This window comes from Poecile atricapillus, chromosome 18 (assembly GCF_030490865.1).
Source record: "Poecile atricapillus isolate bPoeAtr1 chromosome 18, bPoeAtr1.hap1, whole genome shotgun sequence".
Taxonomy (NCBI): Eukaryota; Metazoa; Chordata; class Aves; order Passeriformes; family Paridae; genus Poecile; species Poecile atricapillus.
In genome coordinates, this window is record NC_081266.1 from 9,492,525 (window position 1) to 9,563,603 (window position 71,079).

General features: G+C 37.9%; 1 protein-coding gene across 1 annotated transcript; it reads right to left on the reverse strand.

Moving 5' to 3' along the window:
* Window positions 1-8,760: 8,760 nt before the first annotated feature.
* On the reverse strand, window positions 8,761-54,203 carry LOC131586089 (1-phosphatidylinositol 4,5-bisphosphate phosphodiesterase zeta-1-like). The gene is made up of 13 exons (XM_058852827.1): window positions 54,049-54,203; window positions 52,886-53,036; window positions 48,299-48,533; window positions 41,597-41,798; window positions 39,890-40,034; window positions 37,891-38,046; window positions 30,450-30,677; window positions 28,142-28,298; window positions 26,099-26,215; window positions 16,995-17,167; window positions 13,965-14,097; window positions 12,274-12,423; window positions 8,761-8,843 (listed from the first exon to the last, which is right to left on the reverse strand). The coding sequence occupies exons 1-13, from the start codon at window positions 54,201-54,203 to the stop codon at window positions 8,761-8,763; spliced, it is 2,085 nt and encodes a 694-aa protein (XP_058708810.1).
* Between the last annotated feature and the right edge of the window lie 16,876 nt (window positions 54,204-71,079).

Below are 71,079 nucleotides of genomic sequence, written 5' to 3' on the forward strand. Positions count from 1 at the left end.
ACTTTTTATTTGTTTTCTTTGCTAGAACATGGACACTCATATTTATGACCTTCTTGTTTTCCAGCACCTCCCAGATGGCTCTGCCCCAAGTGCACACGCTGAATTTTATCTTCTGCCAGATCCTTATGAGGTCAGTCGAAGGAAAACAAGAACAGCTCCGAGAGGCTCTGACCCTACTTACAATGAACTTGTGAGTACTGTTCACTTTCTTCCACCCCTTCTTGTTTCATGGAATCATGGAATGGGTCAGGCTGGAAGGGCCCACAGTGGTCATCTGGTGCCACCTCCCAGCTCCAGCAGGGCCATCCCAGAGCACGTGGCACAGGATTGTGTCCAGATGGTTCTGGGATATCACCGGTGAGGGATTCTCCACAGCCTCTCTGGGCAATCTGCTCCAGTGCTCAATCACTGCACAAGGAAGTTCTTCCTCCCATTCAGGTGGAACTTCCTGGGTATCTGTTCCTCCTGTTGCCTCTTGTCCCATTTCTGGGCCTCACGGAGCAGATCCTGGTACATTCCCTGACCTCTTCCTGCAGATGCTGACAGACATGGATGAGGTCCCCTCTCAGCTGTCTCTTTTCCAGGGTGAGCCCAGCTCACTCAGAGTTTTCTCTTGAGAGACATGCCCCAGTCCCCTCACCATCTCCATAGCCCTTCACTGGACTCACTCCAGTGGTTCCCTGCTTTTCTTCATCTGCTGAGCTTGGAACTGAACACAGCACTCCAGATGTGCCTCACTAGGGCTGAGTAAAAAGGCAGGGTCACCTCCCTCAACCTCCTGTCAATGCTTTTCTTGATGCACCCCAGGGTCCCTTTTTGGCCATGAGGGCACACTGCAGGCTCATATTGTCCACCAGAACCCCCAGGTCCTTCTCTGCAGAGCTCCTTCCCAGCAGGTCACCTACAACCCACACAGGTGCAATTTGTTCTATTTGCTTTGCCCTCTCTTGAAACAAAACAACAATACAACATTTTTAGAGCCATTGCAATGAGGGTGACCAAGAAGAAGGAATGTACCATAAGGAGAACCACAAATGGTGATGACTGTCTGCTTTGCATCTTTCTCAGAAGTGAAACAGTGTCTTTTATGTCTCTCTGTTCAGGAAAACAGTTGGATTTTTCACAGTGCCCTGTCTTACCCCATAACCACAGTTACACGTTAGCCAAATGAGATCAAGCATCATTGCACCATAACCCAGCAGTTCTGAATGAAGTTATGCACAATAGCATGAAAAGTATTAATTGAATGGATGCTGTTATTCAAATTAACATTTGAAAATTGGCTGTCACTGTCCTAAATGATAACACAAGAATGAATAGCCAGGTTCTTTTCATGTTAAAATGCCATTAGTTCACAGCTATATATGATTCTTTCACACACCACTGAAGTGCTCATGCCTCTGGGGTGAAAGGAAACATTTGTATGGAGAAGCATTTATGGCAGAATGGGAAGTGGTATAAACTGTGTTCGTTTGTAAGGGCAGATGAGATTGAAACAGTAGGTGGGATTGGAGATTATAATTATTACATGTAACAAATCTCCTAAAGATCTCAAAGCAATTTACAAATGCTCTTTCAGCAGGCTATAAAGTAGAAGGTGTGGAAAATATTACCACTCCACCCTGTTCCATAGATAAGATATGATGAAGGTTAGGTTAGTCAGCAGAGTCTCAGTGCTTATCTCTTCGTTTCTCAGTCCTGGAGTTGTAATATTTCTCTTTTCCCACATCTGTTAATTACAAAAGTTGCCTGCTTACACTGATGACTTCCAGCGTTCTGTAAGAAGGCTCCCTGAGTAGTATTGCTGCTCACAGCTGAGACAAATTTCCCTCCCTACAGTACTGCAGTGGAATAACAAGAAACTAGGCTTTATTTTTTCTGTTCTTTCCTTCTTTTTTCGCTATCAGAGTGGAATAAATCTAATTAATCTGTCTAAAGAAATTCCTTTACATTTGAAAGATATTTAAAGCAAACAAACATAATATGATTATATCATTACATTCATTGTAAGGTATCCAAAATGGACAACAGATAAGAGCCAGCCAGCAACACTGGAAGACAATTATCTTTCAAATTGCTCTTAGAAACCTTTGAATGCAAGGAAATCCAAAATCCCGTCTGCAGTTAGTCACTAGTCACTGGGAGGAGATTTAATTGTGGTTCACGAGTATTCCGCTGCCGTTAAAAGAAATCCCGTGAAAGCTTTAATGTCCTTAATCAAAACGGAGAGCCTTCTTCCCAGATGCTCAATCTTTTTCACTGGGAAGTGCTAATCACAGTGGGGACATATGGTTCCACTGAACTTGGCCCCTTCCAACCCGATGCCTGTGCTTTAGCAGCTCTGCTCCTCCATATGTGATGTCATTCTGGATGCATTTTTTTGTCCAAGGCTGGTAGACTGAGGCAGAAGCCGCCCCAGGGAAGCAAAACTACTAAAAATATAAGTCAGCTGTCTCTTAAGTTAGTTGCTGTCCAAAACACTGTGTACAGAAATGTAGTAGCCTTTTTTATGAGTTCATAAGATTTTATTAAAGCCAAATGGCTGGAAGGAAGCTGTATATTAATTTCCTTCTTTGTTCCAGACTGAGAAAAATCTGAAATGTGCTTCTCTTGGGTATTTTTGATTCTAGTTTTGTACTTCTATTGCTTATGACTGCCTACAGCAAATTATCAACCTTGCAAAACTGCTTTTTATGTTTGATTTTTACTCGGGTGTGAGAGTGAAGATGTGAAAGTCCAGGAGGGCTGACAATAAAATGAGTTACAGCAAATGTTGTGGAGCTGCTTTTAGCAAACAAATCCTTCTTTTCTCTTGTGCCTGTGTTTGGATTTTGGAATTTGTGGCACTCATAGCAGTTAATGTTATATTGCATTAAGAAATGGTGGTAGAGAAGAGGAGAAGGAACACAGAAAAGTGGAATGCAGTGTAAAGAGAAAAGGAAGGCAGAGCAGCCCCAGCCAGTCTGATGAAAGGGGAGGAGGGGAACTGCACCAGGAGCCACGGCTGCTCCCTCCAGCACCATGCATCAAAACTGCCTTGGATTAATTACCAAATCTAGGAACTGTGCCATGGCTACCTATGGAGAAGCAACTGTCCCTCATTTGTGATTAAAATGTCATTAGACTCCTGTAGGTCAACAGTGTTTCTCTTTTTGCAGCCAGCAATAGTTGAATTCCAGCCCTAACTGTCCCACTGATTTGCTGCATGGCCACATATAACTCACCTCCATCGGATCTGTCTGTGTAAAAGGCAGGCAAATATTCTCACAGCACAATCATTTCAGGATTTAACTGTTCCCAAATTCTGGAACGTGTCATTTGTTTTATCCACACCCTTATTCAGCTTTCTCCAGACCTTTCTTCTGTCCCTACATCCTGATAATAATCCTTACTCCAGCTGAATTTGCAATACCATTTTAGAAACAGTTTACTGGGAGAATTTGAAAACCACCTACCCTGCACTGCAAAAGTCTGTCATTGCTCAAAGATGAAAGCCTATTTTTGGCCAAAGATTGAAAGTTGCTCATTACCCCAGTTCAGTTTCTTAACATTTACAGCTGATATGTGTAGGTTTTGGTGATTTAAAGCAACAGCTGGTACCTTTAATACATTGGCAAAGAAACAAGGCAGCTTTCTTTGATAGCATTAGCATCACCTCAGCATCAGATCACAGACTTACTCTAAATTATATTCTGCTTACTGTGCCTGTCCTTGCTTTTCAGATTTTCTTCATCATCTCACTTTTATTTTGGTGAGGAAAAGAGAAGCTGTGGAATCTGTAATTCATGGGCAATCTGGCAAATTAGGCACAGTAAACATGAAAACCAAAAAGCACCAGGTGCAAATTTCATGACAGCCATCCCAATCTATTATTTCCAAAGGCTTCTAAATGGAAAAGGGAATTTTAACCCCCTGGTAAGACCTTTCTTGGTGTCCTGTTGGTGCTTTCTGTGAGGATCGCCTGGTGTCCTGTCCATTCCATGAATGCAATTGCAAGTGGAAATACAGAGAGGGTTTATCAGTCCAGCCCACAGAGGTCCAAGCCAGAGGGGCTCAGTCTGCCTCTCCTTTCCCTCAGCAGTGCCATAGGTAACAGCCTGCATTCAGATTCCATGGAAAATCCAAGCAGGCAAATGACTTTAAGGCAGTTTCAGTTTTCCATTCTCCTGAAGTGAGAGAATGTCGCCACGTTTGCTTTTTAAATGGCATAGAGAGATTAAAATTTAAAGCATTTTTCCACTGCAAGTGAAATAGCAAAAACATTTCCAGCCATACCAATTTTAGATTAAATGAGCTTCTCTTAAGCAAACTTACCTTTCAGGCCCGCTCTGAGAGCATTTTCCTTCATATTTTTATCAGCCCACATGCAGTTTGCTCAACAGTTTTTGATTAATGCAGGGACTGAAGCATGGGAATTTGTTCTAAGTGCAATTTATTCTTGTTAGGCTATTGCTCCAGATTATTTGGGGTTTTTTTAAAATTCAGAAAATACACCATTATAATTTCATACTTTATCCCTGTGTGTTCTCACAATATTAAGGTAATTTAAAAGCTATTTTAAATCTATAGACATTAATAATTGTTTAAGACATGCTAAACTACCATCTCATTTATTTGGAGAAGTATCAACAGCACATCTGGAGTATCAGATATATCTAAATTTAGTAACTTCCATTTGCTCAACTGGGTCCAATCTTTCCCAGTTTTCACAGGGAAAATTATGAATACTGATTTTTTTTTTTCTCAAGCATTGTTCAAGACAGGTTTCAAATTTATTTTAAAATGGTAATCAGATTTCACGAGCTTAAGCTCGTGATTCTAAGGTAGAATCTCTTTATATAAACTAGATAAGGTCAAATGTATTTCTGAGGTAAATTCACTAAGTTAAGTGAATTTGGCTCATGGTTAATAGCTTACTATTCTGGATGGAAGTTTAAAGCAATTATCACAAAGTTGGATTAATCATCATCCTATTTGAAGTGCTTTGCCTGTCAAATAGATTAACAAACTTGTATTTTTTTTTCTATTTCACTAGATATTATTGCAGATTGTATATGACAGAGTCCCAGAGCTCCAAGGCCGTGTACTGAAGCTTGTTGTGAAAAGCAAAGGAACATTTGTGGGAGCTGTTAACATTCAGCTGAGCAGTGTCCAGTTCAATGAAGAAAAGTGGTACTCCCTGGGAAACAGTGTAATTTAAATGCTCTCCGAGATGATTCAATTATTTGCCCACTCACTAATGTTTCTTTATCCCATTTCCCACGGTACATTTTGTCTCAGTTGCCCTTGAGAATAGGCAGTCATCTGCTGAGCACATATCCTAACATTTCATAATGCTGTTGTCTTAAATGTGCTACCATGTTCCTGCCACAGATTCCTGACAGCGTGAGTTTAAGGAATCACGTGCTAAGGACTTGTAGCAATATGCAGAAGTTCTTATGACAGCAATGAAGGGCTTGGTTTTGTTAATATTAAATAGTACAGTAAAAATACTAAATTCTCAGTGTGTGGGGCCTCATTCTTTGCCCATTAATTCCACTGATGGTGTTGAAACAATGCTGGTAATGATGTAATTTATCATCATTGCATGTGATGAGTTCACCAGAGGACCATGGGATGGTTCCCTGCCAATACATTTCCCTGCAGATGTCCAGCAAATTTCATATTAAATCTTATCCAATCAATACTTTGGGTTTTTTAAAGAATGTTAGAAGTTTTGATACAATGTCACATTTAATCCAGGACATTAATTTGTCAACAATATGTATCATTGTTTTTTTATTCTGACATCCAAGAGGCAGATATAACTGGTCATTTGTGTGAAGAGAGGAGGGAGAAGCTGATGTTCATGAATAAAGAGATTATATTGAGTGTGAGCTTTCAGGGGGGATTTATTTAAGCTCATGATGCCACAGATATTTGTTCAGCAGTCTTCCCACATTGCACTCCTATGCTGCATAAGGGGTTCAAGTCAACACATGCATTGAATAGATTTAGAGTATTTATATATTAAATAATGAACATGAGTGGTTCCTTTAAGTTCACAGATGCTAATTATGGGCCCTGTTTTTCTCTAATTTGAGGAAGCACTTAAACACCTCTTTAAGCATTTGGCATATGAGCAGCCACAATGAGCTGTCCATTACTGCCAGACTCTTGCACACACCCACTGACCATGTAAATAAACCTTTCCAGGGCCAGGGGCACAGTTTTAAGGCACAGGAGATGTGTTGATTTGTGGTCTGATCTGCTGTAAATTTTAAGTTCCCTTATACTGGGCAGATCTGACATTTGTCCTACCAGGTGGAAAAGTGGTCAACAGAGGGGTAATAATCCCAGAAGTGAAGATAATTGCCTTCTTCTCCCAAAGGACACCCACAGCAGTCGTCAGAATAGAAAGTTGTATAAAGCTCCTGAAGTGGGACTTGGAATGTTAGGAAATAAAATAAGCTGGAGTTTTTCTCAGCATCAAACAAATGGACTTGATCAGGTTTTATCTAAAAATACTTTCCCTAGTCAAACTGATGTACTAAGCTCCTCCTCAGTAAGGGGAGGTCAGGGGAACTCTGTTTGGATATTAATATTATTCATCTATTCAGAGCTGTGAGAAACTGTAAAATATTCGCCACATGCAAAGGATATTGGCTGGCACACAGAATATCATCACTACAAAGATCAGGACACCAAACATTTTTGTACTATAGGGTCTCATGGGAGACAAATCAAGTGCCTTGTCATTCAAGCACAGAAAACACACTGAGACCAGCTTACAAAGTTATGGAATCACCTGACCTTACATTCCAGTATTGATTTTAGATTCCTCTTAGTCTACTGTCTCAGTTTCCTTATTAAAACTATAATGCAATTTTCTAACAGTGTTATTTCCTGTGACATTTTCTAACACTTGTTTACCACATGCCCTGATTTTCCATCTTAGAGCAACACTTAATGAAAGAGCATTAGAATAACAATAAAGAAAAAGAGCATTAAAATCTATAATCAGAACTGTCTGTAAACTTAAGCAATATTATTTGGTATTAAAGAAACTTGTTGATATAACATCCTTTTTTAAAAAAAATCATATTTGAGTGACAAATCTGCCATTAGTTGTGTAACTGTAGTCCTGTGGAAGGTCAACAATGCTTCAGTTCTGAAAGGAAGATGGGAAAATTGTGTCTTATGGGTAAGATCTACACTGATGTTAAGCAAGTAGTTGTCCTCCTAGATTTCACACACATAATCAACCCTTGATTTTTCTAAAACTCTCCAGTTCTCCTCGGAATACTGTGTTTCCAACTTCCTGAGTTCCCGGTAAGATGTATCCTGAGCTCCCTGCTCCTATGAGGAATATGGTTCTTTACAAACTCTCCATGAATTTTTTTATCTTGCTTTAGCAGCAGAACATTCAGGATTAAGCTAAGGAAAGGTACCAATACTAGCATATGATTTTTTTATGATTTTAATTTTTTTCTGAAAACTATTTTTTCAGGTAAGAAAATGACAGTGGGCACTAAAGAGGAATAATTCAGTCAGAGCCCACTTTTTCCAAATTTAAAGGGAACATTGTATGTATAATTTTTCCTGTCCCCTTGAAAAGCTACAATGGTAAGAGATGTTGTTCAATACAAATAAAAATGCCAAATTCACATGCTTATATCCTAAAAAATTAGCATGATCTCTTATATGTATTGGATTATTATTCTCACTCAATAATTAATCATAAATTTGAAATTAGCTTCAACTGACATTAACTCAATTTTTAAAATATTCAAAAGCATTCAGTGTTTATTAATTGTTTCTAAACATTCATAGAATAATTGAATCACAGAATGGCTTGGGTTGGAAGGGATTTTAAAGATCATCTCATTCCAACCCCATGCCATGGCCAGAGACACTTTGTAGGTTGCTCAGAGCCCCATCCTACTGGTTTTGAACTCTTCCAGGGATGAGGAGTCCACAACTTCTCTGGAAACCTGTGCCAGTGCCTCACCACCCTCACAGTAAATAATTTCTTCCTTATACCCAGTTAAACTTACAGTTTAATTTACAGTTAAATGTAAATTACAGTTTAATCTTTCAGTTTAAAGCCATCCACCCTTTTCCAATCGCTACATACCCTTCTACTGGAAGGTTCTATAAAGTTTCCCTGGAGCCTTTTCTTCTCTAGGCTGAACAGCTCCAACTCTCTCAACCTTTCCTCACAGCAGAGGTGCTCCACACCTCTGATCATTTTCATGACCCTCCTCTAGACTCTCTCCAAAAGATCAACCTCTTTCTTGTGTTGGAGGCCCCAAAGCTAAATGCAACTTCCCAAGTGGGACCTCCTGAGAGCAGACTAGGAGGGTAAAATCACCTCCCTCAACGCTGATTTTGATAGCAGATGTGGGCTATGTTTCCACTTTTTCCATCAGTGGGAACTTCCCCAACCTGCCCTGACTTCCCAAGTGAGGGATCGCGGCTCAGGCCAGTTTCCTCAGGACCTGTGGATGTTTCTCATCACGTCCCATGGACCTGTGCACCTCAAGGCTCCTTAGGTTTTCTCAGACCCAGTCTTCTCCTACAGAAAAACAGCAGTAGGGCCAAGGACAGCAGCCCTTATTTGGGATACCCCCTCCATAATATTCCCTCTGGCTTCACAAAATCATTGTGAATGTGCCTCTCTGGGAATCAGGCCACTGGGGCTGTTGCGAAGTTAGAGATGTTATTTTATTGGAGCAGGGGGCAATCCTCCAGAATGATTTCTTGTGCAGAAGGATATCACTAATAGTACCAGATGTGAACAAACAAAGATGCAGGTTCCAGCTTGATGCCTTCTTTGGATATCAATGGAATGTTACGGTAACCTGTAAATATAATGACACCTTTATTAGCGTATAAACCACAAGCACAAATATTATGATGGAGTGTTTTTATGATCACCAATGCAAACAAGGCATAATTTATGATTCTGTAAGTAGATCTTTAAAATAAAATGAAATTATACTAGAACTGAATATCATTTGTGCTGGTTTTTCTCATTTATATATATATAGTATTTCAATTCTGGTATCTTTGGTGTCAGAGTGAAAAAGCCCAGTGTTTTGCAGGATGTGATATTTTTTCAAATGGAAGACTTTCAGCCCAGTGATATTTAAACATGGGCAAACTTACATTGTAACATCCCAGGTTATGTGCTGCACACATTGTTTTGAGAGCAAATGAAAGAACTTGTGAATCAGCAGTGATAGCACCTACAGAACGGTGCTGCAGCAGCCATGCACTGTGCAGCTGAGGCAGAAAAAAGTGAAGTGTAAGACTTTCTACCATGACTTCTTAAAAAGTTAATTTCATATGAGTAATTCACTTTATCAGAGATAGGTCATGCCATCATGAAGCTACGTGTTCATCTGGTTATTGAAGCATTTGGAAAAGCCATAGTTCTCAATTTCAAACATAATTCACTTACCTGCTTAGAAAACAAAACAACTTTTTCTTAAAAATCCCGGCCTGTACTGCTTTATATGACTAAATGTCCCTTATTTAATAACAAGTGACAATGTCACTTATGGTTAAAAAAAATTCTGTATTTTTTCTATGTATATATGTAAATAATTCCAGCTATTTAAGTAAGCCTGTTTTGTAGAAGTATCCATGTTCTGAACTGCAGTTTTCAAAATCCCTCTTTAGCTGTGTGTGGATGCCTGTGGAGTCTTTGGGAGCCACATTTACCTGGGTTTGGAATTTCTTGCTTCTTTCATACAGAATCATAGAATTGTTTAGATTGGAAAAGAGCTCTAAGATCATCAAGTCCAGCCTTTGACTGAACACCTCCTTGTGAACCAGGGCATGGCACTGAGTGCCACATCCAATTGTTTCTTGAGCACCTTCAGAGATGGTGGTTCCACCTCCTGTCTGAGCAGCTCTTTCTAATAATGGACAACCCTACCAGTGACAAAATTCTCCCTGATGTCCAACTGAACCTTCCCTGGCACAGCTTGAGCCATTTCCCCTTGTTCTGTCACACTACACATAAGTTCCTCTGGTATTTAAGGTTCAGATTCTAGGCAGCAAATATTAAAGCTGGTTGTAGGCAATTTACATTTGAGATCAGTTTTTAAGGCATGCACACAATATGTGGAAGGCTTGGTTGATTTCCTATCCAAAGATACACTTCAAAGACTAAGACTAATTTCTGAAGACTTGTGTTCTAGCCCCTACCTACAGAAGATTCTACAAAGTTTCCTGAGAGAAGTAAAACTTCTTTTTTGTTATTGAAATTGCCCCAATTTGCATTAAATGATTAACTACTCTTGGATCCCATGATAATAGAGTTAAAAATTGAGTTCCTGTCCTGTATTAGTATTCACCATGGCAGATTCATTGGCACAGGGACTGTAAGAGAGGACTCCCCCCTCCTATTTGCCTTTAACCACCCAGGTAGAGAATTTTTCTCAATTTCAGCCCCTCTGAGTATAGCTACAGAATCACTACATGGAAAATCAAATTCTGCTGCAGCTGGACAGCGAGCATTCCTCCCCAGTGGAGTCTACAGGTAGTTGGGAGTCTGCTGCTGGGGAAAGGAAGGCAGTGTGGATATAGATTTGAATCCTTTCAAAAGAAAATGCAGAGGAGGGAGGAAATGGCACAACTTTGCCCCTCTGGCTGTCAAAGAAAATAAAAGATGTAAGCACTGCTCAGCTTTTGGAAGCAACTTGCCCTCAGGGAAACCTCAGGGATATGAATCCTAGGGACCTGGGGACAGTCCTGTAGTACAGATTTAAGCAATTGGAATGGTGAAGACTAAGACTGAAATCCATGCTCACTCTCCAGCATATTAGGCAGTTCTTGCCTTGTCTTCTGCTTGTTGTGACTCCCTCTGCAAGAACATTATTTTCCTATTTCACTGTTTAGAGAGTACTTGGGTACCTAAAGCAAAACCATCGTTCCAGACCTGCTTTCAGAGATCTCAATGTTAAGCATTGCAATGAATGTAATAAATTGTAATAAATTTTGAAATTATTTATCACTTTACCTCTTAGAAGCATTTTATTTATGGCCTCTGGGCATTCTGATAGCAAATTACTTTTTTTATATTGTGTTAAGTGGGGATTGGGGCAATTTGTTTGGCATCATTTATAATTTTTGTACCTAGACTCACTCCCTAGAATTTTAATTATTGCACTGAAAATGTTTCCTCAGAAATCTACTGCTCTTACTTTTCCAAAATATGAATCCCTCATTTGTAACCAAAATTATAAAGACATTAAGCCTCACTGAAAATTTGTATCTAAAAAAGCCTCAATCAATAATTTTGCAAGTACTTGTAAGCAGCAGTGCCTGATATTTGAATTTGTCTCAGATATTGTGAATTGTTAGGTTGAGTGTTCTTTCATTATCCTGAAGTATACAAATAAAAGGAAACGAAAAGGTTATCAGTGTAAAAATTCATGTTGTAGAAAAACAACTGAGCTCTAAGAGTAATGTCATTTTTCTTGTATAACTCCTCAGCCTCACCTAAGAATCACAAGCAGCTTTATGACTTCCAAACATGAGGGAAAAAAAATGCACCATTTAAAATCCTGTTAAGCTTAATAAAAAAGGTGTGGTGCCTGTTGCCAGCTCCAGTGTTTTGCCTTGCCGTCTTTATTCACTAATAAAAGCTGTTTGTTTTGTCAGAAATGGCTTTGGAAAGCCAGTGTAGTAAACAGCCATTTTACATAAGCCTTTCTCCTTGGCCTATTGGCTTCTGTGTCTGCTCTTTATGAGCAGCCTTTTCATTACAAAAGTTCCAGGAACTCTACTGGCTTAACAAAAGAAACTCCAGCAAGAAAAATACCATGAATATTTTGCCCTATTTTTAACCATTGTGCTCCACTCTGAAAAGTTGCAGATAGGTTACCTGAGGGGGTTTTGGTGGTTGATTTTGTTTTAATTTGGTATTGGGTTTTGAACTTATCTAAGTGCACAAAACCACTGTCTTCATAGCAGCTCTGACTAGTCTCACTTCTTGCAATGAATTAAAATACCACCTGAGCAGTTTCCATCTAGAATGGAACACTGCAGTGGAAAGAATCACCTGCCATTAATATTGTTCTGATTTCAACATCATGGATTTGCATTCAGAGAATATGTTTATTTCAAAAACAGAGAGTGCCATTTATTCATTTTGTTACAAAATCGTGCTCTAGAAAATAAACATAGTGCTGAAGTCTCTCAATGCTACAGTAACAAAAAAAGCCTGGAATGTTGCAGATTTTTTTGAGCTGTTATAGGTGGTTGACATAAAAATATTACCTCTATTGAGGCTCATCACAGGTAAAGTGTACTGGCCAAGGAATTCGTTGTTACACAGAGAAATCTCATCCTGAACGCAGAAGCGTATCATTGCCAGTTCTGGAACTTGGATGATAAAAGAGAATGTTTCATTCCATTTAGGGCTCAAAGCTAATTAAAGGAGAAAAGAAACAGGATTAAAATATGATTTCTTTTTTTTCTACTCTATAACTAAGCTGCTATCACTAGTTTGAACTGGTAAAGAGTTTCTTTTATCCTAGGTATCTGTGCCCATTTAAACAAATAACTAAACTCCCACTGATTGTAGTGGGGCAAAAGCCTAAGATAGTTGGTGTCATCCCTTAAAAGAGAGAAAAATGAGACAAGGATAGCCAGGTTAAGAACTTCTGCTCAGCTTAAATTTTCCTATAGCCATACCAGTTTCATGCTTTTGTCAAAGTTTCTCCTTTCACAGTGTTGGAAATGAATAAATTCAGGTAGTAGAACGTTCACTTGACCAGAAATACAAAAAGAGAATGTGGAACAGGAGGGGTTTGCCTGGTCTTTAGCAATGTTCATACAGGGAAAAGAAATTCAGGGGCTGATTTTAAACAGCAGCTATCTATAAAAAAGAAAAAGGAAGCATAGAAGACAGAGGCACAGACAAAATGAGATCACAGAAAGCTTGTAGTCTGAGACATCAAGATCTGTATTATAAAGATAAGGGAGTGCTCACAGACAGCTACAAAGAGTACACACTTCACCTGTCAAGCAATTAAGGGATTACTCCTACCAGAGACTTCAAATGAGACGAGTGATGAAGTTACAGCAATTTCTTAAGAAAACCTCGTCATTAAGTTAAGTGGTTAAGGCTGGGATAGGGTTAACTTTCTTCATGTCAACCCCTATGGTGCTGCATTTTGGATTTTTGACTCAAACAGCACTGACTACACCCCAGTGTTTGAGCTATTGCTGAACAGGGCTTCCACAGTGTCGAGATTTCTGTCTTTCTCACTGCAGAGCAGCCTCCCCATCCCAGTGAGGGGGCTGGGGGTACCCAGGAAGTTGGGAGGAGGCACAAGTGGTACAGCTGACCCCAGCTGGCCAAGGGGATGTTCCTTACAAATGGTGTCATGCTCACAGCTGGGGAGAAGGAGGAAGGGAGGGCATTCAGAATTGCAGTGTCTGCCTTCCCAAGTAACCTCAGAGCTCCAAAATGAAGCCTTGTTTCCCTGGGAATGGCTCTACACCTGCCTGCCCATGGGAAGTGGTGAATGAATTCCTTATTTTGCTTTGCTTGTGTGGGCAGCTTTTGCTTTATCTATCAAACTGTCTTCTTCTCTACCCGAGGGTTTTCTCATTTTGGCCTTTCCAGCCCTCTTCCCATCCAACTAGAGGAGAACAAGCAAGCAGCTCTTTGGAGCTGAGCTGCTGTCCAGGATGAGCCCACAGCAGTGTGCAAAAAAAAAAAATTCCACCTTCCTTTAGAAAGGGGGAGTGCTCCCAGCTGTGTGTTTGTGCTTCCTTAATCTATCAGTCTAGAAAAATGGCACACACAGCATGAACTTCTGCTACAGATTTTGTGCCAGGAAATCCTAGTCTAGAGAGAAATAATTGCATTTTCTATAACTCCTTGGGATGCAAAGTTGGTGTTTCCTTATAAAATGTTGTTGTGCTTTGTTCACAGCCTCGAGGAGCAGACTGATGCTCACCATTGCTTCTTACAATACTAGATTTCTTTCTTGTTTGGTCCTCTGGTACACCATAGATTTCTATCTGCACTATGGGGTCAGCTTTGTTTGTCCTTGAGATGCTGCTGGGTGGTAACTGATGGCCACTGATCAGCTGGAAAATTAAAGTTATATTGAAATAACTGTAAGAACGAACTAATTCACCACAGCCATATAGTCACCATAATAGAAATAGCTTTCAAAAGAAATTACTTTAAGTATATGCCAGTCATAAACTGGTGTAATAAACACAGTGGAATCAAGAATATGGTGCTTCCTATCTAATTTACTTATATATATATATATAATTTTTTTTAGAAATATTGTGGTTTAGGAGCATGTTTTAACTAGATCAGATTGGTCTGAGCCCAGTCCAAACTGACCTTGAATGGTTAGAGGGATGGGATACACATAACCTCTCTGGGCTGCCTGTGCCAGTGTTTCACCACCCTCTTTATAAATAAATAAATATATAGATAAATAAATAACTGAAATAATATTTTAAACAATAATTTTCAGGTTTTTTTATTCAATAGCTATACATAAAAATTATATTTTGCTACTGTACAAAATAATCCTATTGGAATCAGCCTACAGTGATTTTTACATTTTCTGCTATCGAGCTCATGAATTCCAATCTGTGTGGAGAGGATCAGCATCAAGACCCACCGTGACATCAGCATTGTGCTACAGGGTATGTAGCAGACTGCCTCACCTGTGCCTCATCTCTTGCACAGTGTTCCTTAGTATTAGACAAAAACTCTTCATTCAGTGAGCTTCCTGATGTGTTTTGACCAAAATTTCCAAAAACAGGAAATTTTGTCTCAGACTGCCCTGTAATCTGGCACCCAGACTAAGACAGGATTTATGAAAGTCACAACTTTGTCTGCTTTTTATCTATATTTCAGGGTAGCTAGGAAAGAGTCAACATCTGTGCAGTAATCAGCCTTTTAGGAATCAGTATATAACATGTATTGAGAGAGATATACAAGCCTGAAAGTCCAGGTGAAAGATATGACTCCTGACCCTGGTCTCAGGCCTAAGCATCATAAGAGATTCTTATTCCCCTGTCAACCACCCCAAAAATCAAAACCCACAAATCCCACACTTTGCTTTGATATTTTCCAGTGCTTGTAGCACCTTGCCCCCAGAGAAGTTCTAGCCTGAAATACTGAAGAGCAGTGGCTTGGCAAACACTGATGCTCTTTCTTCCTAAGGAAAAGCTGCTGCCTTCACCAGGAATCTTTGCAATCACTGATGGGCTGCCCACTAAGGACATGGGAGATTCCTTGCCATTTCCTGAGGGCCATTGCCAAGGCCTGCATGACCCACTGCTAGACCTAGCCTAAGCCTCCCCTGGCATGGGAAAAGAGTGAGTTCTTTCAAGCACACCATGACCCAAATCCATAAATCAAATCAATTTTTGACATCCAAGGTGAAGCAGAGATACAGAGTGATGTAAAAATTTAGGAAGCACCTTGAACATCCCTATTTCTGCTTCAAAGGCTCTATGCCTCTTGATGGGAATTGTGGCACATTGGGTTAAGGATAAGGAATTCAGTAACATCAGGCCCTATGTGATTTTTCTATTCTTCATTCGTTCATTCATTCATTCGTTCAGAGAGATTTGCCCTTTAGATGTTTTCTATCTTTGCTTTCTGTTGTCATTTCTGCATTCATCTGATTAGTAACTTTTTCAGCAGAAGCTGCTTTTCCTTTGACTCCTGCTCCAAATTGCTTTTGTCTTCAACCACAATTTCCTGGTTTTTGCTGCTGGCTATGAATGGGGCTCTCTGTGCCCTTCATTCCCTCAGCCAGTGGGATGCCATTGCCTCTCTGCAGCCCGCACTATCCAGCCTGAAGTCTCAGTCTAAAGTCCTCAATCTTAAACACAGCCTTTCTCTTCTCCAGCTCCTTCCAAACTCAGACACTTCCTCTGCATTGACAATGGTTTTGCCTGTCTCCTGCATTACAATTCAGGGTTTCTCCTCATCCTAATTCCAGCTTCATACAAATTAGGGCTAAAATAAGTGATGTATTTGCCTGGCTGCCTGAAATCATCCAGCAATGTCTATTCACAATTGGTATGCTCACTGTCAGGACACTAGAATGTTCTTGATTAGGTGCGTGCATTATGTAAGTATTTTATAATTGTCACTAACTATTGTTTTATCTCTGCTATTTATTAGTCTGAAAGAAACAAAATAGCAATTACACACTAATTATATGCTAATTAAATAGCATTTATGCAAGTGGTATTCTGTGTAATCAGAAATATTACTTTTTCATTGGGAAAAGGGACTTTTCTAATTAGTGAACAATTATAACAAATCTACTTGACCTCAAAATAAAGGCCTTATCTAATCATTTATTTGTAAATGGCATGCATTTCAAGTATTTTTGGGAAGTCAATCACATTATAATTTGGGAGAAGTAGAAATAATTCAAAGACTTATTAATTCATCCCTCCTTTCACCCTTATTTATACCATTTAAGGATTATAAATAGTCTTTTATATATGCATAGAAAGATAATGAGACTTAAAAGAAGCATAAAGCTTCCTATCTTATCTTTAAAAATTTCCATTTGTCAATTAACATTATAATAGTACAGGTGGTATTATTGATAGTGAAAGAAATAACACCCAAAGTGCACATTTGAATTCTGTGTTTTCAGTTCAGCTTCCACATGCACAATTGTCTGGCCCCTTTTTCAGCTACATTATTTATATTTATTTGTACAGCATCATTAAAAATCATGTATTTTTACAGTCTCCTGGAGGCTCTGAACCCCTACATATTTTTAGCAAGCATAAGTGAAATACAGATGGGAAAGCACCCAAGCAGCAGTTGATACTCTGTGAGAGTTTTACCATCTTGTTGAAAACATTAGTTCCCAACAAACAGGAATAGGAATAAAATGGGGAAAAAAATTAGATAATAATTGCATCTGAAATACATAAAATTTGCTTTCCCATTTTCATGGAACAAAACAACACTTCAGTCATCTTACCCTTATTGACAGAGACATTGGTTTGCTGTATCCTCCCACATTTCGGGGTGTAAATGTGGTATTGCGATCCCTCAAGAATACAGGTTTCAGCACATAGCCACAACCACCATTGTCCAGGAATTTTCCATCTTGCAATTCCATTTGTGTTCCCGGTGTTTGGAAGTTTAAGGCCACTGTAAAATTATATCAGTATTGATTTTAGTGAATTAGATTTGATAACATTTTATAAAAAAAAGTTAAAAAAAATTTCAAATGAGCTTAAGATATCTACATCTTTCAATTCATATGTAGGATCCTGTTATTTCCCTTAAATTAAGTGATACTCAATAACGAATTATTTGTGCACAAAAACAGTACACTCTTTAGAACTGCACCCTCTTTTAAGAACTAATCTATAGATCTTTTTTACATTGCTATACCTCTCTTCCCTTTTCTTTCTAAATTAGACCTTGGAGAATATGAAATAAGAGATCCTTCTCTCTGCAAGAACTGAATTCACATCCTAGTTTCTCTACAGCAGCAAGACCCTGCACTCCAAACCTGCTATCAAAGATCTGGTGCAGAAGTCAAAACCTCAGGATTGTATCTAACCTTAGTTATGGTGCAGAATTCATCACAAAAACATCTCACCCAGAAGATTAAGAAGCTTTAGTTTAGTTAGAATACTCAGTGAAAATACATATAAATTTATAGAACTAGAAGCAATTTTAAAAGTGTTCTTAAATTTATGTGAGCACACACTCTCTTGGAGCTTAATCCTCAAGTACTGGTGATTATTCTAAGAATACACCTGACAGATTTTTTCCTTTCCTTGGCAGTTCAAAACATTTTCAGTTTGCTGCAGCACCAATAATAAAATATCACACTTCTCATCAACAGGATATTGTAATTCATGAGATAAAGCCAACATTGAAATAGACCTGTTTAATGAAATTTCCCCCTATTCCAGTGCATTGGAGCTTCTTGTCACATTCCAAATAGAAAATGCAGAAGTCAAATCAGCAATGAATTATGACATTATGAACCCATGACATGTGTTAAACAGAGAATGATAAGAAGTCATTTACTTAAAAGGATGGTTTGGTAGGAATGAAAAAAGAAGACTTTAAGCAGTTCAAGTGACTCATAATAATTCATAAAGAGGACCTTATTACATTTTCCTGGGAGATAATATGAATGCATTGAATGAACATTTGACATAATGCAAAAATCCTTATTGCAAGTGGAAAACACACAAAATTGTTTTCACTGCAAAAATTACTCGTTCCTTCACTGCTTTGATGATCATTTTAAAATATTCTGAAGCAAACAACACAAATAGGAATGAAGCAGCTGGTACAATGGACCTGATATTTATAATATGATATATAAACACATGTTTTTGGTGGGGTTACTTCTGAAGAGCTCTGGTTCCATAGCCTCAAAACCAATGAATGGGTGGAATACATGAAGTGCTCCCAGAGTGCATCATCTGTTTAATCTGAAAGGAATCCCATCTGTGCTAGCTAAAATTGCTCTGCATCATGAACCAACATGCAGCAAGTAGGAATAACTGGAAACCTTGTCTAGAAAAACCTCAAACAAAACAAAAAAAGCCTCCAAAACAAAACACAACATGTACTCCTGCTTTGATCTAAGTGTTAATGTAAAGACATGATTTTATGTTAATATACACAGGAATTTTGTTTTACCTTTAACAACAGAAACCAAACTTCAGAGTGTTCATATTGCCCATTGCCCACCATTGCCTTTTTTAAACAGGGTTGGTATTTTCTTGGTATGGTTTTGGCAGCGGTTCAAAATTTTCTCTTTATGACTCAACCCATCATCCAGAAACAGCCCCAAATTTGGTGCTATATGATGCTTGTATATTTTAATGCACTGAATCAAGCTGTGCAGAGGATGCTACAGGAGCTGCAACCCTGTGGCCCCTGGAAGTCTGAACTACAGATAAGCCAGGATCTCTCAGTCCTCAGGTGAGTCCTAGGCCACACTTTCAGGATACGTGGGTTTAAAAGTGCAACTGAAATTAGGCACATCGAACAGTCAGCTTCAAATAGCAGCTTCCACATGATGAACCAAATTACATGATTGCACATAATGAGACTATTGCTAAATTTACCAAGCTTTATAGGCGACTAAGCAGGAAAATCTGATGTAACAACAGCAACAAGCAAACGAGAATACTTTATATTTTATCACATTAGGAAAATTACTTTTGCAACACAAGTGAAGGGCAATGTTATTATGGGTTGATATCTCTAAACATCAGCACTGTGTTTTCACTTAATTTAATTTGACCTTAAGAACAAGTTAAAAAACGCATGGAACAGTAGTTTTAATTTACTTACTGGTTTCTTTGTATTGCAAGTTTTAAGGTGATTAAGCAAATGTGAGATTTTGTGTCATATTCTCTGAGATGCAAACCTCTACTAAAACTGTTTACAGGGCTCATAGCTGCTTGGAGCCTCCCAGGGCACTACTTTATGGTGCATTGATGTACAATTTTTCTTTTTAAACAGGTGCAGTATAGCCCTAACACTTCTTGAGAAATGGCAAGGATCATAAACTAAAAGCTATGCCCAGCAGCTTGGGCTGAGCAATATCTTTCTGCAAACAATCCTGAACTTCTACCCAGTGTTTCATTTTAGCTTTGGTGAATTCAAGAGCAGAACTGTTCAATAATATTCTTTGTACTTTTGTTTTATGAAACAGTATAAATTTAATGCATGTATGAAGAGAGATTTAAACTGACAGTTTATTTTGGAAAGAAACCCAAATGAGCTTGCAATGAAACCATCTGAGCAGTACATAATCTTAATGCATGGTTTTCATAGGGAAGTAAAGGCATCTGAAGTTGAACACGGTGTACATTAAATTTTCTCCTCAGTCCTTTCATTAAGCACCAGAAGAATTTTAATATTGACATCAAAATCAAAGCAGCACAGCAAAACATGGGCTTGGGGAACAACCTGAGCAAAGCAATTCTTCACTGTGATTCCTGCACCTAAAACAGATTTAACTATTCCTAGAACCATGAGGCTAAATCCCCTTCAGATCAGAGTATTGAATACTCAAATCATCTTGCAAAGTACCAAAGCTGCCATGGCAGTCCCAGTAAGCCCCAGGTGTAAATAACTTCATATGGCAAATTGAGGTTAGGAAATAGACTAGCTCCAAAAAATGAGCCAATCCATAATACACAGAAGGATATTATTTTTGACCCCAAACCTCTGTATCACAAGCAGTTAACTGAAGTCAGTTCCACCACTAATTGCAGAACTAAAGACACTCTAAATATTCATACACAGCACCTTCTATAGGTGCCACCATTCAAGACATAATTGATTTGTGGACTAAAAGCAAAAGCTTTGTAAAACCAAAATGAGAATTGTGACTGTGATTTGAAGGCATTGAGGAAAACTGCACATCTTTTGATCCTGCCTCTCATTAATATTCCCAGTGGGACTTTTAAATTGTAATTTTTTATTTTTTGTTCTTTGCTTGCTGGTTCTATCAGCTACATCACAACCATAAGGTTTAATGCATTTTCCCATTTAAATGGGAAGATTTTAAAATAGATAAGGACACATTTGTCACCATTTTTTCTTGAAATGGGTTACTTAATTGCATTTTATGCCATTTAAAAATGCATCTCAAAATGTATCAATTTTATGCCCTTTCAAAAAAACTCATATTCAGAAAGCACTCACAGTGCCAATGTTCCTATCCCCATGGTTTACCTCACTCATTTGAATCTAAAGAGATGTAATAGATCACACTTTTATCAGCCTTCTTGTCTTGCTCTCAGCTCTTTGCAGTTGTCTGTGCTCTTAAAGTGGGCCACTCACAATGAATGCAACGAAAATCTGTGCCTCAGATATCCCAAATCTGAGCTGAATTCCACCCAGCCTGGGAAATGCTATTGCAAACAGGAGCGTATCCTAATGCTCTGGAATGTTGCCATTGCTTATGAGATGATCAATGTGATTGGATTTGAAGCCACTGCTTTCATTCCACACCAGCACTCCAAGCTGGGCACAGACTGTCTAGGCTTTCTTCTCACATGCAGGTCACAGCTGCACTCAATCCTTCACTGCCCAAATTTACAGAAATATTTCAGAAGTCCAGGAAAGATGGAGCGAGACTATTTACAGGGGCATAACAGGACAGGGGGGAAGAGCTTCAAAGTGAAAGAGAATAAACCCGTGAAGAGGTGAGACCGCACACAAACTTTATGAGCAAGGACTTTGGTCTACTAGACCAAAAATAAAGAAAAAAAACCTCTTTTTTTTCTACCAGAAAAAAAATAAAATATATAATGATTGATTTTCCTACAACACAGAGCAAGCTTATATGGACAATATACATTTTGGCATAAGAAGTATCACCTCTCTTCCTGGCAAAAAAAAAAAAAATCAGTAAAACTGTATTTTTTCTCTTCCCTAACAGACTCCAAATTATATTAATCTTAATGATAACTTCTGGCTTTATTTTTCACCTACACATTTTGAAATGGTTGTTTTCACTCTACAGAAGCTTGATTTATGGCTTACAATGTGAGGGATTCTGCCGTAGGAAGAGGGACTGCTCCTCTGAGAGCTGAATAAATGCATAACTGCATGACATAACATCCTTAAAATGTGCAGTCAGTCTTTTTTGTATGGTCTTTGGGCCAGTTTAATACTGTGGCTCTAAAGACACTGTCATTAGAAATGTGAAGAATCCAGTCACACAGTTCATAACTGCTGACATTGCTCCTACTTCATTACAAGTGGTCCTACTGGAAAAGAGATGTCAGGTGATTAAGAGTCCTCCATTGTCCAAGTAAATCTGCAAAGGGTTTAAGTAGAGATCCTCTCTTGTGAGATTCTCATGGGAAAAGTACCTAAAGCATTTCTGATAAATTATCAGATCTAAAAATCTAAATTGATTTTTGCTGTCTAATTAATGTGTCAGTCTGAAAGTCACACTTCAGTGTAAGTCTGAGTATTTTTGGTTGTCATTTGACCAATTTTACACATGAAACGTTTCCAAAATAATTTTTAAAATTTACTTAACTTGTGATTCTTGGCAGAAAAGTGAATATTATCAGCTTCCCTCTCCTGTTTTAGTCTGGAGTCACTGACAGGTTTTAGAACAAGATCAGCAACTACTTCAGAAACAATTGTGTTCCTGCAATTTTTTCCCATCTTCCTTTAAAATTTATTAGACTTCACATAAATTATTTACTATTCTATTGGTTGTCTGCAGTGAAGACAGCTGGAAAAACTGATAAAATGGAATTTCAGTGTTTCTTTGCTTTAAAGTGAAATTCCAGTATCTATGACACACACCAAAAACTGCCTAAAAAGAAGCAGAATAGCCCAAGAGCTTTTTCATAAACCTGGCAGTAGAAGCATTTCTGCAGAAGAGACATAAAACCTTCATTCAAAACCACTCCCAGCATTTGGAGCCATTCCAAAGGAAAGTTGTGTGCATTTGGAGAGCTTCAGATGTTGAATCATATTATCCCACCTATCTTGCAGGTGTCTACACCTGAATTAGCTGTACCACTTCACTCTTTGTGAAGACTAAATCAGTGAAATTCAAGGGAAAACATTAAAAAAAAAATTAGTCCTCTAGGTTTCACTTCCTAAGGAGGCATTTCTGGACTATTAAAACCAGTAGAAGAGAGCAATAATATAGTTATTGACACAGAACCCAAGCAGGGTCAGGTTTGAGTCATTTTAATTTCCACAGGTGAGGCATACCAAGATCAAAATTAGTTGGTTTCTTTTCCCTTGGTTGCTTCAGAGGTTAAAATCAGAACTAGTTAGAGAGCTCCTTATCACTCCTCTTTTCATGCATCATTTTTTACCATATTTTGTCATATTATTGCACACAAGACTGAACCACAAAACAGATGTGACAAAATTGCCAAGCTGCATTTCAGTGTCACAGTCCAAAATAAAACCTACAGAAAGTAAAAAACCCATCATACAAGTACAACTTTCACAGCAGCATATAAATTTATGCACACCCCAAAAAGCACATATGAGATATTCTGAAATAAAATTCTCTACCTACAACACCATGGTTTTCTCCTGTAAGTTATGGCATGTTTTGGTCATTCCTGCAGAGTGCTTTGGTACATGTAGAACATTTCCAAATGCCACATTCAAAAGGTTATTTAAGTCTTTTTTTATTATGATTTTCACCAAGGCTTTCTTTCATTTTGGATTTTTGTTGTTTTTTTCAGTCTATATAAAACAACTGATATCAGTTTATTTAAATAAATGTCCTGAATTTTATTTCCCTGCATAAATCTTTCCATTTCATTTTATTTCCTAAATAAAAAGGAGACATGGATACATCAAACCAGTTCTTTCCAGTGCCTCACTGCAGTTGTATGCAGGAGGCATACTAATTTTCACAGACTATGAAAAGTGAGGGTTTTTCTCCATAAGACCTCTTTTTTCCCAAAACCTCCTGTTCTTGTGAGTCTCAGTTTTCAGAGAATGGACAGGGAGTACACAGTGATATCCAAAAGCTATTTTGTGGAAACTCTGTACTTTTTACTGAGCTTTTTAACTTGCCTTCCTCTGGAAATTAGGTTTACACAATTACATGTCTTGTCCTCAGCCCCAAAAAGTCTTGAGCCTGTTGGACCATTTCATCCTGCTTTAGCTGAGTGCCAGGCTGCTCCAAGTTAATATGTTCCAAGCAATTCAGAGAAAATTGCTGGCAAGGTACAGAAGAAAGCACTGTTTTGAGTCAATCACTAAGGGAAGTGAAGGAGTAACTCAGTTCTCATAATTACAAGATGCAGAGGCCTGGAAGGCAGTGTTATGTGTAGGTTTGAACAAAACCTAATATATTTTCTTTGCCCAGCCAGAAAGGTTATGGATGTTAAAGGAATGTAAGCTTGCAGGTGTGGGGAGGAGAAGGGAGTTAAGAAGGGCAATAGGTGGCAAAGAGAAATCCAAGAGTCCTTTGAAGAGTTTCAGGGAATTGCAAAAGGGATCTAGAGGATTCACTTCTGTGCATGGGGTGTAAAGCACAAAGGCAGGCAGACAGGAGGGGTGTGTGAATTATACAGACATGGGACAGATATAAAAATCAAAAGTCTGTGTTAAATCAGTGAAAGGACATCAGCAGAAGATTCACTGAGATACCCTCACTTTGGGAGTTGCATTGTGAAGAGCTGCTATATTTCTGCCAAACAGCTATCTAAAGCAGATTAGGGAATAAATAGATCTAACATAGCTTGGAAATAATGTATGTGGAGAATTGTTTTTAATCAGCCTATTCCCATGTGAAAAATAGAGGGGTTTTTAAGTGAAGATGCAAATGAAGTGACCAAGAGGGCAAATCTAACCACTTCCTGCAGATTTTTAATTCTTCCAGGAAGGGGCCCAAACCCCCTATGCACCAAAAGTCATATGTTTTGCATATTAATGTTAGACTGACTTCTCATTAAGGCACACTCTGAGTAAACAGCCAGTGTAGTAATTTTGAAAGATTTTGGCGCTGTCTGTGATCTAACAAATGGTTATCCTTTGCAGAGATAAGTGTGGAGATTCACAGGCTAGAAAGAAAACTAGTAAATTGCAGTATGATAAGACTGGGAGATTAATTCAATTTTAAATTAAGGACCTCTGGCGAGTGCTTTCTCTAAGAATGAAACAAACTTCCTAGTTTTTAATGGCAATGTATAGTTTAGATAGCAATGATAGCACACAGGGAGTGCAGCACCCCAGGTAAATAATCCAGACATGGCACTAAGTGTGGATGAACCACAAGGACACAACATAATCAAACCAATTTCACACAGTATGGTGATGAGAAGATACTTGGATAGTCCAGCACAAGTCCAAATCTGTACTGCAAATAAGCATTTATGAGGACATAGAAGCAAGTCAAATTTATACTAAATAGTAATTTTTGTACTCCTTATGTAGTTATGTAAAATAACAGTCAGGATGGAGAAAGTAACTTGTCACAGAAGATATATGGAGAGCTGAGAAAGGAAACAAGTGGAAAAGGAAGCCTGGAACAAGGGTGACATAAGCTCCAGGGCCCTACAGACAGAATGAAATCTGTGCCTGTCCTTGGATGAGTGTGTATTTCAACATAACAAGGTGAATCCACACCTCTCACCTCTCAAAACCGAGAGCCTAAGGCAAAGTGCCCTGCTCACCCCACAGTCTCCCTCAGGTGGCCTTGGCAAAGACTCAAAGACAGAATATATACCTGGGTACAAAAACTATTCTGCTCTACTTTACCTAGGGCTGAAGAAAATTTAGCAGGCAAACATAGAAATATGTTCTGGAACTGAGAATCTTTTAAACTGAAGAATAAACACGTGAAGGTAAAATGGTCTCTAAAGCCATTAAAAAGGACAAAATGCTTACAGGTGAGAGGTTTTCCAAAGCCTGCTGGGTACAGAAGTCATGCCATGCTTATTTTGAAAAAATTCAAATAAATAACTTTCAATGAAGAAGCAGAAGTTACCACTTTTTTTTTGTTGCCCAGGAAACGAATATGTTTTGTACTGGAAATTAAAATTCTACATGTATGTTCATCTGAATAAAGACTGGAGACTCCCAGCAGCTCCCAGCTGTCTCTGGATGTTGTGCTGACCAGGAATGTTTGAGTGCTGCCTTGTGTAGCATATCCTGTTCTGGGAATTTTTGGCACTACTATCAATTGTTGTGCTCACATCTGCACCTAAGCAAGTCACAGAGTGCCACTGAAAACCCACAGACCCTTCAGAAGAAACTTGCATTGCTGAGTAATGGAAACTTAAAAATGCTGAGCTTGTTATTAGTGATTTTCTTAATATCCAATTCAAAGAGGTAGTTTAAAGAGATTAATAAAATAGAATAAATGGAATATCTGGGATAGGAAACAGCTATTTAATACAAAGTGATATTTACAATTACTAGTGAGAAAAAACTGGTGGAATATGTGGGTTGAAGGAAAATTTTATACAACAAAAATTAAAATAATGCCACTGGGGGAAAATTACGTAACCTACATAACACCAAAATACTATAGGAAGCAAGAAACTCCTTTATCTGTAAAGCCTAGAATGCAATAGTTTCTGCAAGGATACATACCCATCTGACACCCTACATTCCAGAACTCCTGAGGATTATAATTTGACGAGCTCATTCTTGTTCCCTTGGGGTAAATTCTTGTAATAAATCTTGTAGTATGTGAAATAAACTCTTTAGCTGATAAACAGAAGGATAAAATCTTGGTAAGAAAACCTTTGTTATTAAAGAAATCCTATTTGAACAAATAATAAAAATACAGTAATTTGATCCAGCAATTTTTTTACATAATATTATGCCAATTTATTCTATTTTAACATCATTTTATTTTGAAATATATTCATTTGTTCATTTAATAATTAATTTTTAAACCTTAATATTTTGTGTGTATTTGAATCTGACAGTATTCCTGTATAAAGAAATATATATTCCTTTGTAAGAAGTTCATTATCCAAAAACCATCCCTTCACTGAAATATTCTGTTTCTTCACCTTTTTGCAGGGTAAGCTTATGATTTCTACACTAAAGCCCACTGTATTCTCATGGGAAACTGAGACACAGGAAACTGCACAAAAGTTTCCCCCTTCTATAATAGCTCAAAATGAAAAAAAAAGGGAAAAAAAATCATCTTTAGATGATCTTGGCTTGTTTGTTGTTTGGAGGTTTAAATAAAATGGCTAAATAATATTAGGACCAGGGAAGAGCACGTTTTCAAAAGCCACTGAAATTCTTGTTATATAAGCCTCAGAAGATAACTATCATGTACATTGTTTTTCCTTCTGCTGGCAGTGTTCCCTCCTTTCTCATATGTAAGCATTGACTGCAGGGATGTGGGAAACTTCAGATGACTTCTATCTGCACGATTCCTTTTTAGTGATTAAACAAAAATCTACATTTCCAGGGTCATCTCTCTGATCTCCATTTTCCTCTCACCTCATTTTTTGTTTGTTTAGCGGTTTTGTTTGGTAGAGTTTGGTTTGCTTTGTTGTTTGGGGGTGGTTTTATTGAGGGGGAGGAGAGGTTCTAGAGCTACTTTTCTATCTCCTAGAGTGCTGGAGGAACCAGAGAGAGGACTCAGTGGCTGGAAAATCCTACTTTGTGACACTGTTCAGCATCATTCACCTCGCCAGCTGTTGCCCTGAAAACTAAAACCTGATAATGTTTTCATAGCTTTAGTTACTTTCCCATGGAAGTTCTATAAACAGAAGTTGTTTATCACATTCCTTCTAAGAAACATCTTTTGATGGACGTTTCACACGACCAGTGTGCTTGGGAAGGTGTAATTTAATTATCCAATCCCTGGTCATTGTTGAGAATCTATAAATACTGGGGTCAGAAAATAAAGTTCCTTCTTTCCTGTTCTACCACTGGAAAGTGTTCATGTGAATCATTTTGTGTCCTTTAGCAACAGCCAGCCACTGAATCACCTCCACAAAGTGAGTGGGCATGTGGCAGCCTTCATTGTCATTGTCACTGTCATGCTCGGTGATCTCTGCTTTTAACGCTCCCTCGGGGCTCTCTGCAGGCAGCTGGAGCTCAAACAGCAGAGGCTGCACCAAATGGAGCTGCTCCAGCCCAGAATGGTTTGGATAATTCAGTTTGGCTGGGATGGAAGGTCTGCTCCAGTGGAGCAAGCTGCCTGCTCTGGGGTTTATCCATCCCATTAATGAGGACTCTCTTATCTGCACTTGTCACCAAAGCCAGGCGACTGCCGAGCCAACTCCGCTCAGTTCTCAGCCCAGACATGGGGTGGGGAGGGAGGTGGTGAAATTTATTCCACGCTTTTTCAAGTGCTGACTGCAATTCCTAAATTACTTGATGCAGAAAACAATGAATCGAAAGGCAGACGTACATTTTTTAGACTGTGTTAATATTTGTTCTTATAAAAATACACGGAATTAAAGCAAAGTTGAATTTCAGTTTTCCTCCCAAAGCCAACAGAAATAAAAATATTATGCAAAGTACATATCTAAAACAGTGTTATACAAAGAACCAAATAAAATCAGACAGCAGGTGTTTCATAAAATTTTAACCCTTCAATGCCTAAGCAGTGAAGCAATCATAGCACCAATGTAACTTTTAACTGATTGACTCAAAAGAAATTACCTGAAGATCTTAAAAGTTTTCGTGCTGCACTCTCTCCAACTGAATTATTTTCATAACACTGCTGATGCTGCAGGGAATGCTCAAAGCTCACAAACTTCTGAGATTTGGTATAAACCACGAGGTCTGACAATGCAAGGGCAATCTTTCCCTTTCTCACCTAAACATCATCAGATGAATAATGGAATAAAAAAGTCACAATGATGAGTATTTCATTATTATTAATATTAATAATTCAGAGAAACAATCATTTTGGATGCATAAAGCATGAAAAAATATGTCACAGTTAATGAATCTAATAAATATGACCTTTAATAGTGAGATCTGATCTGCTGAGAGAAAACTGAGGTTATTGTGCCCACGTTTATCACAGCAATCATAGGGTGAGTGGAGAGATCCTTCCTAGCAGAATGTTCTTCTCAATAGCTTTACAGTTTTCCTGCTCCTAAGAGTGGTTTGCAAATAATATAATTTTTCATGGCTTTTAATGTTGCTCCTTAAAAATATACCTCCAACTTTCTATTCATAAATATATAAAGTACTAGAAAAGACCAACAGAATAAACTCATCTATAAAATGTAGAATAACAGGAAAATATTACATTGCGCCAAGAAAATTAATCAAAGGCCTATTCCTTTAAGCATTGCCCTGAAGTTAGGAAAACTCTTTTCTTCTTGATTAAGGTTGAAAGTTCTCTCACCAAAATCTTCATTTAGTCTTGCTCAATTACCAAAATAAGCCAAAGTGACTGAAATTTTACCAGGATCTTCTCTCTTACAGAGAAGCACTGTGTGACCACTTCATTTTCCTCAGCATAACTTCTGAGCTAATTGGGGGCTCAGAGCACTGCTGATCTCAGATCAGAGAGCTGCTGATGCTAATCATGTTTACATTCCATTAAAGCTTTTGAAGGCAAATTCTCATCCCACAAAATAATAGAGATTACCTGCTCATGGCTCTTAAACTATGCAACGTTCAAGTGCATTAATTATTCTGGGGCTATGTCCCATGAGGACACCAGGAGTCTACTGCCATGGAAATCCTGAAAAATACAACTCTGGAGGCAGGCAAAGCCAGCAGCATCACTGGGGTATCTTGGCTGTGGATTCAAATGCTCTCCCACCCTCCCATAAAGCAATACAGTGGGACATCAAGGCAAATATTCCAACAGAGTGGGACCCTGGAAACCACTTTCTCTTCTGCCTGGGAAACATGAGCAGATCCTTTTTGTTGCTGCTGTTTAAGAGTCTGTGGAATTCATTCTAGTCCGTTACATGGTCCTACAAATATTCTTGAAACCTATTGTCTAGAGAGCTGGTCCTTCCTGGTCAGAGTCCATCCTTCCTCAGAATTTTTCCTTACTATTTCTCCATGTCAGTTGGAATGAGAAAGAAGAAAAAAACTTTCAAATCATATAAAAAAAAAGAGACACTGCTTCTCAGCGAGAGTGCTGGGCTCTGAGGAGCACTGCTGGTTTAGCCACATTCAGGCAATCAGAGCATGATGTGCAAGAGTGACTGGGTACACCAGGTGCTGCCTGACATCCTAAAAAAGCTGAACAAGGCAGTTTCAACCTTGATGAAGCAACAGATTTTCCGTGGTAGAGAGTTATAGTTGGTTAAAAAAACTAAGTTCAATTTGACTTTCAAACACCAAATTTTTACACTTTTTTCAGAAATAAAGTTAAGTCTCTGCATGATAAATCTAAAAACACCTCTTCAGCTCCAGGTGCTGAAAAATGTTCCAGCACAACCAGGAATGTGCACCTAATTTAATGCAAAAAAATCCAGAACTGAAGAAAATAGGAGACTTTATCTATCTTAAAAATAGACTGGAAGTCCTGGGGAAGAAATGGTTAACTCTGCCTGTTGTCATCAGGTACTGCTGTAAGTGTTCTCTATACATAGTTCCAGGAGAGCCATGGCACCAACAAAACACATCTTAAATCTACTGTGGGACCGAGAGCCTGGGACAAGCACAAGTTTTGAGAGAGGAAAATGTTGAAGTTCAAGATGGGAGCACAGGAAGGGGTTGATTTTGAGTTGGGTACTAAAATGTGGTCCAGTCTGACTTTTCTTATAAGAGTAGGAAAACTCTGAAACCTCGAGCTAAAAAATGTAATTTCCAAATGCACTGATCTTAGTAATTTTAAAGTTTTCTCTTTAAATTTTAAATTAAATTTAAAATATAAATTATTTTAAAATAACTTATTTATAACAACTTTTCAGTTTAGTCTCTATTTTAAGATAATCGAGTTTCTTTAAAAAAAAAAATCTGTGTGTTCTCTATATTCAATTGCAGCAAAAGTTACCTTTGGTTTTTTTTGAGGTGGGGGTGAAAGTCTATGATCTCTTCTTCTTCTGGTGGGACTCCTTGATGGCTGAAGAGGTAACGTGTCATCTGCGTCATCATCCTCAGACTCAGATTCAGAGTCACTCAGTTCCTCTGTCTCACCACCATATTCAGCATCCATCCTGAGGAGACCTTCCTCAATTGTTCCAACTTTTTTATTTTTTATCAGAACTTTGAATTTTAATGCCTATAGAAAAGAGGTTGAACAATAGTAACTAGAATTACTTAGGTTTTCATCTCTTGGTGTTATTTAACCAATCTTCAAAGTTGTTTATTAAATATAATGATGTGAGGTTGCAAAATGAATTAAAATAGAGTGAGGCAGAAGCCAAAGCCAAAGAAACCAAACAGAATCTGGGGATCAATGTACACAACAGAATGAGCCTATCTAACACCATGACAGGAAAAAAGGCTCTCTTCCACAGGAACCCAGATGCTGAAACTATGAAAAGATAAAAGTAGAAAGCTAAGTAAGAGCCAAAAGTGATAGCCAGGCAAGACATAGAAGGTATATTTTTTTACTTATTTTTTTACTTCTATTTTAAGCCTAAATGTACTTCTATGTGTATATACACACTTAAAGATGTGTCTGCTATTCATTTGGAATGTTTTCATCTATCACTAAGCCTGCAGGAAATTTGTTATTTGATTAATGCCTTTGTGCATATCTCTCTGGTGTACCAAATGAAAACTTTTGTTTATAACTTGTGTTATTTTACAGTAGAACCTTATGCTGGTCTTACCTGGCCAGGGAAACAAAAGTTTGGTGATTTTGCCTAAGCAGTTTCTCTATTTTTAAATAGACGTGTATCAACCTCCATAATATGTAATGTAAAGGGAGAAAAACATCATTGAATTATATTGATTCTAACAGCATGGCTTTCATCTATGGAACAGAATCCTATGAGTATATATTTCACTTCAATTTACAAAACTATATTAATAGTAAAGCTTCTATTATGCAGCAGTACATCTGTGCACAGGAGCTGTCAGGGAGTAACAGGACTTACTGTCACTCTTGAATAAAGTGATCCACAAAAATGTTCTTTGAATTTCCTATGCTCTAGTGGAAAGGAAGATTACACTACTGGGAGTGTGGCGGGAAGAGGGAACAAAAAAATTCACAATAAATGAAAGGTAACTGAAATGCTGTGTTTTAAGGTATCCACGAAGTAAATATGAAAGGTATGGATAACAGAAATATATAAAGCCAAAGTTTTTTAGTAGAAACCAGAGCCATAGGCAAGGATAGAGACATTCCATTTATTTCCATTGCAAGCTCCATTGCTCATAATCCCCCTATCGCTTCAGATCTCGTGTTGGTAGTTTGCCAGGGTGCCAGTGGAATGAGACATCCTATGCCCAATATCTATCAATGCCATGCTGCTGGAAGGTTTGATTAGTCTCTCTGCACTGGTGACTCAGGATAAGGATGCCCTTTAACATTGCCTTCATTTCTTATTAATGCACTCTTTTTTTTATTTTTCTCTGGTATTTTTAGAAGAGTTTTAATATGATTAATGCTACTCATGTTTTTTAAGAGTTCTGAATTTTGCTTTGCATGTTCACATTTCCCAGTATCTAAAAGCAATTCTATCCACTTTTGATCTTGTATTTTGTTATTCATGGGAAGACTTCATTCTACAAATAAAAAAAAATAAAATAAAATAAAAAAAGACCTGGTATACAAGGGAAGAAAAAACTATCTATGGTTACATTACTGCCTCCTATATGCAAACATAACTTTAAATAAAAAAAGACAATAGTGTGTGTGTGTAATGATATAAAAATGGGTCATGATGTCAATCAGTCTCTAAAATTCTGTTTGCGAGCTGTTAGCAAAAACATAAACATCCTGAGGTAGGAGAAGTTTTTTAAGGTTTGCTTTGTTTTCTACAAAGGTAACATTCTAAAATCATGGTTCTTTTCAGAAACAGTTACAAAAATACTCCAGAGAATTTGCTATTTTTTGGCCAGAAGCAAATGACAATAATAGTTACCCCCAATCACTGAAAGTGAAACACAGAGTGAAAAAATGGCATAGGCTTTTGTCTGAACTTCACACATCTTCAAAAAAACTTATAACAAATGTATGGTTACAAATTCAGTGACTGTGTGAAATCTGAGTTCTTTAATTGGTAATCAGCACTGCTAAATATGTGACACCTTTTTCTCTACATGTCCAGGTCTTCTAAGAGAGCTGAAAAGCCTTTTAATGAGCTGAAAGTCTGAGCATTCACTATAACTTCTCCTTTCTAGTTTTATTATGAAAGGCAAAATATGTTAAAAATACATTTGCTGTTTACTTCTATAAAAACTGCAAGCATACTAAAAAATTCAAATATGTAAAACATCATAGGACCTCCCTAGAGCATAGTGGGACTTCAAGACTGGCATAAGCAAAAACCTCGAAGTGCAATCAACTAGAACAAATATTTACATAATTAAATGAACAAAACCTTTTTCTTGTGCATTCTGGTTAATGGGATGTATAACACAAATCAGCTGAAGTAATGCCAAGTTTCCAAGATAAAAATCACAAGCACTTTGGATCGGGCAAACCCACCTATTGATGACTACAATTAATGTGAAAATTCAGTGCCCAGAAATGTAAGGAACAAACCCTGGATTTGAGACAGAAGTATTAAAGACAGAATAGCTTCTCCTGTTTAAATTGAGCTTGTTGTTCTCCCTTCTTCTCTCCTGACCAGCTGTAGGTGCTCAGTTAGAGGAATATCAAGCCTTGAAAATCTTGCTAAGTAACAAAGTTAAAATCTCTTCTGAGTTTTACATAATATTCTATTTCAAGAATGATACTGCTGCCTTAAATACTGATATAGGGTTAAGATACAACACCTCCTGTGAAGTCTGACACAGGGAAAGGTTTTGAGACAATGACAAGATTTGTTAAGTACAACTGTTAAAAAAACCCAACACCAGCTATCTTTAACGAATCACACTTAGTGAAGTGTGAATGGATGTCTTTGTGGCAGCCTTATAAATCACAGTTATCATCTACAGATACTTTATATCAATACTGTATACTTATTATACAGATATTTTTAATCAATACCACCAGCAAGGTCTGAGCTCTAGGCAAACAAATATTAATTATATCAGGAGCAGCATTTTAGCTACCTCATAGCAAGTTTTCCTACAACACATTTACCCAGTGAGAAGCACCCTACCCTGAAAATTCCATTTCTGCGTTGTGCTCTGTAGTAGACTTCAGGAAAGTCTACTTACCTTAAGTCTACTTAAGGATAAATAGCTGTGCTATAGCTGAAACTATATTCTACATGGGCAACTAAATCTCTGGATGCATTGGAAATAAGTCCAGATGATTGCAGAGAAAGATGAGATGGTTACAGGTTGGCTCAGAGTCTTCATTGCACAGATTCCTTACCAAAGTTCAATGGTCCAAGAAGATGCCTTACCAAACAAACCACATGATTTTTATACACCAAATAAGCCATTGACCCAAGACCTACCTGGGTAATGATATAAAATATGGCAATGTCTTGTTTTTAGTTACCTCCTGAAGTTGCTTTACAATGCAAAGAAGCTATTAACAGATAATGACTGTCACATGTTTACCACATTTCTGGGAAAATCATGTTCCCTCAAGAGTGCAATGCCTAAAAATAGTGAAGGAATTAGATGAGTCTTCTGTATGTACTCACTACAGCCTAGAGATTCCTGAAATTTTATGAGAAACAGTATGGATTTTTTTATTATTATTTTTGAGGTCATCACCAAGACATACCACATTCTCTTTTTTTTTTTTTCATATTTTTTGTAAAGAATAGATGCCATAGACTGATCAAAAGGCATAAGAGTGACTAGAAACATTTTGACTTGCTAAGAAACAAAAGTATTTCTGATGCAAAGACTTGGTCAAGACATTTGCATATGTGAATGTGTTGGTCAAAATAAATAGGAATTAATCTCATAAATGAAGCAACAGAATTAGATGTGCTTAATCTTGAATTTCTCACTGAAAACACTCACTGTGTAGAGAAAGCTCTCCTTTTTATACTGAGTAGATAAAGGTGAAGAAAAGTGTGAAGGATGAGTCCTGGCTTATGGAGTTAGCTGGTTTTCCCCATAATAGCAGAATTTAAAATATCCATAGCCCATGAAGTTGTACTGGAGACCTTCTATTGATCTTTCTCAAGGATCTCATTAAACAGATCCTTTTATTTGGACACCACAGGTTTAACAACCATAGGGAAGCCTTGGCAATCCTGGCCAGAAATGCTTCTGAGACATCACAATGCAGTAATTGATCTTGCAGCTGTGTGGTAAACATTAAAGAGAACTTGTAAAATCACAGTAGTTGCCACTTCACTTTCAGTTAATCACACAGCAATATCTCATTCCAGCTTTGTGACAGGAAACCTGCAAATAATAAAAGATTCCTAACTATCTGATATATCTATCCTGTCAGCAGTGTAAGGCAGTTCAATGCTCTACAATGCAAAATAATTGAGGAACAAACTTTCATCAAAGCATCAATGTGCTTACATTCTTTTCTGTGTTATATTGGATGCCCACCTGCTCCTTTCAATTGCTGTCAGATCTCTTGAGAGGAAGAACACAGCAGGGTAAGTAAAACCTTATCTCTTCTAGCATCCTGATATTTTCTAAGTTCATCTACAAATTGCTGCATAAGGCACTTCATTCCTTCACTTTCTATCAGCACATCACCAGGAGTGCTGGTACAACCAGCAGAGATGTCTGGCGCCCGTCACTGATGTCAAATCTAATTTAATGCAGGACCTGACTCAAAGGACCTGTTATTCCAGTGAAGATTAGAGGGAGTTCATGAAGTCTCTTTAGAAGCACCATGATGGCCAAGACTGGGAGCAGAGAATTGTATCAGGTCTGTCGCTTTGGGTGGCAAAACATCTTCTTGGGAAAGAGATGGGACAGGTGAAGCTTAAAAGCAGCCTCAGTTTCTCATGGGATAAAGTTTGTGGGAAAGAAAGAAGTAGTGCAAAAGTCTTCTCCTTCCTCCATATGTAGAGGAGGAATTGTGTGCTGAGATGCCACAGAATACAGGAATTGCAGGGAATTAATAATATCAATATAGTCAGATGGAAGTGTGAATATATGACTGAAGGCAAAGAATTAAAAAACCTTTAGTCCTGAAATTTTCTGGGGTTTGTTTTTCAGATGAAGCAAGTGTTGGGAAAAGCAGAGAGAGGAAGTGTTCAGTGATCCTCCGCTTTTATTTCCTGCGCCTCCATGTGATTTTCACTTAGAATTACAATGGTAGGAGACATCATTGCAAGGTGGTCCAAGGAACCACCTAAGAGTGGGCGTGTTCCTCATTTTAACCTCCTTCCACACACACACAATCATCTCAGTTGACAAAGGTATAGTTCAAGACCTACTTAAAGAAAGAAGCAGAAGATTGACCATATAAAAGAAAATTATTTCGATGGAAGCCTCCAAAACTCCAAAACCTAAAAGGAACCTGTAGTTGTCTAATGTTTCTTTGAAGTGTTTGGAGAAACTATGTGATTTCCCACTTCATGTACCCACAAAATAACCATTCAATTCTGATCTTGAAGAACACTGAGGTGGCTTTTTCCCTTTTCTTGCTAATGCTCCATCTTGAAAAAAGTGGACCAACAACTTATATAGGTGACAGCTTTTTTCTTTTTCACACTAACTGAGGATCCTTCCAACAAAGAGCATTTCAAATTCATCATTTGTGGTTCTGTAACATCTCTTTTGCACAGCTTGAGTAAAGCAGTCTGAAGACTAAATTCAGAATTTGGTTTTCTCAAATGACAATGAATTTACCCAGGCCTTGAAAATGCACAAGGTCCCAAGCTTTAAAGATGTGATGTCACTAAACTCCTTTTTTGGCTCTTCAAAAAGATGCCAGCCAAAGTCAAGCTTATAACTGAATTTACAAATTCAGTCATAGCTACATATTTCCATTGCTAAGTAAAGTCCTACTGACTTTTCTTACATGCATGATCAGAAAACCTAGGAGAAACAGAGAAGATCCTCATTTGTGTTCATTCTCAAGATAATAATTTTCTGAATTAAAACTTTTGTAATCAGGTGACGACAGTGGCGTTATTTAGGTAATCCTTACACCTTGCACAGATGGGAAATATGTCTCACAATACTTTAATATGTTAAAAGCTCAGGAGAATTAATCTCAGCTGACAGCATTTCCATACATAGACCCAGCAATCCATTTTCAGGCAAAACTCTACAGAGCTGACTCATGAAAACTCTAAGCTGTGGAAATATGAAGTATGAACTCCCTGTATCACAGTAACCATATGGTAAGGGACATATATCATAGAAATTAATATTTTTAAGTGTGTGATTCAGTGATTCCATTTCACTGATTTTGTGCTTGCTTCAGAGGACATATGATCCTTGCACATCTCCTACACTGAATCCAGCCGTGATTTGAGAAGCTTTACAACAAGCCCTCCTGTTTGATAGAGTTTAGATTTTTTCCTAATTGAAAAAACAGTTTTCAAGGCTTCAAAATTATGTTGGAAACCATGATGCAAAAAAATATATTGCTACAATAAAAAAAAAAAAGGGTGGAGAAACATGAACATTAAATATTACAACATTGTCATGGAAATATAAGAGTACGGTAATACTTCAGCACATCTTCTTGCACAGATCACTTCAAAAATATTTTTCCTTGACAAATCCTTAAAAAATTATTTTAAACACCTTTTGTGTGTTGTTTTTCCTTATGACAGTGCTTCCTTCCCACATTTTCATTTGCATTTTTTTAGCTACTGTAAAAACACAAGGAATAAAATATGGCTATACTGGCAACAGCGAGAAGCTGAAATAAGTATTTTGTATGTGTGCACGTATTTGTGCTACAAAAGACTTGAAAAAAGTTTTTGTCCTTGAAAGAAAATTATGTGCAAAGACTGGAACAAAGGAAATGTATTTGTTTTAGTTTGCAATAAAATTTTCAACACCCATCTAATTGCCTTTTCTGACTTCATGTCCCAGGGGTCTCGGGCCATCCGCTGAGAAACGCTGTCTGAGGGAGAAACACACTGAGAAAGAGAATGGCTTTGCAGTAGCAGAGGACCAAAAAAAACCTCCATCATCACTGTTATTGACAAAAAATGTAGGCTCAGGTTTCCATTTCAATAACATGTTTAAATTTCAGGAATTTCCTTCAATTTAAGCAACAAAAAAATAAATCAGCAAATAACAGATGTATTTCCATGTGTTTTTTTGGTGCAGTTTAAATATTTTTGTTACTACCTGAAGTCTATTTCTGACACAGATGTGATCCATAAATTCAGTCCCAGAGGACTGAAAAAAAAAAATAATGAAGAACCCCACCATCATTTCCATTTCTTTCATAGAGAAAAATGAAAAGTTATTACCTCAGGAGAAGGCAGTTCAGTCATATCTACTGCACCACCAATTGGTGTAGTGAGAAGTTTGTCACCTAGAATACTTTTCAAGCAGTCTGCCATTACTTCCTGCTGTTTAGGGCTGCAGTGGTTCTCCAGAGACAGTATAACTGGATAGGCAGATGACTGGAAATATAATTTTAGGATTTTATTATTAATAAATAAAAATATGAATAATTGCTTTTCCAAAATATCTTACAAAAGTCCCCTTGGCCATCTGTATTTACATTCATTTTCAAAAACTTCAGAATATAGATCACTTGTTCCAGGTTAGTAACACAATAAAACAGGTAACATTTGTGGAAAAAAGAAAGCACAATTGAAGAAGAAAAAAGAAATGCACCTTCAGAAAGTTAAAACAGAGCTAGACATATATGAAAAAAGGACTGCTTTGTTTTGGTTTTAAAAGCTAAAATCAGATTCTAAAATTAAAATTGAAAGCATAAATCAGAATTAAATGTCTTTTGCTTTAGTTTATGACAGATTTTTTGACTACTTTTCAAATAGTCTATCAAGACTCTGATAGTCTCCCCAAAGCTTGTTCAGAAATTATTTCCTTTACATGAACAAGCTATGGATATTTTTTATTTTTGATAATACCACAAACTTTTCTAGGGACAGTATACACTTTTCTCATCACACTACTCAAGCAAGGGTAATTGAGTAAAAATTAAAGCTAAAAGGTGAAAAAGAGAAAATTAGTAAAAATTAGAGAAGAACTCAAAAGAAATGCATCCATCTAGACTTATAAGTAAATCTCATAAGTTGCCAATAATACTGGTGGATACCAAAAATATAGTCTGAATGAAGTCTTTGCTCAGGCAGAGCCTAAATTGTCAATAAGGAAAACACCATTTTATGTTTTTCCTGTCTTTACATTTGTCTCCTGAGCACTTGCTATTGACTTTTAAGAGAAGAAAAGCTCAGCCTGCATGGACAGCTGGTACCAACCATGACCTGTTGTGATTTTATCATCTCATTGGCACTTGGGCTTGAGAACTGAAGTTTGAATTAGAGTTAAGCACAATATGCTGTGTGTTAGCAAGAAGAGGAAAGTTTTATCCAGTGGGTTTTGAAAAACAGTGGAATAAAATCATGTTTTTAATTTCACTTTTAAAATCAGAGATTAATTAAGTTTTATATAGAAAACAGAAAAAAAACACAGCTTTGATTAACACTGAGAAGGCTATAAATACATATGCATGAAAATCCACATAAATTTATGATTGTGGATGTATATATTCATACACATAATGCTGGCCTGATTCTGAGATTTATCTTAATAGTCATTCAGCACTTCCTTTGAGCAGGAGTTTCACCAGAAGCTTATACAAAAGCCTGAGACGGTGCAAAAACTCTCCAGATTTCAGTGTTTTTCTAGAGATAGGTAAAAGGAACTTTGCTCTGATGGGTCACCTGACCAAAAAACATCAGTAGCTGCTAACATTTATCAGTGTCAACATTCAAAATCAAAAGAGAGGAAATGGAAAACAAAGTCTCAAACTCATCTATTATCTAATATTTTTGTCTATTTTATAAATTCACACAGAGGATACAAGACAGACTCATAGCAGCAGAAGAGTAAGTGACAAAAAAACCTTTAAGGGATATAAAGAAGGAGGAAAACATCAGAAAAAATCTGAACTAGGTCTTCAATATAGATTCAGTCCTTGTTTAAATTATGTCAGGTGAGAATTCCACCTAACAAGCTGAGTGAGATCACCTGAATCCTTTGCACTAAGTTTGGTTTATATTCATTATCAGGAAAAATGATTATGATTCCTTTAACTAGATTTTAAACTACATTAAGAACAAATAGCACAATTGCTCTGCAATTAATTTTTAAAATACCCATTGCTCAGTTGCATTTTTTTACCCTGGAGAATTTACAAGAGCCATGTCCCCACTTAGTTAAAGCCACCATCCCATTCTAACCAACTCATGTATACACACACAGATCTGTACGTACCATAAATGCATACTTGTCAATCACATGAATTACAGAGCGAAATGGAATTTTGCTTGTTAAAGTGTGACCATGATACACAATAGGTTCATTGTTGGTGCCATCCCAGCAGTCAATCTCCAGGCAACGGCATCCTTTTAACAGAGCACTTCAGAAGAACAAGAGAAACAATTTTGCAGCCAAAAGAAAGATAGCAAACTTTTTTATACAAGTTGCTGTGTTTCTAATTACAAGCACAGGGATTAATTACAGAAAAAACACCTCATTTTCACCATAAATAGAAATCCTACAGAATTATATGAGACAGACATATTTTCTGTTTCTGCCTATTTTAGGTGTGTGTTATTTAATAAACTTTATTAGACCTTTAAAGAATATGGGATTACCTGCATTATTTTCCTTAAAAGGCTAAAAATCAAAGATTTCAATTAAGGAATTTTGGAACAAAGGCAAATTGCCACTTAAAATAAAAGAATAAATATTTTCAATGCTATTTCGTGCTACTATTCCAAACTTGCTTAGAATTTTGAGAATCACTATATTTAAAAATCTATAGTACTTGGAGAATCAGGTTGCACTTGGTCTTTACATAAAACAGTTCCTCTCCCCAGACCACATTTCTAAGAGTGCTAAAGTTTCTGAGACACCCTGACTTTACTGCTTTAATCTGAATATGTTAGTGTCATCCCTTAAATTCTTAGGTTTCTAATATTTGACTTGCAACTAACTGAAACATTTCTTATAAACTGTTTTACTTAATTACCAAGCTGTCTTTTACATCCTGCTTTTCACACATTAACAATATGTCAAATATGCCTTTAGCTGATTTTAGCATTTTCCTCACACATATAGGAGATAAAGAGAGAGGGGGTTATACCTTCTTTGCAATTACTTTCAGCAAGGCAGCATTAACATAATGGAATTTTAAATACTGTTAGAAATTCAGTACTGTTTCTGATGGTTGCAAGTCACTAAAGAACATCAAGAGAGCAACCAAAAAAAAAATTACAAAGTGTTCAGATAGATGATGATTCCTGCTGCTTTCTCTTCATTAAAGTAGTACAAATAATTCTGGACACATCTCCTCCTAATTCTTAATACATCCTGCCCTCTCAGTGTTGCATTTACTACACAATTAATTTCTTTCTTCCCTGTCTTGGCAATAAGGCATCCTGGTCATCATCCTCTTGGAGTCACACACTGCACAGGTTCCTCTCCCTGCTGCCTACTTGAATGCCCATGTTTTGTTGTTTTTGTTGTTTCTAACCTGCCCACACTGCAACATGCACTGAACACAGATATCCTTGACACAGACATACTCCAACACACATCTTCTACATTGAACAGATCACAGCTTGCCCAGGAATTTTACATTACTTTCAGGGAGTTATTTATTTTTTGCATGGCACGTTGAGATTAAAAACTGATTTAATCGTGTACTGTACAATATACTATAGATTCCATTTGCTGCAAGGTTGATTTTCTGAGATGTAAGTGAAAAAAATAGATTGCTTCCAGACTATGAACAGATGGTTTGGCAAATATATTGAAAAGTGTACACACAAAATAAAATACCACTCTCATTTCAACTTGTATCTTTGATGGCTTTGTCCCTTATTTCCAAGTAGGATTGTATGTGACTTAGCATTAATTAAAAAAAAAAAAAAAAGCCAAAGAAAGTTCAAAATATTAAAAATTATGTCTATATACCTGATATAGCCCCATAAGTGACTGGGTCCCATTAGCTGGTCAGCTATCAAGTAGGTGTTGTGAGAAGATGAAATAAAATAGTCACATAATGGCTGGTTCATATCTTGATAGACGGTCTTGTGCTGGCTTTTAAATATTGAACATTCGTCTGAGTTCAGGTATCTTATAAATCCTTCAAATGACAACTGCCTTTTCTTCCTCACTGCACAAAAACAAAAGGAAAAAAAAATAAATCTCTGTTGTGAAGCCACTCTGATGCACTTTCTGAAATTTTTAATAGCCAATTCTGAACACTGCTAAAGGTTATACAGCACAATGCTTTCCTGCAATTTTAAAATTCATACCAAATGTATAAACAACACAAACATCAGATACGTGTGATTCTGGAGCTGAATTGCTGTGGTTCAAACTTCTGAGAGGAAAAAAATGTGTTTTGACACTTTTATTCTTCTATGGACAGCACTAAGAAGAATTTTCAGTAGTCCTAATTAAATATAAATAAAATATTTGTCATTTACTTTGGAAAGTAACATGCCAGACAACGTGTTAAGGGAATCTTCTCTTTTAAAAGAACCAGGATTGTTCTCTAAAAAGTCAGAAATTCTCAATATAATCTTGCAGAAACTATGACTTCTAGCACCAAATGTCTTTGCCAGGGGTGGAAAATTCCAAATAAATATTGATCAAATCATGTTTAGAAATATTTGAAATAAAAATAGCATTGTAACCAAAGAAATAACTGTCTACACAGATGAATTGCAAATCAAGCCTATTACACTACTATATTTATAACAAAATGAACTAATTGAGTCCATACCAGTGATAGTCATCCCATTTGTTTTGGTTTTGACTGATTTAATGGCAAACAGAGCCATTACACTGCCAGCTACTGCTCTCAATGTCATGTTTGTAATGCAGTCATTTTACAAATGATATAATCTCAAAAGTTAGATTTGCTTCAAAATATAGTTTGAATTAGTGAGGGATTTTGCTCAGTTCTTACTCTAAAATAATTTTATTGTCACCGTTAGGCTAGTAGTTAACAATAAGTAAATAATCCAAGATTATTTTATGTTAATAATAGTTTAGAAGTCGATGTATACAAACTTGGGGACTGGAAATACCAGTAGGAAAACCCCCTTTTCTGCCCTGGTAATTCTTACTGCAGCTATAAGAATCAGAATGTACAAGTTAGAATTGCAATTATCGATCTTTGGTGTGTGACAGACTGGAAGTTTTACACCTGGATGAGAATTTACAGAAAATAATTGTTTCTCAATTACACAGGTCTTTGAACTAGAAAACTTGCAATGTTTTACAATGATAAAGAAAAACAGAAGGGCATCCATACATCAAACATGCATTCACCCAACAACTTATTCCTAACAGAAGTCTTTCTGAAGTTATTCTTCCAGTCTTCCATTGATGAAGAATCCACAGACAACCCAACAAAAGCATTTCAACTGCTAAATAACCTTGTTAGGAAATTTTTCATAATTAGGAAACAGAAATTTACCCTGAAACTTCCTTGCTGTCCAAAATATTTGTTCTGTTTGGTATTATTCCTCTCCTCTTTTTTCACACTTTTTCTCCTATGAACACTGCTTTTGCACTTCCCACTTTCCACTCCTTTCCTCAAAAAAAAATCCAATCCAGGGCATTTTCTGTTTCAGATTTCTGATAATTTTCGTTTTTCTGCTATCCATCTGTATTGTTAATCTTTCATAGGAGAAAACAGGATACTATTTCTTCATGGAATGTCCTGACAAACTGCAACTCACTTTTACCATCTTAGAAGGGTTTACGTATTTATTATTTTCTCCTTTTTTTTTCTAGTCACTGACAGTGACTAGTTCTTTAGATGTTCCCTTTCTAAAACAAATATTACATTTGATCTTTTCCAGTCTTTCAATTCATCATTCATTTCCCCCCTGTTTTCAAAAGTAACCTTTGACTTGTATTAGTCAAGCTTGTTACAATTTTCTAAGAACTTGGATTTGTCAACCTGTCTTCACTGACCTGATTACATCATTTAAGAAGGTCCTACCCTGTTCCATCCATATTTTTGACTATCTTACTCAGATTAATAATATTAATAATATTACAGAACCGACTGTACTTATTGCATCGGGAATTTCTTTGGTCTTCTTTTAGCTGAGAGATTTGCAGGATGACTTCTTGCAGCCTTGATGACTCTTGAAAAGTGAATCCTATAGATTTATCCACATGCACGTGGTATATTGTTCTATACTTGTAACAACTGGATTAAATTTCTACTGTCTGGATCTTTAAAAAACATTTTGAATTTTTTCACATTACTCAAAACAGAATACACTCATCCTGTATGTTTTGCCTCTAATGAATTACATGAGCTGTCTGGATTTCATTTTGGATTATTTTATTTTTCATGGTCTATAGATTTCTCTGAGCAATTACAAGTAGAGCTAGTAACTATTTGTGTGTGTGTGTGTGTACATCTTTTATGTTCTACCTTTTCTGCATTTATTTATTAAATTAGTGAAAAAATACTGGCTTTTCAGTCTTGCTTTTTTTCTGAATTATTTATGATGTTTTCCTGGCTGTTCTTGTCATCGACAAAAGTTAACTGCAATATTCTCAAGAGAAATTAATGTTCAAGCAAATATGCTAATGACCATAATCCCCAAAAAATGAACATCTAACATTGTTTTGTTAGTCAAGATGTAAGCTCATAGACTTCAGTAAAACATTCAGCTCATGTCTCCAATCAACAGACTAAAAATCTTTGTATTTTTACAGAGCTTACATTTCTGAGGAATAGCCCAGCCATGCTATTTTCTGACCACTTACAGACATTTTCTGCTTCTACATTAAAGGAAATGGGAATTCATCTCCATAACTATTCCACAGTGAAAAGACTTTCATCAAGACCTTACATTTCTCCCCTGGAGGAACCTCAGTCTTTTTCTCCATTAGGACCTTTTAGCAGTAGTTAGTGTGCACACACATATCCATTTGTTGTAGAAAGGGAAGGCAAGAAAAGATTTCTGCCTTCTCGTTGCCTCTTTTTGTTCACAAAGTTCAATGATTTCTTTTGTCTTGCCCTCCTCTTTTGGATAGTGTACAATTCATTTTATTAACAATATTCCTTTATATTGTTTGGGGTTTTTTAAAATCTGATTTAAGATAAAATTATTTTTCTCATTCCTCCTGTTAGGGTAAACTCCAGCTCTGCCATATATACAAATACTGTCATATCAGAGAGGAATTATGGATATTTGAACCTGGGTATTTGAAAAACTTGGATTACATTATACATTATTTTCAGAGTTTATTACATTCCATTTTTCTTATTTACCTTGGAATTTCTTTGAAAATGTTTCTCTTCAGAAAGAAAAAATGGAAAACTATCACAAGATGTTTGTTGCCCTGAAGGCCTTTCGAGTACCCACAATGAGGCAGACAAAACAAGCAAGAAATCACTCTGCACTGGCCAGAGCCTCCTGCAAGACCCATTTCCTCCTGAAGGGACTGAGTACAACCTGCAGCCCTGCCAGGGTCTGGGAGAGGTGTCTGGACTGAAATAGAGACTCAGGAGTGGGGAGGAGAAGAGCCTGAACGGAATGTGAGACTAGGAAATGTGGAGAGAGAGATGTTTCCCATGTTTTTAAATGTATGTGAGTGCTCTTTGCTTCCAGAGAGCTAAATGAGTAATTAAATGTCTATGGTACTTGGGACAGAGAGAGTGGAGTGGGTACAGATACATTTGCTGGGAATTTTAGGGGTGAACTCATGAGAAATACTTGCAATCACAGACAAGGGTTTTACTCTGCTATAATGGAAGGAGGAATCTTTCAGTCATTAAAAGGCAGAAACATCATCAGATGGAATTTCATACTATGAAATTTGACTACATCAGTATGAAACATTCATGCTCTAAGGGAACAGTAAAGAGAGAAGTATTTCCTTGACTAAAGTTATAATACACTTAATTCTTTTCTAGTCTCAGTTTATATTCTAGGGAGGCTTTTTCTCCCTTACCCACACTTACAGCTGGTGCATGCTGGAATAAAGTATCTATCTGAACAGCAGTTCAGTTTTCTAAGGGTTTATATCTCATAATCACCTTGTCTTGATTTTTTTCCCTGAGACTAGACCTTTACACATCTTTTCATAATCTGATATATTGTGTCTCTCAAATCCAGCCACAGCCATTGTCTTAGTTGAGATTTTTAAGCCATCTTTCTTACTTCACATGATTTTTTATGAAATCTGTGGGAGTTTGGCAGAGATGTCTCCTTTATTAAGTTTGATTTACCTTGGCCAATGGGATCAAATGCTCTCTTCTGCAAATTTGTGCTCTACATTCAGCTCTGTCTCACATACATCAAAAATCCAAAAAAAACCTTCACGACTGTGTGCACTAGGAATAAACTGCGAATGTTTTTTTTTTGCTTCACAAATACATTCTGGATTACTCAAAGTCCTTGTCTGACAGATGCACCAGGCTTATATTGTTATTTACAAAGCAAGCTGTTTTTTTTAAGACAGGATTGCATTTTTGCCCTGTTTTTGTATTGCCTAGCAGGAAAATAGGCAGGAATAGAGTCCTTGAATGGCTCTACATTGTAAATAATACTGGGATGCACTTTCTTATCCTCACTGTGCCTCTAATCCTATCCATGTAAATGAGCAGAATTTTTTTTAAAAAAGACATATATACCAAGCTTAAAAAAAAATTATTTAGTTAGCATGTTTTCTTTAATCTCATTTAATGAGTTGAGTCTTCTATTCAAAGCTAATAGTAAAACGGGAAGATAATGGAATGTTTGGGAAGAATAAAACTCTCATTGGGGTGCTAGTAAGACACAACTGTCAGGTGTGAATCACATATTTTGTGATCAATTCCATAGAAATGGCTCTTTCTACCAAAAATGCAAGGTTTTAGCGCACACGTGAAAAAACCTGTTAGTGTAGTATTTTGACATTGGGCATCTAAATTGTATAACAAGAATGAAAGATTAGTTTATTCCATACTGTCCTGAGCTAGCTACAGTACCTACAGAGAATAAATTCAAAGTTATCTGGCTCAATAGCTTTGAAAATCTCTCTGCAGAAATGTTAGGGATGCACTGGATGCTATAAATGGATTTATTTAAATTAGATGTAAAATGTAGTCATTGTTTTCATCCTAATCTTGACATAGCAGTGCTATCACATTTATGAGAGAATGGTCATTACTATTAGCAAACCTGTCAATCAAATGTCAAAGCCTGGCCTTTTCCCTTTTTGTAAGACACAGGGAGGGCAAGGGTGACAGATGAGTCCAACAGATCATCCTGATGAATAATGTTCTGTAGCAAATTCAGAACGACACTTACACAAAATGGTCTATCACAATACCATATGAATCATCTCTCATGTCAATCATAACTGGAACTTTTCAAGAAATATGTTTGAGTGGGAGTATGAATTCACTCAAAGGAGCATGAACAATACAGAGGTTATTTTGTTCAGCGAGATTATTTCCAATAACAAGACAAACAAATTTATCACAGGTGAAGAAACAAACAAGAATTTGTCTCAGCATCTGAAATTTCAACCAGACATTAAATTAAACCTATAGAAACTTCAGTTGATATTTATAAAGGTGTTTTCTAATGGACTGAAGATTATTCATTGTTTAACTGTGCTATAGATTTGAACTTTCCCATCAAAACAGGTAACACAAAATAAAAGGAACCTTTTAAGCTGGTAATTTGAACAATTAGTAAACATTAGCTCCTCTGAAAGAGCAGAATATGTTTAATAAAATACAGTTAAATTTGAAAGGCAGCCTTAAAGAGTAAAGGCATAAGGAGTCACATGTTTTTATTACTGGACAGTAAGTGCCTCTAAATGAAACACCCAATGTTCTTCTGTTTCTCATTGAAAAAGTGGCATTTTCCATTTTCTTCTTCCACCACAGGTCACCATAGAAAATCCAGTGCTATTATCCCAGAAGAAATATTTTCCCCTAGGGTTTGTTTTTCTTAACCACTTATCAATTCCACCCGTTTTCAACGACTGGGAACCAAGGAAACGAAAGAATTGAACATATTCCACTGAATAAAGTAACAGCTTGCAGCAAAATGCAGTTCTATCCTTTTCCTAGCTGTAAATTTTGCCACAAGTTGAAATCAGTGATGCTCAGCAGAAGTGTTACACCCCAACTTGAGGCACCTTTAAATAGGTGAAGAACATGTTACAGATTTATGAAGCCCTCCTCATCTCAGCATTCTAGTGATTCACAAAAGGTGACCAGGCACCTACAAAAATTTTCCACAGTGCCCCTGCAAGGAAGTCAGAAGGACATAAAAGTCTTGTCTGAGGCCTTGAATTTTCACTAAGTGACTCAAGGGAGAGAAGACAGTGTAACGAGCAGAGAAGAAAAATGGCAGATATGGACTTTAAGAAAAACAAATTGAAAATGGTTTGTAATGAGCTGAAGAACAGAATTTGTAGAAGGACTAGAAATAAAAAGATAAAGAAATGACAGAAAAAAGAACAGAGCAGAGAAAGGAGGGCACCATAAAAAGAAATTAAAACACAGGAAGAAAACATAATAAATAGATGAAAAGACATGCTTTTAAAGAAAGAAATATATGAGGTTTAGGACAACACAGTCATTGAGAGAAGCACGAGAAATAAGAGCTAGATATCAAATAGTTAAACTGTACATACCTTCATCAATGGGTTCATACTTCATAATAATTTCTAAGGCAGTTGTTTCATTAGCTTCAGTTTGAAATTGTTCTTTTATAAGAAATTTAAGGAGCTGGCTGTCAGGTAGAATTTTGCCATCTGTCGAGTAAGCCTTGAATAGTTCTTCAAACTCAAGCCTGTGTACAAGAGCTCGATAAATTGCTCTGAAGTCGTCCATGCTAATAATATTTCCTGACTGTTTGTCAATAGTTTTCTGAGGGAAAAAAGCAAGCAAAATTTATTAAAAAAAAAAAAGAAATTAATGAAACAACATGCAATTATACAAATTATGCACCAAACACTCTTTTATAACTGACCATAAGAGTGAGCATCATAGAAGAATCCTCAGGCAACAGTGACTACAATCAGATTACACTCCTCAACTTTTAGATGACACTTTGTGTGCTACAAATATTTTATGTAAAGTAAAATGGACCATATGACACAATTAGCATCTAAATAAGTGCAATAAATTTAGATTTAATGCATTTTTAATATTCAAACACATTGTTGAAAATCTTTAAAATGCTATGCATTAAAATAAATGTGCAGCATAAAACTTATCAAGTGGAAAATATATTTAGTATAATACCTCTCCAACAGCTATTTACACCATATTGTAAATACTGTCAGTCAAATTTGCACACAAAATCAGCAACCAGTAATCTTAAAAATGAAATAAGGATGACCAAATTACCAAGAAATACAACCCTTTCAACACTTCAATAAACGAAGTTTATTGTTTCACAACAAAACAATATTCAAGTTTGAAGACAAGATATTTTGTAATAACCTATGACACCATGTTCTAATCTTAACAAGCCAGAATGTTTAACTTAGATTAATTATTCACACTTTCAGAATTCTTGAATTGTAAGCTTGTTTTCATACAGCTTACAGAATGTTAGCATAGTAATTAATTTATGTGTTTCAGTATAAAAGTCACTAGAAAAGTTAAAAGGCCACAAAAGAATTTGAGAAGAATAATGCTTTTTTACCATTTCTGCTTTTTACATTTTTCACAGGTTTAACAATTCTATTTTTCCTTTAAAATTTTCTACTTAAAATAAGTAACTGCATATATATATAAATAAGCACAGAAATAAATATATGTCTTGCATATATATAAACATAATATATAAAAACATAAATATAATATATATAATATATAAATATAAATTGCATTTCTATATAAATATAAATATAAATATAAATATAAATATAAATATAAATATAAATATAAATATAAATATAAATTTATTAAAACATTAATATAATATAATATAATATAATATAATATAATATAATATAATATAATATAATATAATATAATATAATATAATATAATATAATATAATATAATATAATATAATATAATATAATATAACCATAATAAGATATAATATGTAATACGTATATTAAGATATAATAGCATATATATAATAATATATAACATATATTCTATTATATAAACTATATACTATATACTACATATATTAATATTATTTATTAATATATAATATAAAATATAGTATATGCTATATGCTGTATATTGTATATATGTTATATATTAGTTAATTATGTACTGATTAATTAATTAATATCAATATAGAAATATAAATGTTTCTAACATTTTAGCCTGATTTTTGCTTAAAACCTGCCAAATCAAGAGAAATCTTCTGACAAAATTGCTCACAAAAACCACAAATGGCAATCCACTGCCTCAGTGCTTATGACTGTAAACTGATGAAAATTCTCAGTTGTTGGCTCCTTAAACTGAGATGCCAAAGACACCACGTTCCAGCATCCAAACATCCAAACATGGCCCTTACTATGGCTGGTTTGGCTTCCACAGAAATGTCTAGAAGCAGGAAATTGCTTACTTGAGCTCTGGCTGCTCTTTGATCAAGAGATTGGATTACTGCTAAATTAGATTGGTTTTGAAGCCATACCATGAAAGCCAAAAGTTTAAAGATCTGGTGCCAGTTCCTTCCTATGCAGTAAAGTTCTTTCTGCACTTCTGAATAAGTACAATAGGAGTAAAAATATATTAAATAACTGAAACGAGTACAAAATTAAATTTCATGAGGAGTTCTAGTGAAAAAATCTTACAAATGAGTACTTCAGTGTTTGCTTTGAGTTTGCAAAAGAGAATAATAATGATCATTATTAACAGAAATCACCAGCAAGAAAATATTTCTGTACAAATGCTAATTATACACATTTCATTACTGCTGAGAAATTCCCCATCTAAGGTTGATTTCTTCCATCCAATTTTTAATGTTCTTAACAGTGCTGCAAATTTGCTTATAACCATTAAGCAGGAAAAGAAAATACCAACTTCTTTTGAAAATAAACAGTCTATCAGGACTTGGAGGATGTTCACTTAGTTACTGGCACAAAGAGAAGCTGGACAAAAAAGTAAAGTTTCTATTTTAGCTGCCTCCTGGTGAAATACAGGCAATAATACTACACAAAAGAACTCTTCAAATTAAAGTGATAAAAATCATGTCACTATAAAAAGATATTGTAAATTTTTGGGGTAGATTTTTATCATTCCTATTTTTATTAATGCACATCAAATTTTTGCTGTTCAGAAAAAGAAGAGACAAAGTCTTGAGAGAAATTAGATGAAAATTTATTATTCCTTAAAACCTTAATGTTCATAATTCTGATACTGCTCAAAAGAGTATTACAGTAAAATAAGCTCAAAGAGAACAGAGAAGAAAAAAGCTGATTATTCCTTAAAATTAGCTTTCTATAAAATGTATTTTGCTATGTAGAACCATTAGATTAACTGCTGATGTGCAGTTAATTACAAAGATGTCAGTAACATCCAGAATGCTTTGGATTTTTACATATTGTTTCGCTGATGAAATATTTGAACCCCTCAAACTACTGAACCCCTGTAAATCTTTCTCAAATAGCATAGGGCACCTAACAGTACTGCTATAAATAACTAGATCAGGCTATTGGGTATAATATGTTGTTAAATACAACTAGATCAGACTTCTTCTTTGCAGGTCACTTCCCTCAAATCTCCTTTTCTCTTCCCACAGCTGACCATCTCTCACATTCCTGCCAGAAACTAAAGTAGGGGGAAGATAGAGGAAACCACAAGAAATATTTTTAAGTTCTCAAGAGATCCTCTAGCTTTGAAACTTTCTCCATGCAGTGAAAGTTCAAAAAACCACAGGAAGCCTCTTCAGCCAGGGTTGAGCTCATGCTGCTGGTTCTACCTTGGTTTGAGAAGGCAAACAATGAGAGAGGAAGACAGGGTGAGGAAAGCTTAGTGCCTTCCTTCTTATGACCTTTCTGACTTGCCATAGTTAATTGTCTCTGCCAAATCAGGACAAAATTTGCCAGCTGGTTGCAACATTCTCAAAAGAATCATATCTATAAAGGTGAAAGTAAGTAAATATACATGTATTTATATAAATAAATATATATATATTTATATATATATACACACTTGTTTTCATTCCCTTAGGGAAAAAGCATTACCAGACAGATGGGGTTTTTTGGGGGGGAAATGATGTAAAGGGAAAATCTTAGATATTTTGAGTCATTACATGAAGAAAATATGTATCCAGTACTCATTTGTTAGTATTTGCTCACTGAGACAAGATCTGCTTGGCAGTAGTTTGCTTGCCTACACTAAATGAACTTAAGTCCAGCTTCTAGCTGTATCATATAATCTTCACAGAAATATCTTTAAAACTGCCACCTCTCAAGGCCAAATCCATTCCCAGGGAGTTAGAGAGCGATTCCCATCCATTCAGGCACACCTCTTAAATATTACAGGAGAGGTATAGTGGAGAAAGGAATGAATGTGTGCTGGATCTAAAGCCTGGACAGCTCAGAGAAATCCCAATTGTCCTCCTGGAAAGAGGATTTTGAGAAGATTGCTCTCATGGCTCTGTCCAGAATCAGACAGACATGTCTGGGCTCATTAGCTTGACCAGAGAAGCTGAATAGGATGAAACCAGAATGCTTTAACTTTTCTCAAGCGCAGACATGTTACAAAAAAAAACCTGGGAATCCAAACCAACATATTTTCCATCTTACACCAATTTGTTGTGGAGAAAAGACAGAGTTATGTGGGTGTCAGTCTCTCCGAGTAACAAGCAGTAGGACAAGCAGGAGTGGACTCAAGTTGTGCCAGGCTATTAGGAAAAATTTCTTCACTGAAAGTGTTGTCAAGCATTGGAACAGGCTGTCCAGGGAAGTGTCTGCGTCACCATTCCTTGAAAGTACTTAAATGCTTGCAGATGTGGTGCTTAGGGACAAGTTGCAGAGGTGGACTTTTCAATGTATTAATGGTTGGACTCAGTGATCTTAGAGATACCTTCCAATCTAAAGGCTCATGATTCAAATTCAAACCCTGGGTTATCTATTTTACACAGACATGAAAGACCTGGAGGAGGAAAATTCTTTGCTGATTTTGCACACCACACTAGCTTGAAATACATTTCCCAAAAAATTAACTTGAAAAAAATCAGCAAACATATGATGTGTGTAACTGAACTTCTAAACCATTCATTGCTTAATGTACATACACCTTACCTTGAAAATATGTTTTAAATGGTCTTCATCAAATTTTATTTGCATTTTTTCAAGCAGCCTCCTGCAGCCCTCTAAATCAACATTCCCATTCATGAAATCATTCTGAATTGTATTCCAAAACCACGTATGAGACGTCAGGTTAAGGAAGATTCTGGCCAATTAAATTGCCTTTTAATGGAGGGGATGAGGGGGAAAAGTTTAATTTCATTAAACCTAAGAAGATTGTGCTTCCCTTTCTTCATACTCTAGAACATCCTTGCATTCTGCCCTCTGAGAATGCAGCAGGCCCCAAGGTGTGCAGGAAGAGATTTCTGCTCTGTCCTCAAAGTCCCAGAGAGCAGTGACAGAAGGGCCGAAGGGAGGGTGTGATCAAGGGGTGGTCAGGGTGCAAAAAGGGCTGCAGTGAGAGGAGGGAAACGTGGGGAAGCCGAGGGGATTCAGCAGGCTCAGGGAATGGTGGGGAGTGCCAAGAAACACCAGGGAACGAGTGCTCCCAGCACTGTGCCCACCCAAACATTATCAACCGGCCCTGGCTGACAGGACTGGCTGCCCCAGGCCCTCCAGGGCATCCCCTGTGTGCCCAGGCCTGAGGGGAAAGGGCCATGTCAGGGGCATCCCAATGGCAGCTGTCACAGGGCAGGGAGAGCAGAGGAAGAGGAGAAGGTAGAAGAAGAAAAGGATATCTGTTCTCATCCATGGTGGCTGTGCACCGCCTGCTCCAGGCCCCTCACTGCAGTGGCATAGCCGAGATCTCACTTGGGCTCACAGTGGGCTCCTCATGCCACTGTGACCTGACAGAATGGCATGGAATGTTCACTCCCCCATCCTTCCAGTGTCGCTCCAGTGTTGCTCTGGTGATGTCACAAACTGCAGGCGCCCAGCACAGGCCCCTTCCTGCCCCCGCTCCACCACCCTGCCACCATCCTGTGCCTTTTCCTTCCAGCACAAAGTGTCCCCAGGCCCTGCCCCTGTCTCCCACCCATTGCTCCACCACCCTGCCACCATCCTGTGCCTTTTCCTTCCAGCACAAAGTGTCCCCAGGCCCTGCCCCTGTCTCCCACCCATTGCTCCACCACCCTGCCACCATCCTGTGCCTTTTCCTTCCAGCACAAAGCGTCTCCAGGCCCTGCCCGTCTCCCACCCTTAGGATATCCCACACCCACAGCACGTGTGCTGGCAGGAGCTGTGTGGGGCAGAGCAGGCCTTTTGCAGCCAGCCGTGCCAATGTCCTCCAGGGGAGCTTGGCCAGCTTGGCCGAGGTCTCTCTGTCCCGGTCCGAGGTGACAAGCTGGTGAGGCAGAGGCTGCCAGCACAACATCTTCCCCCAGATAACCAGGAGCACTGTGCTACCAACCCACTGCAGAGACCTGGGGGGAAATCCCTTCTTTGGGCCTTGGGGAACCAGCTGGCTTCACGGCACAGGGTGATGGTGGATGTTGAGAGCTGTGGGATGCCACCCCAAAGTGCTGGGAGGCCACCCAAGCTCCCACTTTCCTGCTGGGAACTTCTCTGTCCTCAAAACCAGCCTGGGCAAGAGCAGCTGTCCATGTCCTGCTTTGAGGCACACCAGTATCAGCCTTCAAATCACTGGGACAGCCCTTGGAAATCAGGCTGGACTTACACCCTGACTCCATTTCCCACTCGTTTTACAGGAATTCTTCCCCAGGCAAACTGCTTCGAAGTTGCCAGCTTCCGTGTAGCTGTCAGCAAGCCTGAGTGAGACTCGAAATGTGACAGACCAAAGGCAGTTTGCCACAGATTTTATGCTGAAGTGCCTCAATGCTTACTGAAATACCAGCTTTGATACGATGGCCTAAATAAAAAATGGGGGAAAAAAGACAAAATGGAGTTATTTAATTGATTTATTTCTGGATCACTCAGGAGAGTACAGAGACTTCCAGCAGTCAATCACCACTTTAAAAATAATTCAGGTCTGCAGTGACTGGAAATAATTTGTTTGGGTTTTTTTTTTTCACTTTCTTCATGTACTTTTTAAGTACTTTACCAGGAATAGTCAAAATGTCAAAGGCAGCAGAGTGCTCCAGCTGAGATAGCAAGCAAATTCTTACTTTCCTTCGCAGTTTTAACCAAAATTATATTCATTTTTGTAATTTCACACCAAATGAAGCATTGATTATAAGGAATCTAGTAAGGAAGATCAGCAAAGACATTGGGACATTATATCTAGATTTTTTTTTTCATTGCTACTGAAACCTTGTAAATTCAGCCTTCAGGCTTTGCTTGTGCATATATCTCTCAATCCCTTATATAGATACATGAACAAAGAGAAGATCAGGACACTGGAGGAATAAATTTCTTATAGCTAGTGCAGAAGATATTTCAGGACTGACCAGGGATGTAGGCTGGGTGTTGCAGCATTAAAGAATAAAGAAATGCTATTCCTCTCTCCCAGTATTTATTACAAAGGTCAAAGGAATGCGTGTGATTTTGGTTTACTTTCAAACTATGATAGTGATTATTTCGTAACATTTATCACAGATTATTACAAATGCCTACCATCCTTGCTGTTTTCTGTAAACATAACTTTTAATTAGAGTTTCAACAGAAACAAAGTTTAATTGCAAGAACTACTGTAAATACTACACTTTAAAAAAAAAAGGTGTAAACATTCAAGCATTATTCTTGCACATATTAGATGTTTTCATTGTAAGCATAAGATTTTGCTGTTGTTCATCACAGCTGGTGGGAATTGCAGTGCCACATGGGTCAAACACACCCTTTTGTAAATACTCATTTGTGGCTTTATAGATTCACTGCTGACTGACCATGATTGCTCTCATTGTCTTGGTTTTAAAATGTCATAAAGAACTATGCATTGATATGGTTTCAAGGAGAAAAAACTGTGCAAAAATGGGCATCTTCAGATTACTCTTCTGATGACAAATGAAGATTTTGCATACTTACTGCCCTCTGATTTGGGAGGTTCCTTTCTCTATGTATCTGGATATGATAATAAATATCCCAGAGAAACCAATGCAGTTGAATAGAGAGAAAGATGGAGCACAGAGAGCATTTTCTGTGCTCCCTCCGTTCTTCAAAGAGAGCTGCATTACCTTTGGGTCATTCTCTTTTCACCCCACAGCTGCTACTGAGATCCATCCAACACCAATCCAACCCTTTAGTGCCTATTTCCTGCTGGAGACCATTCAATGAACAAGTAGCTGTCTTTACATGAAATTTGGTTGAATAAGTGATTATTTCTTTATTGAAAGTAGGAGTAATTTTATTAAAAATGTTATACAATCCAGGGCTACTATAGTGAAGATGGCTTATTGGGAGTGTAGTTTATATCTTTATATCTGCAGTACCAGAAAATAGACAAAATTTTGGCCATAGATGTAAGTGCTCACAGAAACAGATATAACACTAGAAATTCTGGATTGGAAAAAAATCACTTTTTCACAAATATTGAGCATGAACAAATAATAAGGAACAACAAAGAATGATGAAAAAGATGGAACAGTTAAATGACTTTCAGTTTCAAGATTTATTCCACCAGATCAATCCCTTATGTGATATGATTTTGCAATACATTGTTTTGTTCTGTAGAATTAAATTCTGTCAACTTTAAAATGCTGTTTCTATATAGAAAAACTGTAGCAAAGAGTGCAATAATAAAAAGCATTTAATATTGTAGTATCAGTCTATCAGCCTACCTTTATGAACTTCTCATTTTCTTTCAATTTCTTTTCTCTAGAAAAGAGGGGATCTATGATACCAGAATTTGTAACAAAAGCTGCTCAGAAGGATGAAATTTCAGCAGAATAAATGTTCTGATGTCACTGAAAATGCCTACTCATTTTTAGCAATGCTATGAAATTAATTTGAAGAAGGTAATTACAAAACAGGCTTTGCCAATTTTCCCTCTACATTCTCCAGGATGGGCTTTGATTTATTTTATTTCACTTTATTTAATTTTATTTTATTTATTTTTTATTTTTTTATTTTTGGAAAGTGGAAATTTGAGAAAGAATAAAGATTATGAGAAGAAACTAAAGGTGTACAACTCCATGGAAAACTTCACTGAACTTTTATTTATACATTTTTATGGCTCTGAATGTCTTTGAGACTTAGTTGCAACTGCTCCCTTTTTTGTCTGTAAGTGATTTTTTGTTGCATAGGGAATATGCCAACTTTCATTATTTTTATTCCTGAAATTGCCTCCTGTTCTCTCTAATGCTTTGAAAACCATTCACATTCTTATAGCTGCTTGTGAATCCCTCTCTTTTATTTTTTTTTCGGTTCCCTGTATTTTAAAATTTAATGAAGGATTGACATGTATAATATATGCATATTTATATACACAACAAAAACAAAAATTCAAGTTTTCCACTGCAGTAAGGAGTTCAGAACACCTTTTTTTCAGAACACAAATTTCAATTCTTCAAGAATGTCTCGGGCCCTTCTCTAGTTAGGATGTGATTAAAAATGTATTTTTGTACTCTCTACAGGGGAGGCATTGGAGATGGATTCATATTCTGAGATTCCATTCCAAGCATCATAAACTCAGCAGTGCTGGTATCCAGGCTGCCTGGAAAAATTATATTATGGCAGCTGCATGTACACACTGTGTTATTTCTAATTCATTCGAGTTCCCTTCCTCAGGATAAATGGCAATTACAGCGGCTCTCTGGCTGTCAGTAGTACATGACACCACTGTCATTGTGTCTGCTGAGCAGTTATTTTAGTCTCTGTTCGCTCCAGAGGTTACACATTTGGTTTCTTCAGAAAAATACACCCAGTGTGGCTTATTCATTAGAACAGCCTCATGCTGCCTCCTGTGCTGAGCCACAGAGCAAAGGCTGAGCAGAGGGAGTTGCATTTCTTGCTGCCACCGCCCTGGCTGTAAGAGCTCTGGGGCACATGTGGGGAGGAGAGGACAAGAGCAGGACAGGGAGTGCCCAGGTGTCAGCTGAGGATGAAAGGGACAGGTGGGAACCCTCCTGCTACCCAGGGGAACAGTCCTGGTACTCCCTGAAAAGCCTCCTGTGGCAGTGCATGACCCTGGCGCGTGGTGGCTCTTCTTACGTTCTCATCATCCTTTCCCACTGCCTCTGCTTCTCAGAAGATGTGTTTCTATTTAAAGAATTAATTACCACTCTATTGTCTTGTCTTGTGTTGTTATGTCACCCTGCAGCAGGTTCAGGGCTGCTGTGTCAGTGACAGATCCCAAGGTGCAGGATGGAGAGCAGCACTTCTCTGTCTCAGGTCTCTGTTTTAACAGGGAGCAGGGAGAGCAGAGCCCAGCTCATGAGACATCCTTGTTGTGTTGTAAGCCTTGCAGGATTGAGTTACTTTTTTGGGTAAATTGTGGTTGTAATACAGCTTTGGTCTAGTTAAATGTAGCCCTATTTGCCTGAATAAAACCAGGCAACTTCACACGGGCAGTGTCTGGGCTGTCCTCGCTGACCAGGTGGTGCAAAATGGCTCAAGCCCAGCTCCTCATCCCCTGCTCAGGTGAAACACCACAAAATAAGGAGGTCAGATGGATATTGAGGAGAGGTTTTGCTCACCATTACCTGATTTACAGTGGTAAAAGGCATCTTTTCCCTGCTGTGATTCCCTGCTGTCTCTGCAGGGCAGGTAAACCACATTACCAGCTTCAAGGACACACCTTTCTGGCACTGAAGACAGCTGCCTCAGTGCCTCCAGCAGAAAGATGGAGCAGGATTTGCTTAGTCATTTCTTCCACGTTATGAGACTGATTCTTCTTGCTTGGAAAATGAAAAATAGCTTTTTTTCAGTGGGAATTGTATCAGACTCCTAAAGTGCATCTTAGTAGAAAAATCTATGAAAGCAATGGGTTGCATGAAAACCAACTTGGAATACATAAAGTAGAGAAAGAGGAAGAGGGAATTTATATGTGATGTTGTTTCTCTAACTTGTTTTGGAGCTGGTCAGGAAACTTGCTCTTTTTTCCCTTTGTTATTTTTCCCTTTCTCTTGGAAACTGGAGGAAAAAAAAAATAAAATCCAGTGTTTTTGACCAGACAGAACTGCAACAATAGTGAATAGTGTCATCAGTGACTGCCAAAAAAAAAACACCCCAATTATTTGTCACTCAAGCATTAATTTGCCACTGAATTTCAGACTGATGGCAATTAGTAAACAGAAAATCTCACTGGCAGTTAACAAACAGGAAGGAAAATGAGCACTGCATGTCAGACCACTTTCTTCCATCACACTCCTTATCCGTGTTTTTTAATTTCATCCCTGATTTAAGCATGGAGCAGGTTTTAATATGTTAGCTAACATGTATTTCAATATTTTACAGATCTGCTTCCTCTAAGTTGTTAACTAAAAATAATCAAGCTGTCTGGCTTTTTTTAGGTCCTCAGTCAGCTGGTCACAATCCTGGAGTACAATTGGTCATATCCTACGAGAACAGCCGTCTGACAATAATGCTGAAACACATGAGGAACCTTGTGAGTATTTTTATCAGAATGTGTAACCTGTAAGTCCTTGCATTTGCAGAGTACTGTGAAAACATTAATCTTCAAACAGCCTTTCTGGGAGAACTAATTTCAACTCAAAGTAGTGATAGTGCTGCTCTGTCATGATTTAACAATTGGTTTTTCCCTTTGAGCTCACTCAGTATGGTTACAGGTGTGAGACAGATACAGAAACTGGGTTTCCTTAATGGCTGGTAATGGCCTTTTCCAAGAAAACCAATTTTGATACTGTTTTGGCCCTCTCAGCAGACACATTTTGATAGCAGTCAGACATAAGGCATGGTGCAGCAGCATGACTTTTTGCAGCACCTCAGCCTGGAGCTCTGGGTTGATTATCCAGACATTGCTTTCTAGTCCAGCCTGTCTATGAAGAGGGAAGAGCTCAGCAGAGGGAGCAGTGGTGAATTTTAAGGAGCAATGTCATTTGGAGGTGTGATGCTCAGCTTTGTAACACTGTCAGGAGGCTGAGAGGTAAATGTTGAGTGCTCCTGGAGCCAGGCTACGGGAGGGGAAGCTGGCAGTGCTCCTGCAGCACAGAATTCCTGCAGGTGGAATTGGCTGCTGAGGGTGACTTCAGAGATGGAGCTGGGGCTGTGTGTGAAGTGTGATCTCTCGGTGCAGGAGCGTGTCAGCTGCTCCATAATGAATTCCCTGCCTAGATGTGCTCTCGAATTCCCATGGCTCACGTCTCCAGCAATATCTGTGGCAAGAGAGCCTTTACTTGTCTAGCCTGGGGATTAGAGCAGTTATGAGCTATTGTGGGTTCTCAGTGCATACTCTATTCCACCTCCATCCCAAACTGGATTACAATCCTTTTCCTAAATGGGGCCAGATTGAGGGGCTTATGTGGGCACCAGCCAGAAATAAAACGAGGCTGATGGTTTAATTAGTGGGATGAAGCACATGAGGCTTACATAGCTCTGACTGTTTTCTGCTGGCCACTCTGGCTTCTCATTTGCAATTCAAGCATCTCCATTCTGGTCTGTAACATTCAATACTTCTCTGTCCTGAGGCTTGTTTTCTGTGTCCTGTGTGTCACTTTGACAGGTGAGATCAGCCTCTGCTGACAGGCCCAATTTATACAAACTTTACCTTCAGGATGTAGCATAAGACCCTCTTTATTTTTTGTGTTGAGCTTTCTAAATCTAAGTGACTTTGATAAACTTCTGATAAAGTTCTAATTGGTGAGAGGGGCATATCAAAGTGATTGCCATGCTGATGATATCATTGAGATTTCAAGCAGGTGGTGTGGAGATGCACACAATTTGCAGGTGTTGGAATTAGTCTTTGTTTCTCCTTGTTTCCATCTTTGTAAATGTGTAGGTTCCTAACTGTGTTCTTAGGAAGTTCTGGTCATTTAATTAAATGAAAGTAAATTACAGCATAGATAGCTGTGTAGTGCAAACATAAAATCCAGGGTTCAGTTCACTTCATTATGGAAAGGGTGCTGTGGATAGACAGGGAAAGCCGATCGGAAGATCTCGCGTTGTACGCGAAGATAGGGCCCCTCCTTCTACAATGTTCTATAACCCATAATACTACGGTGATTACGTCATCATATCTCGGTGCTATAAAAACCTAGCTCACCGGAAATAACGGCTTTTTCACCGTCCACCAGATTGGTGTTAGCGCGTGATTTGCCAGACAGGCCTGTAAGTTCAGCCGTCGTGTCACCCACGAACCGGGTCGCTACGCCTCACCCCGAGGCGACAAGTGGTGCCGAAACCCGGGACCGCTCCCCGATACACGCGGGTTCGAGCGGCCGGAGTTCAGGAGTCTCGCCGGACGCTGAGTGACGGCTGGAGCGGCAGGACCGACTCCAGCGGGGAGGACGCTCCCGTACCGCCGAGATGCAGTCGATCAGCAAGGTAGATTCGCAGCTGCATAAGCAGAGCGGTATAGACTGCAAAAAATCAAGGAATTTTGAATGCGTGGTTGTCAGATTGTTAGAATCGTGTTACCGATGATCCCGTAGATATTATTCTCCCAGATTGCTGGGATAGGTGTTCCGAGGCGCTCACAAATGACGTCTTGCGCATTAAGTCCAGCAAGTGCCTTAAAAGCTGGGTGAGAGTTACGCAAGCGCTGAGAAAAGCGCTTCACGAGCAGAAAGTTTGCAAGGCAGCTCAAAGCTGTTTAAGGGTTACACCACGGGTGGGGGTAGGAGCTGCCACTCAGACCACGTGTATTGATTACCCCACCGATTTTAACGAGCCATCTAATGATGACGGCCGACCCAAGTCGCCGTCCCGCCTGCCCGGTCCTAATGCAGGTTTGGCCGCGGAACACACTTTGCCGCCGGGGCGTACCGATGCCACGGAGCCACGGGGCGCACCCGACACCGCGGGCCCTGGAGATGTCGGGGAAAGGCCCCCGCCATATGCGCCGCGAAATGGCGCCGGGGACACGAGCAAGGGGCGGAGCGAAGGGTGCCTAACACACGCGGACATACGCGATCGGGAGTCTAAGGGGAGGCGGGCGGACAGCGCCGAGAGTGAAGGGGAGGAGAGCTCACGGTCCAACCGGAGAGCATGCTCTAGAGTGTCTCCTAGTAAGGAAAAGAGCCCGCTGGAAGGAAGGCGGAGAAAGGGAGGGGACAAACCCGTCCCTGGAAAAGGGAGAGGGCGAAGCCCAACAAAAAGGCACCGCAGCCTGGAAACCTCGAGTCAGTCAACTTGCGGCACTGATCCAGACACCGGTCAGAGCAAGCGGTCAAGTGACGAGCCCACAGCGCAGGCTTGCAACCGCAGTAAACTAAGCCCTTGTATTTACACCCAAGGCTTTGGCTCCTCTGCTGACTCTGTTGGGAGATCCACGTCCCTTGTAGAGGGAATTCCCTGAAGGGAATTTGCCCATTCACGTGGGGTGTCCTAGAGAAAAAACCTTTGGATCCGTCACATCCACACGTGCCAGATTTGCTGCTGATGCACAACTCTCACCCCTGGATCAGCTTCAGAGTGTCCTCTCCCTCACTGCTGCAACATTTCAGTCATGTGTGAAAAAAGCCAGTCCTGACTGAGGGAAACTCTACCAAAATTTCTGCAAAGACAAACAACGGAGAACAGCCCTATGGATTTTGTGACTGGAAAGGACCATTAATCTGATCTAACCCTCTGCAAAGTAAGAGCTGTATTTTTTCACTAAGGCAATACTTGCAGCCAAGGAAACTGTTTGAACACAGAGATGTTAAGACTGGTTGGTAATGTTTGCCTACAGTTTAAGGCTGTGGGTGCACAATGAAGACAAGTTCTGTTAAACAGATATTTAGAAGATACTAAAAATGTTTCAGTCTCAAGATTTCCCTCAGCAATTCATAGGTTCATTTGAATCCTGAGATTCTGTAAGTCAGATGGCTCACTGCTTCTGCTTATGATTTGAATGGCATCACCACGATTGCTGAGGAAAATAACTTTAAATTCCATTTTCAAATATAGAAAAGCCATGATGCCAATAAAATGCAATTTTCCAAGCGTGTATTACATAACTTGAAGTCAGCTTATTGGGGCACTGCTCGCTCCTCTCAAATACAAACAGTGCAACACTGGGCACTTTATGCATAGGGTTTACAGTCAATATTGCCTTAATAAAGTGAGGCTGGGCTAGAAGGAAACATTTGTGTAGGGGTGAAAACCCTGGAGGCCTGGAGATTTTGCCTCTGGAGTCATGGAGGATGTGGCAGGTGGAGGGGTGAGACAGGGCAGGTTTATTTTTTAAAGACAATAGCACAGTACCTGGCAAAGTGCACTGAATGGTCTTAGGAGGAATATAAAGGAGCCCCAGAGGAGGTTTTTTTTTGCCTCTGAAAGAATTTGTTAGCTTAGAACAAGAATAGTCCGACTGTGGCAGCACAATACCCAGGAAAGCAGCAGTAGGCAGGAACAGAACACAGGGGGAATGCTGCTCTACTGTAAAAATGTAGGCTTGTGCAGATGTGGAGATGAATTTATGAACACTGAAATACATGTAGGTTTTGAACTTGAACAAGTCCAGTTCTGTTCACCTTCATTAACCAACACAGAGAGTGGGAGCTATCCAGAGCCCACCAGGTCTCACACAGGGCTGGCTATGGGCTGGTTTAGCTCCTCACAGGCAGAAACAGCCAGGCTTCCTACTGCTGGGCTTGCTCACTCCTCAAAAAATACCAGAGACAAGAGAAACAGCCATTGCTGACATCCAGAGAGAGGTTTCTAGCATATTTCCTTGCCTGCTTCACGGAGAAGAAAAGGGAACAGTGGCTCAGCATTGGCTCAGGAGGAAGCCTGTTTTTGCCACTGACTTCATTGCCATGACTTCAGGCATGCCCTGTTTTCCTAGATAAGCAGCTAAACTTTCAATCCTCACTGATAAACATTTTTGCCCATTACTTCTTGTGGACAGAGTAACTCCTCAGGGGTAGAGGGGAGGAGAAACAAAGCCAAGTTATCCTGAACGTCATGCCAGTAAATGTAAAATATTACTAGAATTCAGGAAAGCGTGCGTGGGCGATGAATTCAGAACCAATTTTACAGGGGGAAAATTTGCTGCAAGAAAAAGAAACTCCTACAGTTCTGTGCAAAAGTACTTCCAGCTTTCCTTTTATAAAAGCTCTGAAGCTGTCATGTACCACTCCTGGTGATTAATGATTCTGGGATAGCTGATATGTGGGTGACAAATGAGTAATCAGCTTTAGGCTTACACAGACATCCAGCCTCTTTCCATTTCGTGTCCTATGCCGTGAGAGTACAAATTGCTTTCAAAAATGTTTGTGAGATGCGATGGTTTAAATGTGCTGGGACGAAAGGTGGAAGCCAATCTTTCCCCAATCCAAAGGGATGAAGTCTAAGCCTGCAGCACAGGGCTATAGGGATGTTCCCACCTACAGTACAGGTGGATTCTCTGCTGCCTTTTCTGGGATTTCTTTCAGCTTGAGCTGGGAAAGGGTTGGAGATCGTTGTTCAGTCTTAGCTGGTTCCCATCGTTCCTCTCATGGGCTCCCTAACTTTTACACTTTATGATTATCCTGATATAGATTTAAATGGAAAATATAGAATACCTGCCAACAACGCAGTGCCTGCCAGTGAAATAAAAAGCCACATTATCCTTTCAGAATATTATGAATGTGTACTGCTTTCCTTACTGCAGCCAACAGGGATGGGAATGGAGGTGCACAGGTAGGCAAGGCAGGGATGGAAAACAAGTGGGAAAAATATCACTTTGAGCTGAACAAAGTTATCCAGAGAGTATCAGTAGCAGAATTAAATCAGCAGCTTGGCTGACAGAGGGGAGGTAACATTCAGGTGAAGTTCTCCTTAGTCTGGCACAGGAAAACAAAACAAAAAGCCATAGGAAAAAAGCTCTCATACTAACTATAGCTTATAAAGCATTTGTATTTAATTTTATATTCATAGAAAATTCTTTTGAAGTGAAAGGAAATTAGCTCTGATAAGCTATGTTCTCCTTGAGACTCAAAATTAGCTGAACACCTCTAAACAAAGGGTACTACAACTCAGCAGTAGTTTAAATTGGAAAGAGATGAGGTCTGTTCTTGTGGCACAGGGATTACTGTTGGATTCAAACATATTTGTTTTGAAAGGTGTTTGACAAATATGTTGTACAGAAAGTTCTGTTATTATTTCTTGTTAAACACTTTAATCTGTCACAGTCACAGTACTGCCTCAGCTCTAAATTCTAACTGCTCATTTTTAAATAAGTAATTCCCTACATAGTTGATATGTGTTGAATAAGAAAAAAAAAAAAAAAAAGACAAGACAACAAACAGTGAGTTCTGTTTAATGATAGGAGTGATCTGGGAGATGAAGGTGAACAAAAATTAGATTTGCCACTGGTTGCAAATGAAGAAAACATTAAAAATAATAGTGCAGACAGAGCAAGATCAAGAGAATAAAAATAATTTCCAGAACCCTACGACCGGCTTAGACAAATGAAAAATATTTCCTCAGGGAGGGAGAGATCTATATCCCACAGAAATGGGAAGATAAAACAAGCCCATGGTGAGACATGAGGTTGCTACAAGAGATGCCAATGAGAAAGGCCAGATCCTGGTGTCATGGGGCAGAAATGAAGTAGTTCATCTTTATAAGGCTTTGATAATAAACTATTTCTCTCAGGATGTTTTCTTAACTAGAATACAAGTTCAAAGAACAGTTCTCAGTAGGGTTGCTGGGGAGTGATTGATTCTTCAGGAGTGATTTATTGTTACTAAAACTTAGTTAAGGACAGACTAACAAGGACACGAGTCAATTGTGCAAATATTTAAGGGAGAAGACAGGAAGGTTCAAGAGGAATTATTTAGAACATTGAGCAAGAGTGTAAGTAGAAGTAATGAGAGCTAATTAAGGAGCAGAAATTGCAAGCCTCATATAATGAAATGCTTTCTTACACAGGGAGATGGCATGCTGTAGAATAATTGAAGGAAAAGTGCAGAGAGATTGTACAGTTGGAGAAATTAAAGATAGGCACATACAGACTTTAGTAACTAATTAAGAAATTGAGAAGAAAAATAGTGCAGAATGAAGACACAGATCACAATCTCACTGTTTCTTTACACATTTTTATATTCACTTACTATCTGGGCCCAGGCAAGGAGAGAAAAGAATTTGTATGTGGCAGAGAGATAGAAACAGAACAACAGCCTCTGCTTGTGTTTCTTTTCTCAAAGGCTAATTTATTTTCATGCCCTCTAACAGGCAGCAGTGCTCTTAATCCTGAGTGATTTCAAAAAGAAAGTGAAACGGGGATTTGTCTAAAGTATTTGTTCTCCTTTGTGTTTTATTCAAAAGAAGAAATTCTGGGATCTATGTTTCTAAGGGTCAAAACAAGATCATTCTTATCTCAGCCAGTGTCATAGACTTTGTGACTAAATGTTCATCTGAAAGTAACATGTTCCAAGCACAGCAGTAATACAAGGCTGAAAGCAGTGGAATTTAGTTTCCTTATGGGCTTGGTGGTGATTCTGAAATAAAAGCTTCTAAGACTTCTTTATGAAATCTACTCTCTGCATTCTTCACCCTGCACCAACATTGCTGATCCACAGGATAATAGAGCATGACTGAGCCTTGATTCTTGATTTCTCTCACCTATTAGAAAAAAACCCAAACCAGTGGAGTTAATTGTCTCAAAGATAGCAATGCAAACACATTGCCTTTTCTTTCAGGAAAAAAAAAATCTATGTGATTCTCACTCAGCTCTTTCACTGGGAGTTGTACGTTTATTCCATACATTCCCACTTCTGTTTTATATTCTTTTTTTCAGCCTTGGTAACTTTTTTATGCCCTCATGGTGCCACGTGGAGCACACAGTGATCGAGTCCCAGGCATCAGTGAAGATCCTGTGGATGTACAGACTCTTCCCCATTCCATTCCATTCTATTATTTTATATATATATATATATATATATATATATATATATATATATATATATTTATATATTTATATTTATATTTATATTTTATTGACATTATATCAAGTTGGGGTTGTGTCTCTCCTTATCTCTTTGTGGATCATCAGGACAATAAATTATTCTTTTTAAATGGGTCATCAGAGATACATTTCAGTGCATTTCTTCAACTTTCTGGTTTCAGAGCACCATAGAAATAAAGGCTTGAATAAAGGGAGAGAAACCCATGTGAGCTTCTGGGTATCCTAGGCCAGCTTTCATTTTATATAATTCATTTAAGCAGAGGTAGATGGGCTGTCCTCTATAAATGACTGAAGCAGATGAGAAGCATTTTGCATAATTCTTATAAAACTCTGGGTCTTTTGGGATCCAGTCCATTTTCCAGAACCATCTCCTTTAAAAAAATTAAAAAAACAAAACCAAAAATTTGTTTTTTTAAAATATTTAACAAATAATTCCTGCTCATTTTGAAAATCCCAGTATCTCTGTGCCTTGGGCTCAGTTTGAAACTGAGATGCGCTGGAATCACATTTCCATCTCATTGTGATGGATCACCTGCCTGACCACGGCTGTTTTGAACACCATGAATTATCTTGCCTAACCTCCAGTGGTCACCCCAGAATGGACCATTTTCCCTCCAGTTTCTGGTTCCATACACACATTTTGTCACTGGTGATGATACAAAGCAGCAGGATCAGCACAAACCAGCTGGGGCCAGGCACCAATGTGGGGGCAATTCAACCAAGCCAAGCCAGGAGATGTCCCCAATATGACAGAGTGAACCTCTTGCTGGTTTCCCCCTTGACAGGGCTACTTTTTCCCCATTTGACAGCCAGGACCCCTTGGAAATTGTTGGTTGACTTTTTAGAAATTTTGTGTCTCAGGACAGCTCTAACCCTATTTTTGCCAGCACAATTGTTCCCCCTCAGGAATGCTGCATAAGCAGCTGTTCCAGCCAGGCTGCTCCAGTCCTGGCCACTCTGCTACAGGCAGGTTGATGAGGATGCTGAAGGTATTGGACATAAGCTATATTTGGATATTCACATCAATAACGTGCATAGAGCATCTTTACATTTTTAGCATGGTAAATGACAAAGCCATCTGGAGGCTCGCTCCACAGACGCTGCCAGATTTCTGAAAGGTAGAAAATGCCTGCTCAAAAAAATGCTCTCCAGAATTTCCCTGACAGCAAAATATTTCTATTGTCCTGCATTAAGTTGAGATAAATGCAATTTCTTCTTTGGTTGCCTTGCCACTGACCTCCATGGCAGTGATCTCTGTCAGTGTGTCTTCTGTCTTCATGCACATACCCAGATAACCCAAAAAAAATTGGATCAGGAAATGTAACAAAAAAAGAAACTGCTGCTGAAGAGAAGCAGTTAAATATTTTCAAATTTTAGGTAAAAAAGGCAGTTGTTTGGGGGAAGAAAAATGCCATATTTCTGCAATCACTTTTGGCCAGTTGCCTTCCAGTTTTGTCTTGCCGATAGCAGACAGTGCAGGGTGTATCGTAGTGACAGAGTGGGTTATCTTCTTTTGTAATTATTATTGAATTACTGCGATTGGGATTTTATTTTTAATTTTCTTCGAAGCAATTTGGGTCTATTCTGCAAGAGGAAAATGAAAGTAGCAGGGTAGAAGAGAGGTGTTCATGCCTTGGTATATGCTCAAAGGAAGAAGAAGGAAGGGTCTTGGTACCACATTAGTATTTGGGAAGCAACCATAACCACCCATTTTTCCTAAAGTTTATATATCCTGCTTTTGAAGGAGCCTCTTGCTTTGTAATACTAATTTCTCAGCTCTGCAAGCTTAGAAGTAGCCCAGAGGATGTTCTCTTTTTCCTGAGGCAGAGGCTATATTTGCTAATTAAGCTGCAGCTTTGACAGACAGGGTTTAGCCTTCCTCTGCTCAGTTACACAGGGACTCAGAGGAAGTGAAAAGCAGCAGCAGTGATGGCTCTTCCACGTTCCTTACTGGTTTTAATTTAGTCTAGAGGCAGCCAGTAATTTACAGAGGTTGCTGCAGTGCAAGGATGATTTCTTCTGTGGATTTTTTTTCCTAATCCTCCTTTATTGGATAATAATCAAATCCAACTAATGTCTGTATATAATATATAGATATTTTGTCTTGTTGAAGGTTTTTTCCTAACCACTTACTATATTGATTTGCTTTCAAAAGGTGTATGAATATCTTGATATTAAAAATTAAGAAATATTTTGTAGTCCTTTCTTCGCTATGTAAATAAAGTCTTACAGCAGTGTATGTAAGAGAAGAACATAAGGATGGTAAAGGATAGGAAGACTAAGAGAACTACTGAACACAGTGAATTATTTTTATTTGAGGACAGGAGCTGAAATGGGAGTCTTTCTAATGTCTGGATATATATATCCATATATATATATCTATCTTTATATAGATATATATTATTTCTTTTTCCATTGAAGAAAAGGAAGAGAGAAACTGAGATTTAAAAATGTCAAGGAAATTAATTTTTCAGGGAAGAAAAGTAGTTATTTATAGAGGAGGAAAGATGTCATTGGTTAATACAAGTTGATCATTTGTTTTTACTGTCAAAATTGTTGAAAATGAAAAATGGGAAAAAGAGAACAGCAGCTGGAACTATCAAATGTTCAGGAGCCACCAATCTCTAGGACAAAAGGTGATCTGCATGTCTAACACTAACAGAAACTGATGACATGATTTAAATTTGAGGCAAAAGTCTCCTAAAAAGAAAATTTTACGTTGCTTAGGAAGACGTGAGTTTTAAAAAGTTTTACAATAAATAATCCTTAAAATGCATATTTTAAAAATCATGTGAGTATGGCTCAATATTCATATTGGGTGCTAAATCACTTAATAGTTGAATATGTGGCAAATTTTTCAGTAGTTATGCCTATAGTAATGCTAACAAAGAATGCTTATGTTAGGAGAGCTGAGGATCATTAGTAATGATCATGGGAGAAAAGTCATTAGGATAAAATATTTCTTGTGGAAAAATTAATTGAATTTCATCCATTATATCCCAGCCACAGCTACTATTTTTAAAATTAAGTTATATAGGATGTAACCTATCTGTGTGGATTTCTGTAAGCAAATATCAACATTTTTTGGTTTTGGAAAATAAAACTGGAGTGGAAAATGGAACAGTCATAACAGATGCAGGCTCTGTATTTTAGGTTTTCAGTATTGAATTAGACATATGAAAAGAAGCAAATCCAGAGTATTATTTTCTCTCCCTCATTCTCCCTCATTCTTAAAGATTTTCAGCACCTTCTGCCTGACTTTAGAAGAAAATAATGTTTCCAAAGTAAATTCGTTTTTTCACATAAATACAGGCAGTTGTAACTGAGTTCCTTAAAAAACATCTGTCATTATCAAGGTCAAGTAGGCTGGTCATTCTCTGAGAAGACAGTTCAATCATCACCTGGCTGTTGAAGAAAGAAAATACAGCCAGTTTCTAAATTCAATTTGAGCCAACTTCTAAATTCAGGTTTTTTTATTGGCAGATCAAAATCATCAGTTTTGTGGGAGTTTTGTCCCTAAGCATATCAAGAGAACCTATGGCATTTTTGGTGGGAGCTTGGTGTTACACCTTTACAGTCTTGCAGATTTTTATAGCTTGGATTTATTTGCAAACTAACACAATGAAAGTTTTAAGACAGTAATTTAAATTGGGAATAACTTCTCCTTAAGGAAGTAAAAGCCTTTATTTTTGGGTTAATGAAATTACTTCAGAATTAAACACAAATAGAATTCATTTTAAAACTTTAGGATTTTTCTGTTACCTTGATCACAAGTCCATTCAAGCCATAAAGGTTTTGTAAAGTGCAAAATTACTTTCCCAAGGTACCCTTTGATTTTCCATCTGCCCTGGACTATGGACAAAAATAATTGATTTTTTAAAAACTTTTAATAAGAGGGAATTTGCTGGATTTCAGAACTACTTATGAGTCTGCTAGAAATCTTACTCTGTTTCTGTCATGAACTATCAGAGCAGGTACTCTTTGCTGCAAAGAGAGAAGTTCCACCTGAATATGAGGAAGAATTTCTTTCCTGTGTGGGTGACCAGAGTCTGGAACAGATTGCCCAGAGAGGGTGTGGAGAATCCCTCACTGGAGATGTTCCAGAACCATCTGGATGCAATGCTGTGCCATATGCTCTGGGATGACCCTGCTGGAGCAGGGAAGTGGGGCCAGATGACCGCTGTGGGCCCTTCCAGCCTGACCCCATCTGGGATTCTGTGGTTTTGGTCAGGTATTCCTCATGTTAACCTAAATTTATAAATAAGCCAGGGCAGACTGAGTTAGAAGTGATCACTAAATGTGA

Bases quoted from the DNA above. Each gene is read 5' to 3' on its own strand.
- LOC131586089 (XM_058852827.1), bottom strand. From the start codon at position 54,203: ATGTTGTGCTGGCAGCCTCTGCCTCACCAGCTTGTCACCTCGGACCGG. The intron at 48,534-52,885 runs GTAAGGTGTATG...TTTTTCCCTCAG, and splicing joins ATTTAAAACATATTTTCAAG to AAAACTATTGACAAACAGTC. The intron at 12,424-13,964 runs GTGAGCATCAGT...TCCTTTAATTAG, and splicing joins TAGTATTGTAAGAAGCAATG to CTTTGAGCCCTAAATGGAAT.